The 72,089-nt window shown below is 43.7% G+C and overlaps 1 protein-coding gene across 1 annotated transcript; it reads left to right on the top strand.

Moving 5' to 3' along the window:
* Positions 1-39,367: 39,367 nt before the first annotated feature.
* On the top strand, positions 39,368-71,614 carry Popdc3 (popeye domain containing 3). Its single transcript, XM_059272937.1, has 4 exons — positions 39,368-39,484; positions 67,967-68,687; positions 69,628-69,736; positions 70,831-71,614. The coding sequence occupies exons 2-4, from the start codon at positions 68,203-68,205 to the stop codon at positions 71,110-71,112; spliced, it is 876 nt and encodes a 291-aa protein (XP_059128920.1). The 5' UTR covers positions 39,368-39,484; positions 67,967-68,202; the 3' UTR covers positions 71,113-71,614.
* The last annotated feature ends 475 nt before the right edge of the window (positions 71,615-72,089 follow it).

Genomic DNA, 72,089 nt, shown 5'->3' with positions numbered 1-72,089 from the left:
CAAGTGCTGTGGGATGTCTTTCTGTATGCTGTGAATATGTGTTGCTCTGATTGGTTGATAAATAAAGCTGCATTGGCCTGCAGGGCAGGATGGAGCCAGGTGGGAAAATCCAGGAGAGATAGTGGGAGGAGAAAGGAGGCAGAAGAGATGCTGCGAACTGCCACCAGGAGAAGTAAGATGTGAAAATACTAGTAAGCCATGAAGCCATGTGGCAATACATAGATTAATAGAAATGGACTGAGTTAAGTTGTAAGAGCTAGCTAGTGAGAAGCATGAGCCATTAGGCCATATAGTTTGAAAATAATATAAGCCTCTGTGTGTTTATTTGGGTTCAAGCACAGGTGGGAGAGATTCGTCCAGACCACAGAGCCAGACAGGACCAGAGAAACTTTTCAGCTACATTCTCAAGTCTCAGAGATCTATGTGGGAAAAAAAATGCACAAAGATTGTAAGAGCCAATGATTAATAACTCCAGGGAATCTTCCAGATAAAACAGGACTGTAACATATAAACTCACAGAGACTGTGGCAACATGCACAAAATCTACATGGGTCAAGTCAGATAGGGTTCTAGCACTGAGAAAGAAAGTAAGTAGACACAGGGTCCCACCCCTAAGTAGCAACAATTTACAGTTGATGCCTGCTGGAAAAAAGAAAATCTTTTTTTTTTTCCAAATGAGTGTCACTGTGTATATCAACTGCCCTACAGGGCAAGCTCCCTGCCCCGGAGAAGTTGACCAACACAGAATGAATTCAAGCGTGTGTGTGTGTGTGTGTGTGTGTGTGTGTGTGTGTGTGTACTTTTTTGTCATAGTCTTATTCGTCTTTTTTATTTTCATTTTTAATAATTTGGTGGCTTTTGTATTTTGAAAGACAGAGGGAACACAACGTTGAGTGGGTATTTGCAGTTGGGAGTATCTGGGAGGAATTGGAGGACATGAACACATGCTCAAAATGTATGGTATGAAAAAATAATTCAAACAAAGCATTCACAAAATTTCACATTCAAAGGTATACTGGTACAATAGAGGCACAGATGTTATGGGACTAACCAACTACTTTGTAATTAGATTTAAGGACCTCCCCCATGAAATGGAACCCATACTTAACTTTGCTAAAGTGGCCAAGAACCTGAAACTAGGTAGGTCATTGGCCTAAGGAGAAATCTAAAATCTACTACCATTTTTCTTTTTTTTTTTTTTTTTTGGTTTTTCGAGACAGGGTTTCTCTGTGTAGCTTTGCGCCTTTCCTGGGACTCACTTGGTAGCCCAGGCTGGCCTCGAACTCACAGAGATTCACCTGGCTCTGCCTCCTGAGTGCTGGGATTAAAGGCGTGCGCCACCACCGCCCGGCTCACAAAATGACTCTTAATGGCATATGCTATACCCAGAAAGCAGAGCATCACTCAGCCTTCAACAGAGAAGCTTCTTATTTCAGTAGATGGTGATTAACAAAGAGGTTCACAACTGGACAATGTGTGGAGAGTGAGAGACTTTGCTGCTCTCATCCCTAAATAAATGTCTTTATCAAACCCCTCCCAAGAAGGCTCAGTGATCTATGCAGAAGAGGAAGGGTAAAGATTTTAAGATCCAGAGGTGGTGAGTCACTTCAAGGAAGTATGTCTTCTAGACATAACAGGAATGAACCCACAGAGACCATGACATAGCATGCATAAGACCCATTCAAGTTTAATCAGACAAAATTCCAGCACTAAGAAAGAAGCGGTAGACACAAAGTCCTACCGCTAACCAAGAAGCTCCTTGCAATTGATATCTGCTGGGAAAGTGAGATTTGTTTGTCTCCAATAGAGTGTTACTGGGAACATCAACCACACTCAAGGGCAGGCCCAATGCCCAGAAACATCTGGCCAACTGAAAACAGACCATGTTGTGTTTTGTTTGGGGTGTGTGTGTATGTGTGTGTGTGTGTGTGTGTGTATGTATATGTGTCTGTCTGTGTCTTTCTGCGTGTGTATATGTGTGTGTGTGTGTGTGTGTGTGTGTGTGTGTGTGTGTGTGTATGTGTGTGTGCTGGTTTGAATAGGAATGGCCCCCATAGGCTCATACATTTGAAAGCTTGGTTACCAGGCAATTGACCAAACCTTGGCAGGGATTAGATGTGGTCATGTTGTAGAAGGTATGGCCTTGTTGAAGGAAGTGTGTCATTGGGGGTGGGCTTCGGAGTTTCAAAAGCTCAAGCTAGGCCCTGTGTCTCTCTCTTCCTACTGCCTACGGATCTGGATATAGACCTCTCAACTTCTTCTCCAGCACCATGTCTGCCTGTGTGCCAGCTTGCATGTTGCCAAGGTGATAATAGACTAAACCTCTGAAACTGTAAGCAAGCCCCACCTAAACGCTTTTTTTTCTTTTTTTTATAAGAACTGTTGTGGTCATGGTGTGGAGCACAAATTCACAAAAAAAAGCCACGTGCCTGTGTCCTTGCAGTCCTTGGCTCAGGCCCGAGCTTCATACAGCCAGAATCTCCACCCCACTTGAGCTGGACTCCCTAACCTGCTGGCTAAGTTTTTGTTGAAGCCTCTCTACAGTAAAATTCATAGGTTTGGGGGCTCAAAAAACAGCAGGACTTAGCCACTTTCTCACATTTCTCTCATGCAGATGGCTGGATCTTTTGCTTGTTTTCTCTCACGGTGAGTTTTGTCTTTCTCTGGGTCCCCTCCTCAAGCTGCTGCCACACTGTCATCTGAATCGTCACTGTCAGCTGATTTGGTGAGTCAATTGGGATTTCTTAAAGGGAGGAATTAGTTAAAAGAAAGTTTTTTCCCCACATTAAAAAAAGGGTAACGTTTTTACAATTGAAAGCATTTGGTCTCTGTTTGACTATACATTAAATGGTCTGAAACGGAACAATTAAATGAGAGGATAATTAATGTTGATGGAATAGATGTAATCTCAATTATAAATATTATTTGTTTGATCATTTTTGTTTTATCATTTTAAAAGTTGGTTAATATGAGTGCCAAGATAAAAGTTTTGGAAAAACTTGTTAAAACAGATCATAAGGATATTCACACCCAGACAGAAGAATTTAAAGGAGAACCAATCTCAACATTGCATTATAAAGTTACAGAGGAACAGCCTAAGGCTTTCAAACAGCCAACCTTAATCTATTCAGTAACCATACAGGAACTGCCAAATGATAGACATCCCCAAGACTGGATACAAGCTGATTGGACTCCTATTCAAATGTTAGGTTTAAGGAGAGACAAAGAAGCAATAATCTCATATGGCATCCACTCATCTTTTGTGAAGCAGATGTTAAACTCGTTGTCAACTTGTAATAGAATTATCCCTCAAGACTAGAGAGATAGCAGTCTCAGAGGCTGGTCCCCAGTTACAATGGAGGCTCTGGTGGAAAGATGAGGCTAAGACCATTGAACAATGGAGTAGGGCTACAGATATTGAAATTTGCCAAAATCGATTTCTTGGAGAAAGTGATATGCTGATATACAAAGTCAATCTTTATATGATGACCGCACCCTGGCAGCATCCTTAAATACTTGGGACAGAATTGAAGAAGTAGGAAAGAAAATTCAGTTATTTACTAAAGTTGTACATTGCCCCAATTTCTTACAAAGATTGACTTCAACAGTGAATAGAATGATACCAAATTCAGAAACTAGACAGATAATAATTGCATCTCTGGCTTTTGAAAATGCTAATGCACAATGCAAAGGGGTAACTAAGCTGTTAAAGGCAAGATCAGCACCCTTGGAGGAATGGATCCAAGATCAATTAATATTGAATCTCATGATCATGATGATGCTTGGATAGGAGAGGTGATGTCCAGAGGTTTGGAGAACAACAGTAATATCAAATGTTTCAGTTGTGGTAAACGGGGTCACCTAAAAAGGGACTGCAAACAGGGCACTCCGAGCAACAATGTTTTTGCTAAGAATAATCCCAACAGAACACACCTCCCTTCTGGATTATGCAGAAGGTGTGGCAAAGGCAGACATTGGACTAAGAATGTAGATCAACAAAGGATAGACAAAGTAATCCTTTGCCTTTGCCATCAGGAACTCCCTGAAGGGCCTCTCGTAGGCCCCCATGGCAAATTCTGTTCAGTCCTTTCCTGCCATCATGGAAAAAACTCCTTCCCAGCAATTAAAGAACCTAATGCCTATTGTAAAAAAAAACAAAAAACAAAAAACAAAAAAACAAAAAACAAAAAAAAACAAAAACAAAAAACAAAAAAACAAAAACAAAACAAAACATACTTCTTTGGATGACAGAACAGCTATAAAAGAGAGAACAAAAAATTCAGGGAAAAATATGAATCAAAATTGATAAAGATTAGATTTGGAAACTCCCAAAAGTTAGGGTTAGGGAAGAGATTTATTTCTGTCTTTTCAGGAAAATAAAAACAACCATGTTGAAGAATTTAAAGACCTTTAGACAAATAAGCACCCAAAGAAGAAGGGGAAGCTACCCTGAAAAAATTACCAAGAAAAGAAATAATCTGACCTAGTGTGATCTTTGAAGTCTCCAAAAGGATGATGGGACCCCACAACAACGATTCCATATGAACTATGATAAAGCCACTAAACTAACAAATACCACCCAAAGATCAGCTTTGGACTACAAACTGCTCAGGACAATTTCGATATGGCTAACTGAAATGATCCAGCCTCACAGAGTACTCTAGCCAGGACTTGAGACAATCTCTGTACTTTCACATTATGCAGAGACTGGACAACAAATGATATAGCTACCTCTCTCAGGACTTGACAGTTAATCCAAAATTTTTCTTTTCAGGATCCCCTAAAGATGCCTTCACCCCCAGACAGCAGAAAGTAATTTCAAGAACACAACACCCACATTCCCAAGAGGTAGGGTGTATGGTGATATTTTATTTGTATTAAAATGTTATTTGTATGTTAATAAATAAAGTTGCCCAGGGGTCAGAGCTATTAGCAAGCCATAGGAAAGCAGGGCAGTGGTGGCGTACACTTGTAAGCCCAGCACTTGGTAGGCAGAGCTGGGTAAGTCTCTATGTGTTCAGGGATACAGCCATTATTGGACACACATGCCTTTAATCTCAATACCAAGCATGGAAAACCTGGAGGCCTATACAGACAGGCCGTGACGAGGCAGTCATGTGGTTGGGTTTACAACCAATGAGAAGGCAGAACAGGAACACTATATAAAGACTTTAACACAGGGGTAGTTCTAGTTCGGAGAGGTAGGACCACTGCAGGAGGAAGGGTAAGGTTTTAGCTCTTAGCTCTGACCTCTTGGCTTTCTTCTTTGCATTGGTTCTGTGTTTCTTATTTAATAAGAAGGTTAGTTACATCTACAAGGGTGGGTGGTTTTTGGTCATTCAATGAGTTAATGTATAATTGTCATTGTTTAGGATGGTTGGTTCTAAGTTGCTATTGGTAATGGTCAGGAAAAAAGCTAAACAAAGGAGATTAGATTCAGGCTTCTTGTTTGAAAATGAAAAAGAGAGAAATAGAAATAATAAGATAAAAGTATAGATTATTGAATCAACTCTGAAAAAAAGGAGAATATGTATACAATAAGATAAAAGGATAGATTATTGAATCTACCTTTAATAAGCAACTACTAATTTTAAATACCTTACATTGGATTGGAATTTTGTATGTTGTATATAAATTTTGTATATTTATACAAACTTGAGATTAATTTTGTTAGAATATACTGTACATATATTTCTAATTTTGTTCAAGGTATTGTGCCTATACAGCTCATTTAACAATGAAATGCAAATTGCTAGTCCTTAAAAGTTATTATTACCAACTAATCAGTATATAAAGAAATGTAAGTTAGTAGTTAGTCATTACAGCTGAACTTTTAGTCAGGTTAGGTATGTTTTCAAGGTCAAACAGATATATTTTAGATAGACAGGTCATCTTCAAACACTTCAGAGATCTACAAAATATGACATTTAAGATGTTTTAATAATACAGATTCATTTTTTATGACAATGAGACATGTCTGCCCCTGGCAACACCAATCTACTTTAGAGAAGATATGGGCATCAAAGAAACTCCATATGGAGTTTATTTTCTTTGTGGCAAAAATTAGCCACTGGGCAAGAAAGTGCCCTTGCCTTGACTGCTGACAGTATGCTGTCCAAATGGACAAGCCAGGCACAAAAAAGGACTGCAAACCTTGCCAACACAAGGTAGGCAGGCCTATTAGAAAATCCTGCTTCACAGATAAGTCTGTCAGATATGCTAGGACTATAGGCCAAAGATGGATACCCCAATATTGCAGAGGAACCTTGGGTGACTGTCCAGGCAGCCAGCTGTTTCTGTCATTTCTCACATTTTTGTAAGTCACTTGTTTGCACTTCCTGCTTACTCAGTTAATATTATTTCCTTCTTGGGTCTCTGAGGGAGTTGAAGACTAGATAGTTATAGTTTTCCTTGTTAACAAACTCAGAAAAGACACTCACTAAATAGGTGTAAAGTAAATAAGTTTGAAAGACATCAAAAGATAGTTTTGGGTTGCTAATACAAGTTAGGATAGAAAGTGAATTAGGTACAACACTTTGAACTCACCAAAATAGGATGGATAATGGAATATTTTCTCTGAATTTGTCAAATGTTTATCGACTGGACATTGTTAATGTAATTCTTGACTATATATATTGTATATGCTTATTGTACTTATTGTATAGAGTTTTTCCTTATATTAGTTATAATCTTTTATTATTTTAGACAAAAAAGGGGAAATGTGCTGATATATTGTGTGCCCTAATAAAATTTGCCTGAAGATCAGAGAACAGAACAAGCCACTAAATTAAATATGGAGGCCAGGCAGTGGTAGCACACATCTTTAATCCTAGCACTTGGGAGGCAGAGATCCATCTGGATATCTGTAAGTTCAAAGCTACCCTGGAATGAGATTGACTCAGTCTAGGAGAGAAACAGGAGCAGGCAGTGGTGGCACACACCTTTAATCCCAGCACTTGAGATATCATGCCTTTGTGTAGCTAGAGTTTTCCTGCCTGGCCCACAGTCAGGACAAATCTCTCTCACCTGCCAGTCCCACAGCCACTCAGACCCAACCAAGTAAACACAGCGACTTATATTGGTTACAAACTGTATGGCCGTGGCAGGCTCCTTGCTAACTGTTCCTACAACTTAAATTAATCCATTTCCATTAATCTATACTTTGCCACATGGCTTGTGGCTTACCGGCATCTTCACATGCTGTTTGTCATCATGGTGGCTGGCAGTGTCTCCCTCACCCAGCTTCCTGTTCTCTCAATTCTCCTCTCTGTTAGTCCCGCCTATACTTCCTGCCTGGCCACTGGCCAATCAGTGATTTATTTATTGACCAATCAGCAACACATTTGACATACAGACCATCCCACAGCGCCTTTGCTGGGGAAGCACACAAGCCTTTCATCCCAGCACTAGAGAAGTTGAGACAGGAAGTGATATGGCTGTGTAGATAAGGCATATGGAGATAGGAACTAGGTGCTTTTCAGGCTGAGGATTCCTAGAGGTAAGAGGTGGCTTGTTCCTTTTCTCTCTGATCTTTCAGCATTTACACCAATATCTGGTACTGGGTTGTTTGTTAAAATACTTTTTAAGATTTGTATTACACCCACCCCTAACCACGAAATTCTTTGCAATTGATATCTTCTGGGAAAGGGAGATCTGTTTGTCTCCAATAGAGTGTCACTGGGAATACCAACCACACTCAAGGGCAGGCCAACTGAAAGTATCTGGCCAACTGAAAACAGACTCTATGTTTTGTTTTGTTTGTGTGTGTGTGTGTGTGTGTGTGTGTGTATGTGTGTGTATGTGTGTGTGTGTGTGTGTGTGTGTGTGTTGGTTTGAATAGGAATGGCCCCCATAGGTTCATATATTTGAATGCTTGGTCACCAGGGAGTAGCACTACTTGGCAGGGTTTAGATGTGGTCATGTTGTAGGTATGGCTTTGTTGAAGGAAGTGTGTCATTGGGGGTGGGCTTTGGAGTTTCAAAAGCTCAAGCCAGGCCCTGTGTCTCTCTCTTCCTACTGCCTATGGATCTGGATATAGACCTCTCAACTTCTTCTCCAGCACCATGTCTGCCTGTGTGCCAGCTTGCACGTTGCCAAGGTGATAATGGACTAAACCTCTGAAACTGTAAGCAAGCCCCAACTAAATGCTTTCTTTTATAAGAGTTACTGTGGTCATGGTGTCTCTTCACAGCAATAGAACACTGACTAAGATAGTGTGTGTGTGTGTGTGTGTGTGTGCGTGTGCGCGTGTGCGTGTGTGTGTGTGTGTGTGTGTGTGCATTGTTTGATTTGGTTTGCCTTTTTTAAATTTTTGCTTTCCTATATGCCTTAGTTACTGTTCTATTGCTGTGAAGAAACACCAGGCAACTTTCAAAAGAAAGCACTTAATTGGGGCTTGCTTACAATTTCAGTAAGCAAGTCCATTATCATCATGATGAGAAGCATGGTGTCAGTCAGGCATGACACTGGAGCAGAAGCTGAGGGTTCACATCTGATCTTCGAGTTGTAGGCAGAGGGTGGGGAGAGACTGGGGAGAGACTGGGAATGGTATGGGCTTTTGAAACCTCAAAGTCCACTCCTTGTGACACACCCCCTCCAACAAGTCACATCACACTTCCAAAATAGTCCACCAACCAAGAAACATTCAAATATATGAGCCTGTGATGCTATTCACATTCAAATCACCACAGCATAGTTTCATATAATTGAACTCATATATGAACATTCACAATATGATTGCCTTCTTTGGTTCAGCCTGATGGTTTCAAGAGAAATGTGGTTTTAAATGGAAAGGTTCTTAATTTCTTTCTGTTTCTGTTTCCCATCAGGTGTATCTATCTACTCTATTTGACTAGTTGTTTTCAGCCTGTCATACTAGCCAGTGGACTTGGTGCTTCCTACTTTATTGACAGCTGCTGAATGTTGATTAGATGAATCCAAGTGACACCACTCTGAAAACGTCCAGATGGCTGCACTGGCTACAATTTTGATTAAACTGGCAAATAAAAAGTGACATTTAAAAACTTACAGTAATTGGGTAAAGTTGGACATGGTGTGACAGTCAGAGCCAGTAGTGTGCTACCACTGTTATGGCAGGAGCATTGTCTCCAGAATTCTTCTTTTTATAAAAGCCATTCTATTTCCCCTCACAGATAAATTCTCTCAGGTGTTTTTCATGCTGCATTGGTGAATACAAAGTGATGGTAATGTCACCTCTGGCTTTTAAAAATTCCCTGGACTTTACAGGTAGCATGATACTTCCATGTTCTTGGGGACATGAGATTTTTTTATTAAAACAACAACAACAAAAATTCTTTCATATTTGCCTGCTCTTCTCCAGCTCTGATCTATGAGGATGACGTTTGTGTTGTTTTTCCATTGGCTTAGCGGCTACACCTGAATCTACTAATATTTTCACTACTGTCCGTGCCTCCCCACTGCCATGGCCCCACGGTCAGTGTCCTGCCACTCAGGTAGCAGCCCAGCAGGACTTCTGAGTCCCCCAGCACTGACTCTGCTGCTGCCACCAAATGTAGTTTTTCACTGTCTCTATTGTTATATTTACCAACTAGTACTCAGGAGTCAGATGTTGGGGTGAAAACCTACTAGCTCAGAGAGGCCAAGAAGCAACCAGCTGACCTTCCTTTTTTGGCTGGAGACCCAGCAAGAGATCGTCTCTCCAGCCGTCCCAAACCAAAAAGACAGCAAAACTCGAAGTCCCTCCCTCCTCCTTCCTGTGTGTCTCTATCCACCTTCCTGGGTCCTCTTTACTCTTTTTGACTAATTCCTGTCAGCTAGCCGCTGGCTCTGCCCCTGATCCAAGGTTGATTGTATTAACAGTCTCCGGTTTCACAGTGTGATCAAATATCCCACAAGTTTGGTTTTCAGTCAATTACAGCGGTCTGCTGGATGAGTTGGCAATTAGGTGTTACAGATTATAGCTTTTCAAATTAGCATTCTGAGTGGTTTTTTTTTTTCATTTTTTGTTTTCTTTTTAAAATGTTTCATGTATTTAATCTTTTAAATATCTCAACCAATAATTAAATCTGAAGATGAGAAAGGTTTGCTTTGGCTCATGGTTTCAGAGAGGCTCCAATCTGTTGTGGCAAGAGCTCTCAGTTGGTATCATTGGGAGCTGCTAGTGTTGACTGCTCACACGGCACAGACCAGGGGCAGACAGGCTGGGCTAGAAACATAAGCAGATTCAAAGGTTCATCCTGAGTGTCTCACTTTCATCACCGAGAACCCACCTCTCAAAGACTCCTCAGCCTTCAAAATAGTGCCACAAGCTAGCGACTGAGTAAGCATCTGAAATGCAAGCCTCACCCATCTACACAGCCCTGCTCTCCCTCACCCCGGTACCCACCGTAGGACCATGCGCTGCCACAGAGGGATTGCAGTGGAGCCCACCACTGCCTTTCTCTGCGCTGTCTCAGGACCTGCACTGACAAATGACAGGAAGATGAGTGAATGCCTCAGGCCTCTTACCACTGCTGGGGCTGCTGTCTCAGAAACCCTTACAATGCAAATCCAGAATCAACAGCTTCTGACAGAAGATGCATTGCTCAGTAGGGGACCACGAAGCCCATTGTGGGGATAGCCACATGGTGGATAGCCGCATGGTGAAGGTCCCACACCCACATCTCCCTGGTCCACATGGAGCTTGACTGCTACTACCCTCACTCCTGTGCAGTAGGGTGGGTCTCTCCAGCCTTCAGTCACAGTCAAAGAACCATTAGAAGACACCAAGCTGGAAACCAAGGCAACATTGCACAACAAAGTAAAGCAAGAAGATAAATATTTGCAAGAAAGTTGTTTACTAAGAAAGCCACCCCAGGGAAGTGTTGGAGATCTCTGATCCAGAAGCCTGATGGATATGAAAAAAAAACCAATAAAGTGATTCTCCAGCAATGGATCCCAAAGAAATCAACAAGGATAAAGTGTCTGATGAAGAACTTAATTAAAAGGCTAAATGAGAGCCTAAGGAGTATAGAAGAGTGAAAGGGAACCAGGAATATCATGTAGGATACTAATAATAAATTCAGTATGAAATACAAATTTGGACAAAGAACCAAATACCCCTGAAATAAAAAATTTAGTAAATGGTCAGGGAGGGAGATACCACGAAGTCAATCAAGCAAGAGAAAGGAAATATGAATGCAATAACAGATCTTTTTCAAAAGACAGTGTAGCATATATCCTAAAATGTAGATGTAACTAACCATCTTATCAAATAAGAAACACAGAGCCGATTCAGAGAAGAAAGTCAAGAGGTCAGAGCTAAGAGCCTTACCCTTCCTGCTTCAGCTGAGAGCTCTCCAAAAAGGGGGCTACTTCCTGTGTGTTTGTCTTTATAGCCTTTCTGTTCTGCCTTCTCATTGGTTGTAAACCCAAACACATGACTGCCCTCGTCACTGCCTGTCTGTAGAGACTTCCAGGTCTTCTATGGTTGGTATTGAGATTAAAGGCGTGTGTCTCCAGTGCTGGCTGTATCCTTGAACACACAGAGATCTACCTAGCTCTGTCTACCAAGTTCTGGGATTAAAGGTGTGTGCCACCACCGCCACACTCTTGCTATGGCTCTAATAGCTCTGACCTGTGGGCAACTTTATTTATTAACATACAATTAAAATCACATTTCAGTACAAGTAAAATACCACCACACTAAAAGGTCTTATTAATGAAAATAAACCTAGAGCAAGGTATTGGGGTGAATGCTGGAAGATCAGAGAAGCAGAACAAGCCACAGCCACCTCACCTTGCCAATTCCTCAGACTGGAAGCCTCTGAGTCCTCATCTAGAATGAATCTCAACTGAACTGTTGCTCAACAGCCTAAAAGCTTAACCAGCTCTAGTTCTTGGTTTTCACGCCTTATATACCTTTCTGCTTTCTGTCATCACTTCCTGGGATTAAAGGCTCTTGTTACCACTGCCTGGCTGTTTCCAGTGTGGCCTTGAACTCACAGAGATCCAGGCGGATCTCTGCCTCTGGAATGCTAGGATTAAAGGCATGTGCTACCACTGCCTAACCTCTATGTTTAATATTATCTCTGTTCTGTCTCTCTGATTTTCCAGCATTCACCCTACTACCTGGGTCCAGGTTTGTTTTTATTAATAAGACCTGTTAAGTTCCATGCTACAGACAGGTCTTTGAAAATGTCCCAGTCAGGCAAAATTAAAAAATAAAGGACACATTTGAGGTCTTTGGGACACCATTAAAAAAAAAAAAAAAAGACACACGCCTGTGTGTTTCAACATCCGCAGAGAAACACACATGTCCATGTTAGTGTAACAGTATTTGTAATAGCCAAAATGTCCACTAACAGATAAAGAGGGCTCAGTTAATAAAGTGCTTGCTGTCCAAGCACGAGGACCTGAATTCAGTCCCCCAGAACCTACATAACAGAACTAAGATGTTGTGGAGTGTTACTTTAACTAGGCAAAGATGTGTTACATTTGTTTATGCTGCATTTGTTTATGTAAAGATGTGTAACATTTGTTTATGCTGCATTTGTTTAACTATATAAAGATGTGTTGCTGTTTCACCCTTCTTGCCTAAGGCATCTGATTGGTCTAATAAAAAGCTGAACATCCAATAGCTAGGCAATAGAAGGATAGGTGGAGTAGGAGGAATCTAGGCTTGGAAGAAGAAGGAGGAGAGAACAAGGGAGGAAGAGAGAGAGAGACACCCAGGGGCCAGCCAGCCAGTCAGTCTACAGCCAGCCAGACATGGAGTAGGACATACAGAATGAAAGAAAGGTAAAAGGCCCTGAAGCAAAATGTAGATTAAGATAAACTGGTTAAAATAAGTTATAAGAGCTAGTGAGACAAGGATAAAATAAGGCCAAGCATTCATAATTAATATTAATTCTCTATGTCATGATTTGGGAGCTGGATGGTGGCCCCAAAGAAAGCATGCTGAGCAGTGCAGCATGCACCTGTAACCCCAGTACTGGAGAGGTGGAGACAGGGTGATATCTGGGCTTGCTGAGAAGGCTAGTTCAATCAGCCCTGGGTTCAGCAAGAGACTGTCTCAAAAAATAAGAAGGCAAGTGATTAAGGAAGACACTCAACATCTACCTCTGGCCTACACACACACACACACACACACACCTTCCCACTCTTTCCCATCTGTACATACATGTAAACATACACAAAAAACAATACATAAAGAAAGTGGAGCTTTATATTTGGCTATGAAGAATGGAATCCTGCCATTTGCAGCAAAATGGATGAAGAGGACATTTCTTACATGAACTAGTCCAGCCTCAAAATAACATGGACCACATTTTCTGTCATAGGAGTCACTAAAGAAAGGTGACCTGAGAATAAACTGTGATTGCCAGAGGGTGGGAGCCGTCAGTGTAATGGTGGAAGTCAGACTGACTCACTCACGCCACAGGCAGGTGTGGAAATGTCATGCTGAACTTCATTAATACTCAGAATTTTAAAATCTCAGTAGAGGGAACGCTATAAAATACCTGATTAGTAGTATTGTGCAGTGTCACAGGAAGTCCGAGGAGGGGTCCCAGCAGGCAGACACCTGCAATGTGACCAATGGAAGTGCTGAAAGGGGGTGTAAGATAAAAACTTAGAAAATCTGAACCAAGAACATGGACTCCAGTTAATGTAGGGCTCATTATTTCTGACTGTTGTCAACAGTCAGGGAAAGTAAAGCTGGACTGGGTAGGACCTCTGCCTACCTTTACAACCTTTCTGTGTACCTCAAACAATTTTAAAAGTATGTTAATTTTAAAAGGAAGAAGTCTGATGCCTTAGAAAATGAGATCACTAAAAATCAAGCACCAGGCACACATGGCTTCTACAATCCTTGACACTTGGCACAGTGAGGCACGAGGATGGCAGAAACCAGGTGTTTAAAGCTAGCCTGGGCAACATAGCAAAAACCCAACTCCAAAATAAATAAAATAAAGACAGGAAAAGACAGGAGTGTGTACCCTGATCACCAGGCCCTGGCTAGTAAGGATTCCCTTTCCCGTGCTGGTCTCTAGAGAAGAATTTTCTCATTTTGAATAATTCACTTAAATTCGATTTTAAATTCTGAGTCTTTGGTCTACTTTTCCTAAAACTCAGTTTTTCATCTGTATAACTAAAGTGATGACAGATGGCATATGAAAAATATCTCCTACAATGCTGAACGTGACCGCTTAGGTGTGGGGAGTGGCCTCCTGAGCTTGTGCTGTGGTTTGGATATGGCGTTCATGTGCAGAAGCTTGATCTCCAGTGTAGATACACTGGAAGGTGGAAAAGCCTTAAATAGACAGGGCCTAGTGAGGGGTAACCAGGTCATGGGGAAAGGCATCGATGCTGGCCTCACAGGGTGAGCGAGGTCCTGGGATTGTGGCTTGTTTTAAAAAGCAATCCTGGGCCCTGCATCTCAGTGACTTTGCATCTCACTTCACCACCTCCACCAGAACACACTATTATTTTTTTTTTTTATTTAACATGTATGAGTGCTTTGCCTGCACGTAAGTCTGTGCACCACGGACATGCATGGCCCCCATGGAGTCCAGAAGAGGGTACTGGTTCCCCTGGAACTGGAGTTACAGACAATTGTGAGCTGCTATGTGGCTGCTGGGAACTGAACTTGGTGGTCCTCTGAAAGAGCAACCAGTGCTCTTAACCACTGCGCCTTTTCTCCTGCCCTACTATGACAGCATCCACTATGTTGTGACAAAGCCAGAGGTCCTCAACGGTGCCAGTAGATGGTGATCCCAGCTCTTAAATCTCTCTAGACTAAGTGCACTTTTCTATCAAAGCAAGAGAAATGTGTTAAACAACAGGGTCGTTACTGGTGCACTAAAACTTCAACAGTGATGGGCAAAATGGATGTCCAGACATTTCTTTTTCTTTTTAATTTCATTATTTGAGTATGTCTGGTTTTGCCTGTGTGGATATCAATGTACCATGTGTGTACTGCTCAAGGAGACCATAAGAGGGCATCCGATGCTCTAGGGCTGTAGTTGCAGGCGGTTGAGCGCCTCAGTGTGATACTGGGAATCAAACCTGAGTCCTCTGGAAGAACAGCCAGTGCTCTCCGCTACTGAGCCATCTCTCCAGCCCCTGTCCATACTTTTCATAGGAAGCCTAAACTGACCTGCGGCTGAGCACTTCCCTTGTTAGAGATCCCACCCTGTCTACTGGCAAATTTGAGTCTTCCAGACAACATCGGTATTCTATAAGAAGGGTTCCCAGAACTGCTTCAGAGCCTTGTGAGGGAATTGTCAGCTCATCTGGGGGGCACAGAGCTTTTTATCCTTGACAGTGTCATGGAAGGTAAATGGAAAAAATCCATTGAGTGGCAGGGGAAGAGAAGCAGAAAAATGTCAAACTAGCACCAAGAACGCTTAAAAAGGGGCTTATTGTTTCCCTGCCTTGGACAACTTTCAGTGTGGATTCATCTTCTGTGGCTAGGAGACAGCTTGCAATTCATCAAGGACACAGATGAAAAGCCGTACTGCCTCACTTTGTTTCCTTAGGAAATGAATCCTAACAGACCACGCTGAGGTAGAAGAATAACAAAGACGGGGGTGTGCACCTGCCGCAGCCCGAGGAAGTAAATATAGCAGCTAAAGGGACTCCAAGGTATGAGTTTGGAAGAGAGAGATTAGAGAGAGCCGGAGACAGCGAGGGAGGGGGGTAAACGGCAGTCCTGACTGTTAGAAATTTATGAACTAATCAAAAATAACACACTAGAGAGATCCAGAACAATGCACATCCAAGTGTAGAAGAAAATGGCCTGAAATTTATGCAAATCTGAGAAGGAATTCAATAGCTTCTTTACCTGAGGGTTGTTGCATTCACTCTCCAGCATCGAGACAGTGTCCAGGGTCTGTAGAACTTCCCACTAAAGGAGCTGTGGTCACAAGTGAAACCGGGGAGGTGAGCTGAGACAGTCTCATAGTGTCCATTTGTGGTTAGCAGCCTCGGACTTCAGTGGCTACATAAGCACCTGTGGACTGTAAAGAACCGGGAGGCAGAGGAGGAGGCATGGAAAACCTGTCTGTGGAAATGGCTCCCAGGCCTAAGAACTGTGGCAGGACAGTGCCGCTCTGGAGTGTTGTCCAGAGTTGGAGAGTTACAGTTCAGTCCTCGGGGCTGTGGCCTCCCTGAACTAACTTTGTGCTAGAACTTAGATGTTTAGGACCCAGATGAACTGGGCAATCTTTCTGTATTTCTCACAATAAATTTCTGTTTAAATCAAGGTGGGCTAGCTTAGTTTTTCCATCCTAACACAGGGATGGTTATAGGCAATGGAGCCCTGAGAGAAACGGCGAGAAATCTGAGGCTGCTCCCTTGACTGGTTGAGGTAGAGTAGGAGAGGGGAACTCAGCCCTCTCCAGACCAGCAGAGGTGAGACAATTGATTTCTTGCCTTCCCTTGGTCATCAGATGACTTGCACCCTGAAGGTCTCCTCAAGCTCGGCTCTACTGACAGACGTTCTGTGTGGTGGGGTTGCCCTGTGTATTGTGGGGTGTTTAGCAACGTTCCTGGCTTTGACCTGTAGGTGCCGATAGCATCCTTCCCATCCTCACACAGTTATGATAACCAGTAACACCAAATGTGCCCCTGGTTCAAAACGACTGCCGTGAAGAGAGAAGGAAACCAGTGACTCACAGGACTATTATGGGGTGTGTAAGTTAGCACAGGATAACAGCGCTCCCATACCAGTCCAAGGGACAAAGACAGCCAGGGACTTGACTTGACTTTGCTAAATTCCTTTATCTCCCGGTGTACCTAGCTGTAACAGCCAAAGGCCCACCTCTCGTTTGAGCCTGTGGTGGGCAAAGGGCTGCAACCCGGGGCAGCTCTAACTGGTGGCAGGCGGTCCTTGAGAACTACCGCACAGTAGGGTGGTGTGCCCAGCTCTGTTCCGCCATCCAGTCTCTTCGGAATTGCCACCACCCAAGGTGAGGCCTAACAAGGGCACACCCACATCCAGGGTCTGCCGACACAGCAGTTCAGGTGTCTGGACACTGCCTTCGAACTCAGGAGGTTTTAAAAAGGCTGCCCCAGCCTCTCAGCTCTTTGTGGGTTCAGGTAAGGCCTTGCTCGATTGCGTTGCAGCCGGAGGTGGGTTGGTAATGGAGCTCTCCGGAAGAGGAGGGAAACTGATTTAAAATGTTCACCACTCTCCATACAAGCTAGCTCCAGTACGCCATGTGCCGAACCTGTCTCTCAGGCCCTCTCCACTTTCCTCCCTTCTCTTCTATGGGATTTTATCAGAGCACGGTCTAATAAATCCCTCCTTCCCAATCTCTGTCTCGGGGTCTGTGTCTAAGGGAATCCAACCAGCAATGCACATCGACTCAAGGTGGTTGAGTCCCGAGAGGGGGGATCTTCCACTGAGGGGGAACTTCTCAGTTGATGTTCTTGCTGGGAAAACCCTTGTTGGGCACTCCAAGTCTTTAGAATTTGTCTTACAGATGACGAAGAAACAGTAAAGGGTTTAAAGCAGATACATGCAAGATTGAGCACATTTTAGGAAGATTTCTTGGAAGCAGAAACAGAATAAACTGGAACACCAAGAGATTGTTCACATAGTCCAGCTGGGACTCGGTACTCTGGAGAGACATGGTGGCTAGCTAGACACAGGGATGCAGGAGAGGTGGCTAGTTAGACACAAGGCCGCAGAAAAGGCAGCTAGTTAGACAGAGATGAGGGATGGGGAGGGAAGAGATGCCCAGCATTGCAATTAACTACTACTTTGGGAAGCTAACTACTTTGGGAGGCTGACTTTATTAGTTTATGGCGGAGAATTAGAAGAAAGATGGACTTTGATAATGACAAATTTAAAGCACACCCACGTGGACTTTTTTTTTTTTTTTTTTTTTTTTTTTTTTTTTTTTTTGGTTTTTCGAGACAGGGTTTCTCTGTGTAGCTTTGCACCTTTCCTGGGACTCACTTGGTAGCCCAGGCTGGCCTCGAACTCACAGAGATCCGCCTGGCTCTGCCTCCCGAGTGCTGGGATTAAAGGCGTGCACCACCACCGCCTGGCGCACGTGGACTTTTAAAGAGAGATAAGCAGCAGGGATGCATTTGGGTAAATATGTTACATCATGTTACTTATACCCTGAGCAACTCTAAAGTAAAGCTATATAAATAAAGTACAATATGATAAAAAGATAAAACTTTCAGTTTAAGGGGATCTCGAGAGGCAAGTTTAATGCATCGGAGGGAAACTAACCAACAGCTACGGAGCCAGCTCCAAACCTGCCAGAACTCGTCAGCACCAAGCAGAGGGGATCGTTGTGATTTCCATCATCATGGTTTCTTTCTACCCTGCCCTCGAGCCAGTTGGCCCAGGGACTACAGTTATTAAGAAAGCTCTTGGGTACTGTGGACTGGCTCATTTAAAGGAGACTTCTGCACAGGAAGGAAAACTCAATTTATTCGGATCTGGTGTTAGCTGTTAGGCATTCCTGTAGAGTGAGTTAGGCCGGGGCCAGTGGGAGGACCATCAGACACACTGAAGGGGAGTTTAAACAACTTATAAGCTGGTAGTGCTGACCTGTAATCCCAACACTGAGAGAGCTGAGGCAGGAGGATCTTGAATTCCAGGCCATCCTGGGCTACAGAGCAAGTTTTAGGCTAGCCTGGATCACATATCAAGACCCTGTCTCAAACAACATCAAGAAACAAAAAGTTAAGTAAACAACTTGATGTCCAGCCTAAAAATGCATGTCGAGGCAGCAGGATTCTGCAAGTCTGAGAGAGACACAAGCCCAAACTTCACTGAACCTGTATTCAGCAGGAGCCAACAGCTTAGAGAGTCACCTGTTCTCTGCCATGAGCTCGGGGCAAGCATCTTCCAGGTGAATCAGCTGCTAGAAGGTCCGAAACAGGCATGGAGTCAAAGGGCATGGGGTGTGGTGATGACAAGGAGAGTGTCTAATGGGCAGAAAAGGACCACAGGTGCTACCCACAGGCTCATTAACATAACCCAAATGTAAAGGACTATGCGGGCCTATCAGTGATAAGGCAATATAACTAGAAATACATTGGCAGATTGTCTCTGCAAGATATTACTAATAGTTCCTAACTTAACTCTAAAATAGAAGACATAATTCAGAAGTGATCAAGGCTTCAAGGGATATATAAGTATAGATTTGGGGAGTTTTGTTTTTGTTTTTGGAGAGTGTCGGATGTAGTCATAGCTGGCCTCAAACTCACTATGTAGCTGAGGATGCCCTTGAACTCCTGACCCTCTCTCTTTCTTCCATTTCCTGAGTCCTGAGATCAGAGGCAGATCTCAGAAAAGACCATATTTTTAAAAACAATTTTCTCTAATCATCCTTTCTTAAGAACATAAAATTTTGTTCCTTGGTTTTTATTTGCAAAGGGTTTTATTTCCCTCTCTATCACAGCAGACATATCACTAGGCTTATCTGTGGATTAGCTGATAAATGAAATCAGGTTGTCTGTGCCCTGAAGAAACTCCAGAGCTGCATGATCTCATGAGAAGGCAGGCTTGAAGGAATGAGTTCAGGAGGTCATGGCGGGCACTGCTTTCCTTCAGGGTGTAGGGAAGATATGAAATACCCTGAGACACACAAGAATAATGCAAACAGAAATGACCATATCTCCCAAATCCAAGCACTATCTGATAAGTCTTTAATAGAAATGCCATGAAGAAAATCTACTGTTTTACCTTTGATTTTGAAAGGAAATAGAGAATAGAAGTAGGTACATCCTGTGAGAGAGGAAGGAACAGATGTGAACAGGCAACCACACGGGCAGCCCATCGAGGAGAACTGGATGATTAATACACTACAAACAAGTTGGGACAGCATGATTTATCTCCATCTCAGAATGGAAACCCATGAAGCAGAAAATGAGGTTAAAATGAAAAATGTAGGAATCTTGACAAACAGCAGAATAATGGATAATCTATGTTTAAAGTAAGGACATAAATTAAGAGAAAGAACCAAAAGTCTCATAAAGAATTCAGGAATCCTCTAAAAAATTTTCACAAGCAAGCAAGCAGAGGTTGAACACCTTTTCAGAAAATGAAGTCTTTCTTAACACCGTAGCCCCAGAATGAAACAATCGATACCCTGCGTTCTTCAGTAAGATGATGCTTTACTAGAAAAGGAGTCAGGCAGAAAATGGAAGCCACTAAGACTTTCTTTATGGGAGACATGGGAATGTTCATTGTTCCAAGAAAAGTTACACTTGGCCAGTGAGTCATGGCAGAAATTAAGTAAAAGTAAATTAGGACCAAATTTGCAAGTTATCAATATTCTGATATCAATATTAATGATCAAAACCAAGCATTGCTTGCCCAGAGCCAGAGCAGTATGTATGCACCTGCAATGATTTTTGACTTAGTGATATCGTGACTTCACAAGATACAAGGGCAATAGGTGTTCTGTTGAACTTTGGTCTTTCCTAGGCCAGAAATATGTGTCACTGTTTGAATAGGAATGGTCCCCATAGACTCAGATATTTGATGCTTGATCATTGGGGAGCGGCACTATTAGGAGGTGTGGCCTTGTTAGAGGAAGTATGTCACTGTGGGGAAGGCTTTAAGGTTTCAGAAGCTCAAGCCTGGCCCAGTGTCACTTTTTCTTCCTGCTGCCTGCTGATACAGATATAGAACTCTCAGTTCCTTCTCCAGCACCAAGTCTGCTTGCATGCCACCATGCTTCCTGACACGATGATAATGAACTAAACCTCTGAACTGTAAGACCCGATTAAATGTTTTCATTTATAGGAGTTGCTGTGGTCATTTCTTCATAGCAATGAAACCCTAAGACAGAAGTTGGTACCAGGCACTGGGGTACTGCTGTGACAGGCCAGACCATGCCTTTGTTTGGAGGAATATGGACTTTGGATTAGAAAAGCAGTTGAATGCTTGAAGTGGGGCTTAATGGGAACATGGAAGACAGTGGTGCTGAGGGTGATTTACTGTGAGGGCTCAGCTCAAAAGGTTTCAGCGGGTGACACTATTAGTATGTGGCCTAGAGACTGTTCTTGTGGTATTTTCATGAAGAATGTGGCTGCTTTCTGCCCTTTTCAAAAAAAAAAAAAATCTGCCTAAAGCTAAACTGAAGAGTTATGGATTAACAGCTTTGGAAGAGGAGATTTCCAGCCAGCCTAGTATTGACTGTGTTGCTTGGTTATTAGTGCCCATGCTTTTGCAGATCTATAATGAAAAAGAGCAAGCTGAGCAAGGAAAAATACAAAATGTACAGGAGAAAGGAGGCATGAGAGAATGCGAAGGAACTAAGTCCTATGCTCAAGGAGATAAAAAGAGTAAAGAAAAGCCTGATTTTTTTTCTGTTGCTTTTCTTTAATGGAGTGAAGTGAGTGGTGACCTCAGGGCAAGATTCCATCCAGCTTGTAAAAAGGAATTAAAGGATAGTTTAGGGCCAGGTGTGGTGTACACCTTTAACCCCAACACTCCAGAGGCAAAGGCAAGTGGATCTCTGAGTTTGAGGCAGCCTGGTCTACAGAGCAAGTTCTAGGACATCCAAACTTAGGTAGTGAAGGAAACCATTGAAAGCAGAAAGTTGGTGAAAATATATTTGAATGAGGGAGGTCATGTTCCCGCCCCAGCAAGCAACTGAACTTGGCAGCTTTGGCCACATGGTTCCTGCTTTAGAGTCAAAGATACAAGAGATGGATTATTGAATCTCCTTCCATGACTAAGGAAGGCCTCTGGAGCCAGGCATATAGTCCTACATGGAGGCCTAAAAAGGCCATTGCATGAAGCTATGAAGGTGAAGCCTGGATTGTGCTAGAGACCCCAAGATGTTGGAGATGCCAGATTCATGGGATACCCGCTGAGGAAAGCTGCTAATAGGGAGTGGAAACAGCCCAAGAGAGAGAAGTTTGTTACAGTCAACAAAGCTGAAAGGAGTTGGAGATCTGAAGAATGCTTTGACATCAGACAAAGAGATGCAGACTTTGGAGTTTGCCCAGCTGGTTTTTGGTCTTGCTTTGGTCCAGTATTTCCTCACTATGCTCCTTTCCCTCCCTTTCTGAATGGTAATGTATTTTCAGTGTCATTGTATATTGGAAATACATGATCTACTCTGATTTTGATTTTATCAGAGGTTACAGTTAAGAGATTGCATGAGTCTCATAAAAGACTTTGGACTTTTAGACAGAGTTGAGACTGATAGTTTATGGAACTTTTGAAATTGGACTAAATGCATTTCTGCATTAGGATGTAGGTATAAGTCTTTGGGAGTCAGGGAGTAGAATGTGGTAGTTTGAACAGGCATAGTCCTCATAGGCTCATATATTTGAATGCTCATTAAGAAGTGGCACTATTAGGAGGTGTGGCCTTGTTGGAGTAGGTGAGGCCTTGTTGGGGTTGAGCTTTGAGGGTTCAGAAGCTCAAGCCAGGCCCAATGTCACTCCCTCTTCCTGTTGTCTGCCGATCCAGTTGTAGAACTCTCAGCTACCTCTCCAGCACCATATCTGCCTGCATGCCACAGTGCTTCCCACCATGAAGATAATGCACGAAACTTCTGAACTGTAAACCAGCCCCAATTAAATATTTTTCTGTATAAGATTTGCCATGTACATGGTGTCTCTTCACAGCAATGCAACCCTAACTAAGAGTCACAGTTCTCAAGATTCTGGACCACAGCAGCTTCTAATCAGCCTGGTGATCTTCTGCAGCACTAACTGGTGATGTCCCATAGATCAGGTTCCCAGCCAATGATGGGTTGTTGGGACCCTATTGTTTTTCTTTGGGAAGAAAGGGCTCAGAGTAGCCAGTTATGAGAAGAGCTGTCAGAGGGTAGGACTAGTTCATGGTCAGACTCCTGATGGCCTAACCGAAAGAGAGCAATGTGTTTCCTGTGCTAGAGTGTAACAGGAAGTGGTATTTTCCACAGTAGGATAAGAGCAGACATCTCCAACTCCTCTAGTCCAATTTCTCAAGTCAAACTCTCACACTTTCTAGAGAAAGTAAATAGCTAAATTTTACTCTGTTAACACTATTTGCTAGCTCAAACCTTTTTGTAAAAACCAAGAGCAGGCTCTTGTGCATATTTTATTTTCTTATGAGAAATGAGTACCTTTTAGATTTAATTTTATAAGGTAAAACTTTGTTGACTGTGTACAATTAAAAAGTATGTAGTTGAATAAATTTTCACAAATGAATGTACCTAAATAAAATAAATCTTTTCTTTCTTTACTAAAGACAGGTTTCTGCCTCAGCCACCAGAGTAGGTGGGACTACAAGTGTGTGTGTGAGTGTATGTGAGTGTATGTGTGTATGTGAGTGTGTGTGTGTGTGTGTGTGTGTGTGTGTGTGAGATGGAACTTAGTTGAGGCGGGACAGGAATGAAGGGTCATGGTGGTGGGATCTCTGTAAACACTAGTGCCAGCAGAGTGTTGAGCTCCATGAGGCAAGAAGAAAATCCAGTTCCACAAGACTCAGTAGCTGGTTTCTGAAGTCTGACTCAAGGCCATTTACTGTAGACATATTTAAGCCCAGCACAATTTTGGAAAAAAAGTTTCTTGATGTTAATTAACTCATTACTGTGCGTACAACAAAGCTTAAGACATATACATTGAAACTCTTTGCAAAGTACATATGGCCTCTTCTATAACAATGGGTTCTATTGACTGAGAAACAGTGCTTGTGGTGAGGGTCTGGGGAGAATGACTGAGGTAAACATAATGGTCTGGGGGTTCAGATAGCACAGGTCACGAGGCTATTACTACATCCATTCCCAGCTTTCTGGGTGGAAAACAGGTATCTATCTCTTCTGCAGTTTAACATTTCGTCATGTTTAACATTCCATCTTTCCTGGTGCTTATCTACGAGCCCAAGGACCTCCTGCCCTCTACAAAGGGTGGAGAGGACCCTGAAGACAAAGGAAGATGCTCAGGACCACTGGCAGAGCATGCAGACACAGTGCTAAAGACATTTTATAGATTATCATACAAAGAGGTTTCTTGTCAGAGCAAGTTACATACCAAGTTCAATAACAGCCATGGTGTTGCTTACTCATGATTCCTTGGACATCAGGTAGTAGCCACCTTAACTAACTCATTCCACACATTCATACCAGCCCCATGATGTCTAAAACCTCTATTTGGTCGTTGGATCCTTTATTCCCTTAGTATTCCACTAAAGCTGGCTTTAACACGTGTCTGTTAGATTGCAGCACTGGGGGTTGAAGCCAGGGCCTTGGGCATGGTAGGTACTATACCACTGAGCTACATTCCCAGCCACTCACCAGCTTTAGATAAAGAAATATAACATGATCAGGTTTCCCAAAGACCTCTGTGATCATTGCTAATACAACTAATGTTATGTCTGTTTTTGAACAGCCTCCAAAGGAATCACACAAGTATGTATACTGTTGCATTGAGTGTCTCCCAGTCAACAACACGTGTACAAGAGCCATTCAAACAGCCCCACGTGGCTGTAGTTTGTTCATTTTCACTATTGTTCCCCTGGCAATAGATATCGATTATTTTCCAATTTGGACAGGACAAAATGTTGCTACATTTACTCTTTTGGTAACCAGGTGGGTATCATTTTGCACCTATTCAGATTTGTTAGAAGTAGTTTTGAGAACGCTGCAACTTAACAGAATCTCTCTTTTGAGTGTATATCCTCGTGTGGTCTGTACTTGTACAATGTATCCTTTACATGTTTTAAGTACATGTGTGCAAAATTGTATCTAATGTATAAATCTAGGAATAGAACTATTAATACATATTGATCAACAATTCAGTGTTTTAATCATTAACAATTTCTTTGTGACTTATTAAGTACTTCATTTCTTTCTGAATCAATTTTTATTGTCATGTACACATTGTCAGGAAATCGTAACTTATGGTTAAAAATTGACCACAATTGATGGGGCTGGATAATGATGGGGGTGTTTTATGATTTGTTTCATTGCTATAAATGTTTGCAATTTTTCCCAACATAATTTTTAAGCTGCTAGAGGTGAAACCATGACCTGCATATATTTTATTAATATATTTTCATCTATCCACTTTTATCTTAAAAAATTAATAAGTGAAAGCATCGTCACTAACATAAGTGAACACACTTAATTACTTGGGTACTGTCCATACCTGTGTTTGAAGGGAAATGTGCTCCAATTTTATCTTTGAAGACACTTCAAATGCTTTTTAGAATAAAGTGGCTGTGAAGAAAAATACTTATGCTAATTGCTCAAACATATAACATTTTAAAAGTATAAAAAGCACCAGACTCTCTCACCTTCTTAAAAGATCAAATCTTTAAATTCTTTTCTTTAAATTCAGCCAGTTTCCAGCTGAGCAGGTATCAGCACTCACAATAATCTCATGTTCAGATTCCTGCCTCGCTTCCAACGCTATACACCACCAGACTGCATGGCACCCCCATCAGAACGTGGACTCCCTTGGATTTACCTTGTGCTCATGAAGCTAGCCAAATGCTGACACATGGTTTGCACTCAATAAATGGAAGAGTTAGGCACTGCAATACACCAATTACTACTTCCCTCGCTAACTTGTGAGGCTTAAAAAGATGGAAATCAAAGCCTTGAAAGGTGAGTATCTGCTTGGTTGATCCTCTACCCCAGGCAATAAGTAAGCTATTCTCATCTCTTCCCAGAGAAATGGTTCTTTTTCCTCCTCTTCTCTGTTTGAGACAGGGTCTCAGTATAAAGCCAAGCTGGCCTTGGAGTTATAGTCTTCCTGCCTTACTTTCCCAAATAAACCACCTCAGCCAGCTCTGAATAAAAGCTACCTGAAGTGAAGGAGTGGTCTTCATCCCCAGTCGGTTGTTGCCTCACAACTGAGGTAGGCCTGTCCTGAATGTAAAGAAGAGGCTGGAGTCGGGAGGTACAAAGGAAGCCAGGGCTTGCTGCCATTCACGGCATCTTTCTTGGGAGGATAGTCTAACTGAAACTCTGGCACTTTCATTAACTGGAGAGAAGGATCAGGGGACTGCATGGTGAGGTGCACCACATTGTACTTAAAAAACACAGGATGAGTTTGTTCTGGATTACTCTCTGTGGCCTTCCTTAACCTACCTTAAGTAGTTCACATCCTAATTGGAAAGACTACGAATCTCATGCTCCTGTCTCTCTCCTCTCTTGACAATGAGAGGAATTTTAGAGGTCACTTATTATTTCTGTAGTTTTCCCCACTCCTCTAGTGTTGTGGTTTTCCAGTGAAACCTCCTCCATAGGCTTGTGTGTTTGGACCCTTAGTCCCCTGTTGGTGGCGCTGTTTGAGAGGTTGGTGATGGAACCTATAGGAAGCGGAGCCTTGCTGGAGGGCAGACTGTGAGGTTTTATAGCAGGCCTCCCTCCTTGCTCTCTCTCTGGTTCCTGACCACTAACTCATGGGATGAACTGGCCCCACACTCAGACTGCCACTTCTTCCCTGCCCTAATGGCCTTATCTGCTGAGAACATAAGCTGGAAGAAACCCTCTCTTCTCTAGGTGGCTTTGACCAGGTAATGTGCAGCAGCAACATGTAACAAAGGCACATAGGTAAGATAAAACATGAATGTATGAAACAATTAAATCCACTACATTAATAAGCACAAATAAATACAATTGGTAGAAGTATAGAAATACTTAAGTTAAACTTGGGCTTGGTATTTAATGTCAGTTCATCATTTCAGTTGATTTTTCGGTGCAAGTCAAGGAAGTCTTCAGAATGGATCTCAACGGAACTCAACAGTTGCCAATACAGGGTGGATTTCTAAATGCCACTTAGAAGAGGCGGCCTACATACATTGGTCTAGGGTTGGCTTGATGAGTTTTTATGACCTCCTTTGTCTAGTAGATTCTTGCCTTTATATATACTATAAGATGAGTGAATTCTGTGGTTTCATATCCAGAACCAGCTGAGGAGGAATTTTACATTTGACTATATTTGAGGTCCTACATCCACATCTGTCCATGCTACTACATCTCTCTCTCTCTCTCTCTCTCTTTTGAGACAGAGTTTCTCTGTGTAGCTTTGGTGCTTGTCCTGGATCTTGTTCTGTAGACCAGGCTGGCCTCGAACTCACAGAGATCCACCTGGCTCTGCCTCCAGAGTGCTGGGATTAAAGGCGTGCGCCACCACTGCCTGGCTCACTTCTCATAGTTTACTGTGTGACTCTGACCAAGTTTCCCTATCCTGCACTATCACAAGGGTACACATCAGTAACCCTAGTGCAGAGGAGCCAATAATCAATTCAGCCCTGCGGCTCAGAATGGTACTATGGCTGCTGGAGAGGACCTCCTAACCCCCCATTGCCAAAATCAATTTACCATTTGGATCAATGGTTTCAGCTCCACAGGACTCACGCACCAGACCCACCTCATATAATTTACCTCACCACCAAGATGTTTTATAGGGAGTGTGTCAGGGGCTGCCTACCTGTTGACGGGCTCCTTCCTTGTTCAATAGGGAATTGGTGCTTCAGGCCTGTCCTCTGCCATCCCTCCTCCGACATCTCTGCTCCTACGTCTCCTTTGTCAGCTCAGGGCTGGCAGAGAATTACCACAAACACCACAAACACAACACCCGACTGGTCTGCTGCTGCTGCTGCTGCTGCTGCTGCTGCTGCTGTGCCTCTCAGATCGAGAGGAGGGAGCCTTCCAGACTAAGACCAGCTGATGTGAGTCTTCCTTCAGACACAGGATGACTCCTTTGTATTTTCATCTCTCTGTCACCCACTTTGGTCAGTGATCAGAATGTCACGCAAGGAAAAATTCCTAAGTCCTAACATGGTGCGTGAATGTTTATGTTGTATGCTGTTGTGCATATGTATTTACATAATTTAGAAAACCATACTGTCGCCGGGAGGTGGTGGCGCACGCCTTTAATCCCAGCCCTCGGGAGGCAGAGCCAGGCGGATCTCTGTGAGTTCGAGGCCAGCCTGGGCTACCAAGTGAGTTCCAGGAGAGGCGCAAAGCTACACAGAGAAACCCTATCTCGAAAAACCAAAAAAAAAAAAAAAAAGAAAAAGCATACTGTCCTAGAAAGATGGGCCAGTACGTACCTGGGAGAGATGTCTCATAATTCTGTTTCCTGTTGTGTTAAACATTTATTCCAATCACAGCTTGTCAGTGGCCAATAGAATTCAGAAACCACGAATGCAAAGAACAGGCTATTGCGGTCCTTTCCAGACCTAGGAACAGCTTGGGGTGGCTGTTTCAGCAAAGGAAGCCTGGCTCCAGTGGAAGACTAGCCTGCTCATTCTGCTGATGAATTAGTTGTATTAGCATGCCAGAAACAAAACAACAATCTGGGGATGATTTCTATAAAACTTGATATTTCATCCAAATGTGATTAACAGAGCCAAGGATTTCTGCCCTTGCTACTGTGAAAGAACTCGGAGCCACAGGCTGAGTTAATCAGGGCTAATTTTTTGTTCGCCTTTGCTGAGCACTGCAGTTGATTTTCCTTCCTTTCTGGATATCAGTGTTTGAGAGAATCATAAATAAGCCTCTTGTTTTTCCAGTCAGAAGATTGTTTTTTTAAGGTGAGATTCAGATCATGGAGTCTGCCGGGGCAGAAGTTCATCTGGGGTTGCAGACTTCTCAGGAGAACTACCCAAACTTTTGTAATGAAATACAGATTCGATGGGATTAGATGGCTACTGGTCTTCAAGCTGCCAGGTGACAGGCCAGGTGCAGTAAACACAAGCTCGTCTTTAAATCCAAGGGAATCCAAGGAGAAGCGTGGCTAGACCTGCACAGGGCATCAGCATGAGCCTGGTTCAATGGTCTTCCTTTAGGTTGTGCTGGAGGCTTTACCTAGTCACTAGAGACTGCCTGTATGTCAATTTCCCATCAAACAACCTCGTAGCACAAAGTAACTGTTCAACAAATGATGGCCACTGCTACTAGCTGCTTACGTCTCAAATCCTTCAGATGGTAATGAAGACGATGCACCCAATTGGGAGAAACGCTGAGAATTTATCTCATTTCAATTAGTGATAATTCGAACTGTTAGCACACTGACCAGTTTTCTTCATAATTTAGACTGCCTTATTCATGCATACTTAGATTGAAAATTTTAAATTATCCCTTACGGGCTGGTGAGACGGTGCAGTGGGTAAAGGTGCTTGCCACAAAGCCAGACAATCCAAGTTTGACCCCAGGAACCACATGGTGGAAGAGAAGAACTAACGCTTGCAACTTGTCCTCTGGCCTGGATGCATGTGCTGTGGCACACACACACACACACACACACACACACACACACAAACACACACACACACACACACACACACACACACACAGAGGCAGTGTTTTTATAAAATAATTAAAAAATAAATAAAACTACATATTGCATCTGAGACAGCTGGTCTCCAGGAAGCTTTCTGAACGCGTGAGGATCCGGTGACAGGGCTGTGAGTCAGAAGGCGGCGAACAACTCAGTGTTTGGGTACAGAGTATGATTTCTATTTCAGACTCCCTAGGCATTCAGACCCCGGGTTCTCCACCAGCAAGGGTTTGAGATGCAAGGAGCAGGCGCAGTAACTGACTGACCTGACTCTCTGTTAGAGTCTGGTGGAGCCAGTATTAAAGACGGATTGAAAAGAGACAGTGGAGCCAGCAGAGGGAGAAGAGAGTCACAGGCGTGTGTGAATATGACCAAAGCACATTGTGCATATATGGAAAGGTCATAATAAAAACCACCCTTTTGTACAACTACAATATGTTTAAAAAAATGATGAGTCATTTAGATACCAAAACATAATCCAGGGCAGCAGCTACAGATGTGGGCTGTTTAAGCCCCTGAGTGGAATTCCACTGATAGAAGTGCCAAGAAACCCTGGGAATCAACCCTTCCCACCTGGGCTTTATGTGGGAGACAGAGACGGGAGCAATAACTGCTCACAACGTCCTAGGAAGATCAATGTCTTTATAACAGGGGCCTGCTGACAGCCCTGCCCAGGCTATTAGGAGCAGTGGTGACTGCTGCTACTTTGATGTGTGGGAAACAGTCTAGGTTTTGGTTGTTTGTCTCTTGTTTGTGATACATTTACTTTGTAAATTTGGTCCTAACAGGTCTGAGTATGCACCTTTTATCTTTTTTTTTTTAACTTTCCACTTCAAAGAGATTTCTAAATCAAGACTATAAATATTAAATTATTTATCTTTGGGAGCAATGTATCCTGATTCACTTAGCTTTTTTTTTTTTTTAATGAGTTCTAGAAAGAGTTTCATAAACCACTAAGATTGTAAGATTTAAGGTACACTCTTACCCAGGGAAACTGGTTCTGATCATGGATCTAAACTCAGCATCTAAGAGAAAAAATTAAAGACAGTTAAATTGCCCTGGAGAGTTACAGTTCAGGAGAGCTGTTTTCTATCAAGCCCACTAAAGCCATTTCCTCTCCCGCCTCGATAGCCTATCTTTCCTAGTGAGCACCATTAAAGTCTCTGGTTTTCATTGGAGAACCTTTGTATAAAAAATAAATACGACATAAATCCAGCACTTAAAAAAACAAAAAAACAAAAAACAAAAAAACAACCCAGCATTTCACTTACTACCCACAATGGCCTTATTATGGGCTCTTGTTCCTTTCTTATCCACGAATGATGGGAACAAAGCAACAGAGTGTTGATCTCGGTTCTCTGGATGCCAAAGCCCTTATTTTCTCTTCACGTGTTTCCTCCACTTAGATCCACTATGACACAGCATTGAGGGACCCAGACTCTCCCTTGCCTGAGACTCTTCAGTGCCTCTCAGAGGAAAGTGAATTTAGAGTACCTCCCCTTCAATAAATGTGAAGGCATTGGAGACAGGCCAGCGAAGACCAAGAAGCCAGATGAAGATGCCTGGGGGGGAAGATTTAGAGAGGGAGAGGACATTATTGCCTCTGCTGGGGCTTAAAGCCATAAATAAGTGATGGTGAGTAGCCCGGAAGAATCAGTCATCCTGAAAGATGGAGCTGGGCGGATGCCCTCGAGATACTTTATATCTTACAGTTCTAGGAACCCACCCTGCCATCACTAATGTGGCACAGTGAGAGACCTGCACCATCCGCAGATTCTCAGAATGCCTCTGTAAGGGGAAACAGTCATGACTGCTGGACTCACTTAAGATGAGGAAAGGAAACCCAGGGAGATGATTCACAGGAAGTGACTGTCAATGAGTGGGCAGCTCCAGAGGACCAGCTTCAGTTTCCCATGTGTGACATCGAGAGAGGACACCACTTACTGTGTATGAAAACACTCAAGTCTATCACCTGGCCAAGAGGAGGGCGATCACTTAGTGACTCCCAACTGGTAGATTGGTGTGATCTGAGGGAAAGACTGTCCAGTGTGCTGATGGCTGGTGTCACCTACCTGTGGCAATCTGAGTAGCCCACCTCCTCTCTACAGAGAAGCTTCTCAGAGTAGCTGGTCCACACTAAAGACAAGGTCCTCTACTTACCTTGTTCTTGTTAAAGAGTCTTTGGTTTAGTTGCTTTTTAAAAATCACAGTGCAATATATAAAAAAGAAAATGCAAGATAAACATCATGTCTACTAAAAAAAATCATATGTTCATTATATATATTCTTTTAAAAATATATGTTTAAGGATTTTGTGGGATGTGTGAGTGTGGGGGGGGGGATGCCTGCAGAGGCCAGAAGAGGTGTCAGATCCCTTGGAGTTGAGCCCCCTCATGTGGGTGCTAGGAACTAAGTTCTTCAGCAAGAGCAGCAAGCGCTCTCCTCTACTAAGCTATCTCTCCAGCCCATATATATATAATATCTCACTACAAAATTCCCACATGTGCAAACCATAGTAACGATGACGATGGTGGCACAGCTTATGTCCCAGACACTGGGAAGGACTTAATTTGCATCATGTCACTGAACAGTCCAAGAGAGAAACGTACCTTCAAGGAGTCACAGACTTTCTTCTCTTTCCTTAAAAAAAAACCTAAAACATGGAATGATACTTAACACCTAAATTATCTGAATTATAGCCTCAGAGTTAGGGCCAACTGTGGAAAAGTGGTGAAGATTAACTCTAGTGATCAGCCCCTAGCTTGCGCTAGTCTGAAAATTTGATAATGGAGGCCACATCAGGCCCAAGGTAGAATGGACAGCGCCATCACAGGACTAGTGAGAGCCTCGCCTTGGCCACTCCTGGTCTACTGACTCACAGCGAGAACTTCCTGGGGCAGCTCTGTGACAGCAGGCTCCTGGCTATTAAAGATGATGCAGACACAAACTCTTTGCTGAGATTTTTTGAAAGCATAATTTTTAAAAGGCGAACGTGTCTGAAAAATAAAAGTTTCTTTTAACTGCAGTTTTTAACAGAATTTTGTTTAAAATATAGTGTAATATTGAACAATAATCAATAAAAATTGTGAAATCCATATGGAAAATCCATATGTTTCCATCTTCATGATTTCTCTTTGCCTAATTGGTATATTTTTCAGTTTTCCAGAAACTTAACATTTCTTGATTATCACTAACTTCCCATTAATTCTCCTCTCTGAACACAGATAATTTATGATTTAAAAGTCCTTCAAGGATGCCGGGTGGTGGCGGCGGCGGCGGCGGCGGCGCATGCCTTTAATCCCAGCACTCGGGAGGCAGAGGCAGGCGGATCTTTGTGAGTTCGAGGCCAGCCTGGTCTACAGAGTGAGATCCAGGAAAGGCGCAAAGCTACACAGAAAAACCCTGTCTCAAAAAAAAAAAAAAGTCCTTCAAGGGCACTGAATTTACAAATGTACTTTCTATCAGAAACATTAGCAATAGTTCTTACTAAAAAGGCTTACTGTTATGAGCTATGTTTGCATATTTTTTTGTCTTCATTGTATCCTATTTCCAACTTCTCTGTAAGACAGAAAATGAGATGTAGGGAGATTTTTCTGTCCCACCAGCCAGCTCCCAAATAACTACACAGAGACTTTTTATTAATTCGGAAAGCCCAGCTGATAGCTTAGGCTTGTTTCTAATTAGCTCTTATAACTTAAACTAACCCATTTCTAGTAATTTATGTGCCGCCCCGAGGCTCGTTCACCTCATCTGCATTTTGTCCATGCTGACTGTTCTGTGTTCCAACATCTCCTTGCGATCTTGCCCTTCTTCTTCCCAGCATTCTCCCTGTCCTGAGAATCCTGCCTAGCTATTGTCCATTCAGCTTTTTCGTAAACCAATCTGAGTGACACATATTCACAGTGTCCAAAATGGTTATTCCACAACAATGAGACACTTTGTGTTCACTCTTCCCCTGTGTAGAAATAGCTGTATAGTCACTTAGGAACTGGGTTTGGATGTATGAGATGTCCAATAGATCTAAGGCTAATCCGCTCTCCTTCAAGTCCATTCCTTGCACTTGTGTTTTATGATGAGCTTCCAAACACGTGCTAGTAGCATGCTGCTGCAATGGCAGAGTAACCCTCAGGCTTTGGGGGAAAGCACATTTCCCTGCGAGCCAAGGCAAGAGACCCCCAAATCTTCCCGGGTCTCACGAATAGTGGAGTCACCTCTCAGAGGGCCTCAGAGACAGCCTGTCGTTGAGGTTTTGCTGTGGAGCACAGGGAAGTCTCTTCACAAATGCTGGCTGACTAGGATCTTTTATAGTGAGCCTCTGCATTTTTCCTACGAACTTCTTTGATGTAAGTTAAAGAAAAGCTTGTTCCATGGTAGTTCTTTCTCCACTTATTTTTTGTTTTCTGAAAGAACGATTACTTAATATGGCATAAGCATTAAGACTGTGTCCAAGTTGCAGCTACTTAGGTAATCCTCTTAATAAGATGACACAAAGTGTGTTTTTCGGATGCTTACAACACTATGTAAAAAGAGTTTAAGGGGCTAGTCAGAGTGCTCTGTGATTAGGAATACTTGTTGCTGTTGCAGAGGACCAGGGTTCGATCCCCAGCACCCATATGGCAGCTCACAACAAGCTATAATTCTAATTCCAGGGGATCCAATAACCTTTTCTGACCTCAATGCCCACCAGGCACACATGTGGTGCACACATATACATGCAAGCAAATACTCAAATAAAATAAATAAATCTACAAAAATTAAAATGTGTTTGAATGTGCACTCACAAAACATTTTCACACCACAGTTTAAATGCACCATCAGTGAACTTCTGAATAAATTTCTTTATGGTTATGCTTCACTCATAGGGTACTTCATATTGACAATTAAAAGTTTCTTTACTTTATATCAATTTTATATTTGCTCAGGTAGAATAAGAACCTTTCATATTCAATTCTTGTTGGCATTCTCAAAGACTAGTGTTATCTGCCATCCATTCTCCCCACAATGATATTGTCTAGCTGTAACTATTTATATCAATCCATTGTATTTACCATTTTAAGAAAGAACTATTATTGAGCGGTATACTGAATTTCTTGAACTTTGGTCTTATTTAGCTCAAAATTTATGTAAAATGAACGATTGCTTAATTGTGATGTAAAAATATAGGTATATGTGTAATGTGGGAGTTTACCAGGCAACTCCACGTAGTTAAAAAGGAGGTTTATTTTGGGATAACTTACAGCCAGTAAAGGGGTTGGTTACAGGATCAGGGAGAGGTGAGGTGCAGTCCAGCTGGGTTCTCTGGAGAACTCTGACTCGGTCTGCCATCCAACATCCAGGATCACCAGGAACCAAGAGACCCAGAACATCCTGTCCGAATCTCAGGTCTTAAGGGCTCCTGTCTCTGCCCCGCCTCAGCGGCAGGTCATAGGTAGGTGTGGCAGTTACCAGAAGCCTCACTAGGGGTAGTACTTCCAGCTCAAATCCCCACATTACACATATACCTATATTTTTACATCACAATTATGCAATCATTCATTTTACATAAATTTTGAGCTAAATAAAACCAAAGTTCAAGAAATTCGGTATACAACTGAATAATAGCACCCACTACACACGTGCTAGTTCAAGTTCTCTAACTTAAACCTGTTTCTGCTTGCATCAGGTAGCATGAGGCTATAAGAAGAGATGAAGCATGAATGGACATTCTGGAACTCATTGGGATGCTCCGAAGTTCCGGGTCCATCTTTCAGCAATCATCTTAAGATGGATGTGGAAAAGCAGTAAAATTCAAAACCAATCATAGGCACGTAAAATCCCCACAACCCTGAACTCTTCAATCTCCTATACATTCGAATGCCTCTACGATGCCCTAGCCAACTCCCAGTGCTGTGCCTGCTGTTAAAGGGAAAAGCTAAGGGCTGTGGGAGTGAGAGAGGAGAAGACATCTTCCCTTGGGTGTGGCTTCCCATGAGAGCTGGGAGTTCTCATTCCTCTCAAAGGGCAGGATGAGATGAAACAATCTCAAAAAGCAGTGGGAGGCCCTGGAGAGATGGCTCAGTGGTTAACAGCACTGGCTGCTCTTCCAGAGGACTGGGGTTCAATTCCCAGCACCCACACAATAGCTCACAACCATCTGTAACTCAAATTCCAGGGTATCAGATACCCTCCCTGACCCCTGTCTGCACCAGGAACAAATGCAGTACACAGATATACATACAGGCATAACATCCATAAACACAAAAAAATAATGAAGTGTTTTTAAAGGCAGTGGGAAACCAAGGATGGGGAGGGATAGCCAAAAGAATAGTGTAGAAACAAAACACAAAACATGCTTCAGAGAGCAGCAGGAATGACCCTGGGTTCCCAGCTGCTGCTGAGGACAGACAAGCGGGCCACTCTCCTGCACTGCAATCCTGAGCTGGAGACAGACAAGCAGCCCGCTCTCCTGCACTGCAATCCTGAGCTGGAGACAGACAAGCGGGCCGCTCTCCTGCACTGCAATCCTGAGGTGGGGACAGACAAGCAGGCCTCTCTTCTACACTGCAATCCTGAGCTGTCCTTGCCATAATGCTGCACTTGGTAGTATACTTGGCATTTACATGGAAAATGGTCAGCTTCTAAAACAAAGTTGAAAAATTAAGGGTAAGGACAAAGGTGTTGTGAAATATTATTTTAAGATGTGTTACACTTGTTTATACTGTGGAACATTTGCTTAATGACGCAAAGATGTGTTGCATTCTTTTAGGTTGCATTTGTTTAACTCTGTGAAGCTGTGTTACTTTGTCTAAAACACCCGATTGGTCTAACAAAGAGCTAAACAGTTAATAGCGAGGCAGGAGAGAGGATAGGCAGGGCTAGCAAGCAGAGAGAATAACTAGAAGGAGAAGAAGAGAGAAGAGAGAGGAATGAGAAAAGGAGGAGGACACCAGGGATGAGCCAGCCAGCCACACAGCCAGTCACAGAAATAAGAGTGAAAATAAGATTATAGAAGTAAGAAAAGGAAAAAACCTCAGAGGCAAAAGGTAGATGGGATAATTTAAGTTAGAAAAGCTGGCAAGAAACAAGCCAAGCTAAGGCTGGGCATTTATAATTAAGAATAAGCCTCCATGTGTTTATTTGGGAGCTGGGTGGCAGCCCCCCCCCCAAAAGAACAAAGAGTAATGAGTAAAAACAACCAACAACACAAAGGATAGTGAGGTGAACAAAAGTCAATACTGAGGAGTAAATTTGCCTAAGTACAAGATTCATAAACTGAAAATGATGGAACAATGCAGAAAGAAATTACAAATGGCCCAAAGAAGCGAGAAGCCAACCACGTTCGTTCTCATGTTGGAAGACTCACTATCCTGAAGGTGCCGTCCCTGGGTGGGCGGGTCTGGGCTGTATGAGAAAGCTAGCACAACGTGAGCCTGGGAGCAGCCAGAAGCAGCGTCTCTTCATGATCTCTGCTTCCGTTCCTGCCTTGGCTTCCCCAGATGACAGACTATAACCTACAACCTGTAGCTAGAGTTTTCCTGCCTGGCCCACAGTCAGGACAAATCTCTCTCACCCACCAGTCCCACAGCCACTCAGACCCGACCAAATAAACACAAAGACTTATATTAGTTACAAACTGTATGGCCGTGGCAGGCTTCTTGCTAACTGTTCTTACAGCTTAAATTAATCCATTTCTATTAATCTATACCTTGCCATATGGTTCGTGGCTTACTTCACAAGCTGTTTGTCATTATGGCGGCTGGCAGTGTCTCCCTCACCCAGCTTCCTGTTCTCTCAATTCTCCTCTCTGTTAGTCCCGCCTATACTTCCTGCCTAGCCACTGGCCAATCAGTGATTTATTCATTGACCAATCAGCAATACATTTGACATACAGACCATCCCACAGCAACAACCCAAATAAACCCTCTACTGCCCACCACAAAAAAGATGACGACATTTTACCAAATCATAATCCAACAGCTGTTCTGCAGAGATGGAAACAGAAAACACAGAAAGGTGAGGCTCACAAGCGTTGATTTGGTGAGGCTCACAACCGTTGATTTCAAACATTACAAAACAAACAAAAGCACCGTAGTCAAAACAGTGTGGCACTGCCGTAAAGATCCACATCTGGATCAATAAAGACCCACATCTGGATCAATAAAGACCCACACCTGTATCAGTAAAGATCCACATCTGGATCAATAAAGATCCACATCTGGATCAACAGATGCAGTAAGACTGAACATACCGATTCATCACTGACTCCAGTAAAAGTGGCCGACAACTCGGGAAGAACAGGGTATTCAAACACAACACTGGGACCACTGAGTCTGCCTGAGAAGACTGAAATTGGCTTGCTACCTCACAAAAACTGAGGAAAGAGGCGGGCTGTCGCTTACTTGTGGTGCACCTTCCAGTGGGTGCACGGCTCTGAGTTCAGTCCTTAGCACCATCAAAAACAAAATTAATATAGACCAAAACCTGAACATAAAGGTTGAAACCACAAACCTCGAAACTCTTAAAACAAAACATATGGGTAAATCTTTACTACATTAGACTTTATAATAAATTCTTAGGCATGACTCAAAAGAATAAAAGAAAAAAGCATGGAAAAAAACTAGATAAATCAGATTTCAGTAAAATTTAAAACTTTCATGTATCTAACAACACTAAAGAAAATGAAAATATGACACAGAATGAAGAAAATATTTGAAAATAAAGATAACCTGGTGTCCAAACTATGTAAAGATATCTTCTCACCCTCCACGAGACAGGGTTTCCCTGTATAGCCCTGGCTGTCCTGGAACTCACTCTGTAGACCAGGCTGGCCTCAAACTCAGAGATCTGCCTGCCTCCACCTCCTGAGTGCAGGAATTAAAGGTGTGTGCCACCGCCGCCGGCACGTAAAGATAGATATCTTACAACCCAACAATAATGAAAATCCAGCAAAGGGCTTGAATAGTCATTTCTGCAGAGGAAATACACAAAATCCCAATTTAGCATATGAAAGCATATCATATAATGATTAATTATAGAGATGCAAATCATAATACCACCCATTCATATCTGCTAGGACAGCTTTCATGCTTTTAAAGGAGACTATAATAAGTGAGGTCAGGGATGCAGACAGATTAGAACTCTGCGGGACTGCTGGTGGAGTGTGAAACGGTACGCTGCTATAGAACAGACTGTGTGTCCAAAACAGTCAAGCATAGGTCTCCACTCCCACGACCATTCCCTTCCTAAGTATCCACTCCAAAGCATTGAACATTGGTGTTCAATAAAAGTAGGTGTGTTCAAATGTTCACTAAGTGGACTAACAGAGTTTGAGCCACCTATGAAATGGAATGTTACTATAGTAAATGAGTGAGGTTTTAGAGGTTCATGACAGTGAAAGGAACCGATACACAGTGGCACATACTGTATGAGCCATTTATATGAAATGTTCAGAAGATTAGTGGTTGCCAGGGTCCGGGAGAGGGGGGAATGGGGAAATGAAGACTTCAGGGCACAAAATCTCCCTCTAGGGAGATTGAAAGTCTCACCACTACATAGTGGTGGTGTTTGCACTAGTGGTTGTACTAATGTGTTATTCATGTCACAATCACCATGTGGTTTGGTCACCCGAACAAAATAAAAAACTTCATAGGGGCAAAAATGCACGCGCCAATTACTTTTAAATGCGTATTTGCCTATTGTTTGAGCTCATGTGGCATTTGTGTTTTAATTTTCTTTTATGATGATCTATATCCTTTATCTGTTTGTTTTTTAACCTTTTTACCCACGAATAAACACTGCCCTTTCTCTGTCCTGTACTCTTATATATCCCACTCCCCTCTGGTGATTTATCTTCGCTTTGGCGGGATGCAGCGTGGTGATAAGGTGGACAGTAGCTTTTCGTGCTGGTGCTCAGCTCCATCACTCTCTCGCGGAGAGACCTGGCGGATGACCTGGCGTCTGGGCCGAAGGTCGGTACCCTGAGCGCGTCTTTGCCAACTTAGGGCCTCGCGAGTCCTCCACGCCGGTGGCGCCCGCTCTGCCCGCGTGCCTCGGAGCGCGCGCCCGAGCCCGTCCCCGCCGCTGGGAGCGGCTTCGATCGGCTGCGCCCCGCACGGGCAGGCGCGGGAGGACGCGTCCGGGACCCAGGCGCGGGCGGGCGGACCGGCAGCGAGGCGTGCCCGGGTCGGGCTCGGGCTTCGGGCCCTCAGGGCCGCCGGGCCCTGCGCGCTCTGCCGGAAAGTTCTGCAGGCGCCATCGGGAGCGGCGCGAGGCTCGGGAAGGTAAGCCGAGAGGTGGGGGCACGAGCGGCCGCCAGGCAACTTTGCGGGGCTGCGGGGAACGGGAACGGAGAGTGGAGGGAGAGATCCCCGGTGCGCGCCCCCTCTCCGCGTGCCCTGGAGCCGGGTGCGCGCCCCGCAGCTCGCAGCTCCCGCCTGGGTCCGCAGGGGAGCGAGCGGTCCGCCCCTCAAGCCGCTAGCCCCGCGCTCCAGGTCCCTCGCGGGGCCCTAGACACCTGGCGCCCAAAGACAAAGATTTCGGGGGGAAAAGCCGATCCCGCGGTCCTGGCAGGCGAGGGTTTCACCGTGGGCGAGTCGTGGCCCGCCGCACTTGACTTTCCCCGGACTAAAGGCCCGACTGGCGTCTGTGCAGTTAGTGTCTGGGGCAGCTGGGCTCTGACCTGATCTCTGTACTTGAAGATCCCCTTGCCAGAGAAAGAAGGAAATTTATAAGCCCCAGATGTCCTCGCCAAGGTCGGTTACAGTGGCTTAGTTTTGAGAGACTTTATTTTAGGAAAAGAGCAAAGGCACTGTATCAAAATGCAGTGCAAGGATCGAGGGGGAAAGTTTTAGCCAGGTAACATTTGGGAAAAAGTAAAAAAAAAAAAAAAAAAAAAAATCTGTTAGTAAGTACTGAGAAGATAAAATTTAATAAATTACTGAAAGTAGATGTAGAATCCCACGTTTAAAGGAATACTGAATCAAAACAAAACAAAACTACCCACTCCCGGGTGTTTCTTCTGTGTACTAAGTTCTTTTGAATTGCGCGCCTGCAGAGTTCAATTAAACTTCATGACAACCTTGAAAAACATTGGTGTTGGATTTAGTGGCTCTTTTGCTCCCTGTTCGTTTTTAATTCTAAAGCCTGTAGCATGAAAACACTCATTCCGTGCCAGGACAGTAACGTGGCGCTGTCTTCTGTAGAAACAACAAAACAAAAAACAAACCAGAGCTACAGAAGCAAGAAATTGGATCTCAGCTTCCCCATCTGCAAAATAAAGGGTTGATTAGTTGATTCCATCTCCCAAATAATCCGCGGTTCTTCTGTCCTGAAAACCTGAGTGTGGTCTTCAAGAGTTTGGTAAACAAATCCAAATTGAAATTTACAGTAAGGTATTATTTGTTGTCAAAACTTTACAGTTAAATGGGAGGCATTTGCTAGTTAAACTTATTAATCCAATTAGTCTCTCAAAATAGCTGAATCATTGTGTGGTCTGTGCTTGAGAACTGTTTCAGCCTGTGCTACTGAATACAAAGAAGTCTCGAGAACCAGAGATCCCAGAGTGCACATTGCCAGACTAACAAGGTAGACAGCCACAGCATCTGTGCCTGCTCCTTCTGAAAGCCGGCAGTGCAGACCAGGAGGTTAGGAAGCGTTTGCCACAGTGCAGGACAAGTAAGCAACAAAGCAGGAAATTTCAAAACTGCTTTGGAAAATGTCTGTGATGGGTATGCAAGCCTGCAAACTGCAATTGAGGTAGCTTTTTTATAACTATACTGGTCAGCTAAGGGTTATGAGTGATACAGAGTTTGACTTTACCTCTGGAATAAAGGAGCATATTGAGTCACTAATTACATTTTTTAAATGAAAGGGACTTCTTTTCCCCTTTTATAGAAAATGTATTAAAGTAAAAGTTATTATCAAGAGTTGACAGGTTAAATCACCTGCAGTATAACTATGTAGGCTCCTCCTCCAGGGCGGAGATTCCAGGATTAATTCACACAGACCTACAATGACTGCTGACTTCTCACTTTATGTTCTTCACCAGAGATAAGCTCCAAGGGGCTGTCACACTGCAAGTGGCCAGGATAGGACTATCAAGGAATGGGGTGTGATGAGTGACACACACACACACACACACACACACACACACACACACACACACACACCCCGAGCGTATACAAGAGTCCCTGGGACCTGTGTGCAGATACTCTGAAATCCAAACAGAAGAGTTAATTTTGTCAAGTTGACTGCAATGAGAAAGGGCAGGCAAAAGCTCACCTCTGCGCATGTAGGTGATGGCATTCCCTGAGGCAGCTGGATCTTGAGGCTCTGACCTGATGAATGGATGAGCTCGTCCCTGGATGGGCTCACTGTTGGTATTATTGGGAGGTGGTGAATGGTAGGCGATGGGCCTAGTGGGAGGAAGTATCACTGGTGGTGTGTCCTTAGCGGCTGTGTCTTGTCCTGGCCTGTTCCTGTATTCCCCTTCCTTTGCACACTCCTCACCAGGACACAAACTGCTTTGCTGAGCCCCATGTCCTGGCCTAACACTTCTGAAAACATGAACCTGATACATTGTTTCTCCTTCAGGTTATTCTCTCAGGTTATTTCCATCACAGCTACATAGAAGGAGCATAAACACTTCTGAAATTTGAAATCCTTGTAGTCTTGAGTATTCTAGACAAGGGACCCCCGATTGTAGGAATACTTGGATGGTAGAACCGCTGCTACTTTGGGAGGCTGCTGCTTGAGATCTGACACCCACACTCAGCAGGACAATCATCTGTCCCACGGCCTGTCTTCCTCCGAAGAAGGTGTTTGTCTCAGATGGAAGGAAATGCAGGCTAAATAATGAGTTCAGTGTTGCTTTTTCACAACTTGGTTATGGAGATCTTGGTATTTGTTGGATCTGGGTAATGGCTATGTGGGGTCCTGGGTTTGATACATCTGTTTACTCTGTTTTCCCTTCCAGTGCTGGGAACCGAACCCAGGGCCTTTCACATTCTAGGCAAGCTCTCTACCACCTCAGCCCCTATTTTATCTGTATAAAATTATTCGTCCAGGAGCTGGAGCGTTAACTAGCTCAGTTAGTTGAGCTCCCGCCATGTACGAATGAGGACTTGAGCTCAGGTCCCCAGTCTGTGAAGGGACCATCTGTAGCCCTACAGTGAGCACTAGTGGGGACAGGCGGGTCCCCGAGCTTCCTGGGCAGCCCAGGGTGAACTCCAGGTCCAGTGTCAGATCATGTTTTAAAAGCTAGGGTGGAGAACCATGGAGGAAGACAGCTGCTAAGGGACTCTGATCTCTACGTGCATACACACGTATGCACACTTGGACAAACGCACACATACATATGTACATTAAACACATAACACAAAACTTAAAAATAATTTATCAAAAAATTGAATTTTAAAAAATGAGGTATTTACTAACTCAGCATTTCATTTCAAATTATAAAGGGATTTAAAAATGTATTTCAGGTATTTGAATGTAGATTAGCATTCCTTATATATAGGGAATCTGCAGTCAGGGAAGGTGTCAGAGTAAAAGCCCCTAGTGATCTTCAATGTTTGTGGACTTAATGATGGAAAGATCTGAAGAAAATATGGTAGCGTTGACTTTTTTTTCCAGTTCTGATTGCTGTGTTAATGCATTTTACTATCTTTAAAATCTTTTAAATTATTTTTATATTTCATATAGTGTATGAGTATTTCGCCTGCATGTATGTATGTGAACCACATGCAAGATCGGTGCCCATGGAGGTCAGAAAAGCACATCAGGTCCTCTGGAACTGAAGTTGTGAACCACCATGTGGGTGCTGCAAACCGAACCTGGGTCCTCTGAAAGAGCAGCAAGTGCTCTTAACTGCTGAGCCATCCCTTCAGGCCCTGAGTTTATTTTAATGTAAAATCACCTTACAATTTTCTACATTATATAAAGAATAGAGAGTGCAGCTACTGCATCATAAAAGGGAAGGAAAGGTGTCCTGTCATGTGGGAATCTGCATCGTTACCATGGAGTGAAAGCTATACTCTGAGTCTTTCCGTGCATTTATACAAATTACGTTCATAGAAGACAGAAGCACTTTTAATTTAAAAAACAGTGTTTTTAAACAAACATGAGGCCACTAGTCTGATTCCTGATGCACTGCTTTGATTCTATTATAACAAACTCAGCCTAACATCATAGTCAGTCAAATGGAAACCTAATTTACAAGAATGACTTCTGTAACAAATGGCCAGGTTTCAACCAGTCACAAGCAGCTGAGTTTCAGCCATCCATAGGCAGCCAGCTCACACCTCCATGAAAACAGCAGAGGCCTCACTAGAGCCAGGATGGAGAGTTTTTGTTTTGTTTCCCTGTTGGGCGTTTAAAAGGTTTATGGCTGAGTCTTGGTGGAGTCCTCTGAGTCCCTTCTGTTTTCAGTGCTGCCAGATTGACTGAGTCTCTGCCTCACCTCTGTCAACTTGTCTAAAATTATCCTTCTGGTAAGATAATAACAGAGGTGCTTTGAATGAAAATGGCCCCCATAGGCCCCTAGGGAGTGGCACTATTGGGAGGTGTGGCCTTGTGGGAGGTGGGCTTTGAGGTTTCAGCAGCTCAAACCAGGCCCAGTGTCTTTTTTCCTGCTGCCTGAAGATCCAGACGTAGAACTCTCAGCTTCTCTCCGGCACTGTGTCTGCCTGTGTGCTGCCATGCTCTCCACCGTGATAATGGACCAAACCTCTGAACTGTAAGCCAGCCCCAGTTAAATGTTTTCCTTTATAAGAGTTGTTGTGGTCATGGTGTTTCTTCACAACAATAGAACACTAAGACATGCTTTTCTTTAAAAAAAAAAAAAAAAGTGATATTTCAACAGAAGAAAAGACTAGTATTTTAGAATTTGACATCAGTATTGAGGTGGGCATGGTTGGTTGTATGTACCTATAATCGCAGGACCTAAGAGGCAGAAGAGGATCATGAATTTGAGGCCACATTGAGCTATAGAGCAAAGCAAAGGGGGTGAGGGGGAGAGGAGAAGAAAGCAGGAAAGGGAGATGGATGTTTTAATGTATGGAGAGGTAACAGGTCATTCCCAGTTGAAAAGGAAACGCATCTCCAGAGCAGACTCTGTGTGTGGCTCCCTGCTATTAGAAAGCAAGTTATTATGTGTTGGAAGTCCAAAGCCAGCACCCCAGGTTTCCCCAATGCAACTGACCTGCTTTTTCTGCCTAGAGTCCTGGTGTTTCCTCTCTATTCTTGAGGTTGAGTAGTTCAGCTGGACTATGTCATGGTTAATATCTGTATCAGTTCCTCACGGAACTTGTTGTATTCTCTTTAATTGGAATAATTTATTGTTCTTAATCTTGGGTGGTCTTATCATTATTAATATATTTCCCTGCATTTTGTAATTCTTTACTTTGGACATCTTACAGTATCTTAACTTTGTCTTCCATATCAGTTACGCTGTTTAATTTTTTCTTGTTCTCTTCTATGTTCACTATGATTGTCTGAATGATTTAAAAATGTAACTCGTTAAGAAGTGAAAAATGAAGCACGGCAGAAACAGTTGGTCTGGAGAGATGGTTCAGTGGGTAAAGCGTATTGCCGAGCATGATGATCTGAGTTCGGTCCCGGGTATTAGGCCAGGGTTGGAAGGAGAGAACTGACTTCTCATATTGTTCTGACCTCACACACTACTGCAGCACGTGCATCAAACCCCGAACAAAGTGTAGTGTAAAAGATACAACAACGGGTCATGAATGAGGATGTTAGGATGCTGATGTGGCCAAGTCACTTCTTTGTTTGGTACCGAGGAAAACAGCTGCCCCTCCCTCTTTCCCACAGTGTTCTTACATCTGTGAAGATTCTGGCATAGAGTTCCTCATGTCAGATGTCAGTTGTATAGTCTCCACTCAGGAGAGGATGATGTAAAACTCAAGGTCCAATGTCTGTATGTTATGTTGTGTTGTTTATTATGTTTGTTATGTTATGTTGTGTTTGTTATGTTTGTTATATTGTGTTTGTTATGTTGTGTTTGTTATGTTATATTATGTTATAATTGTTCAGGAAACCACACTATATGAGTAATGGTGCCCTTCTTCTGTTACAAAAGGAAATTGGGTTTCTATAGAAAAAGGAAATAAAATACTTTAAACCTTTTAGATTTTATCTTATAGAATCTAAGCTTTGTTTCTGTCCTTTGTGTTCATTTTAAAGTTGAAATGCAATCTTAGCAACTAACCACAGCATTAACTAGTGGGTCTGGTTTTGGCCAGTTCTTGGTCACATAGGGCAAGGAGGGGTTAGTATGAAAATTCTGATTTCTTTGTCAAAGTCATTCCTGCCAAAGAAATTCTTCTTGGGAAATAAGAAAGCTAATTATAAAAAGATGTAAATTTAGCCATTCTGGTCTGGACTCACCCGACCTGATAGGGCCCTGTGCAGCTCTGAGCCGTGAGGCGGTAGACTGGCCAGGTCTGGCCTTCGGCGTTACTTCTTTTCAGGATTGTCTCTTGACAGGCTTTATAAAAATATCACTTCACTAGCATTTCAGTGTCAGTGGAGTTCTCACAGAATCTGGATTTCTGGCTGCTTTTGATCAAACAGTGATATGCCAGCACTAGGTTCCCTCACAGCCGTCAGCTGGAGCTAAGGAGGGTGCCCTGTGGATGTGGTGTGTGCAGGCCAAGGGCTCTCCTCACATTCCCAGATTCACTCATGTACATTGGCTGTACAGTTGCTGAAGAACCCAGTGAGTATATTTCCTGATGAGTATACATATTAATTCTCATTTCTTTTTCTTTTTTTCCCATTTTTCTTTATTAAGAAATTTTCTACTCACTACACATACCACCCACAGACCCCCCCTCCTCCCTCCTCTCACCCCCCAGCCCTCTCTCCCAAGCTACATCGCATCCCCACACTCCCAAATCAAGGTCTCCCATGGGGAGTCGTCAGAGCCCGGCACACTGAGCCTAGGCAGGTCCAAGCCCCTTCCCACTGCACCAAGGCTGTGCAAGGCATCACACCACAGGCACTGGATTCCCAGAAGCCTACCCATGCACAAAGGACAGATACCGATCCCCCTGCCTGGGTGCCCCCCAAACAGTCTTCCGTATCCATAGGGCCTGACCCAGTCCCATGAGGGTTCCACAGCCACCAGTCCACAGTTCATGGGTTTCCACTAGTGTGTCCGGTCATCTCTGCACATCCTCCCATCATGATCTCCACGTCCCCTGCCTGCAGAATTCCTCCTCTCTCCTATCAATTGGATTCCCAGAGCTCAGCCTGGTGCCTGGCCGTGGATCTCTGCATCTGCTTCCATCAGTCACTGGACAAAGGCTCTATGATGGCGGTTAGGGTATTCGCTAGACCGGTCACCAGAGTAGACCAGTCCAGGCACCCTCTGGACCACTGCCAGCAGACCAAGGTGGGGTCAAACTTGTGAATTCCTGAGAACCTCCCCAGCACCCTGCCTCTTGCTATTTCCATGATGTCCTCATCTATCCTGGTATCTTCCTCCCTGCTCTCCCACCCTGTCCCTGTTCCAGCTTGACCCTCCCATTTCCCTATGTTCTCATCCCCTACTCCTTGCCCTCTGCCACCCCCCACCCACCCAGTCCACTCATGTAGATCTCATCCACTTCTCCTTGACAAGGTCATCCATGTGTCCCTCCTAGGGTCTTTCCCTGTTAGCTAGCCTCTCTGGAGTTGTGGGTTGCAGTCTGGCCATCCCTCCCCTCACATCTAGTATCCACTTATGAGTGAGTATATACTATGTTTGTCCTTCTGAGTCTGGGTTACCTCACTCAAGATGATATTTTCTAGTTCCATCCATTTGCCTGCAAATTTCATGATATCATTGTTTTTCACTGCTGAGTAGTACTCCATTGTGTATATGTGCCATATTTTCTTTATCCATTCTTCTGTTGAGGGGCATCTAGGTTGTTTCCAGGTTCTGGCTATTACAAATAATGCTGCTATGAACATAGTTGAGCATGTGTCCTTGTGGTAAGATTGAGCATTCCTTGGGTATATGCCCAAGAGTGGTATAGCTGGGTCTTGAGGAAGACTTATTCCCAATTTTCTGAGAAACCGCCATACTGATATCCAGAGTGGCTATACAAATTTGCATTCCCACCAACAGTGTAGGAGTGTTCCCCTTGCTCCACATCCTCTCCAACAAAAGCTGTCTTCATTGTTTTTGATCTTAGCCATTCTGACATGTGTAAGATGGTATCTCAGAGTTGTTTTGATTTGCATTTCCCTGATGACTAAGGATGTTGAGCAATTCCTTAAATGCCTTTCAGCCATTTGAGATTCTTCTGTTGAGAATTTTCTGTTAAGCTCTGTAGCCCATTTTTTAATTGGATTGTTCAGTATTTTGAAGTCTAGCTTTTTGAGTTCTTTATATATTTTGGAGATCAGCCCTCTGTCAGATGTGGGGTTGGTGAAGATCTTTTCCCATTCTGTTGGCTGTCGTTTTGTCTTATTGACCATGTCCTTTGCTCTACAAAAGCTTCTCAGTTTCAGGAGGTCCCATTTATTAATTGTCGCTCTCAGTGTCTATGCTACTGGTGTTATATTCAGGAAGTGGTCTCCTGTGCCAATGCGTTCCAGACTACTTCCTACTTTCTCTTCTATCAAGTTCAGTGTAACTGGATTTATGTTGAGGTCTTTGATCCACTTGGACTTGAGTTTTGTGCATGGCGACAGATATGGATCTATTTGCAATCCTCTGCATGTTGACATCCAGTTATGCCAGCACCATTTGTTGAAGATGCTTTCTTTTTTCCATGGTACAGTTTTGGCTTCTTTGTCGAAAATCCTATGTTCATAGGTGTGTGGATTAATTTCAGGGTCTTCAATTCGATTCCATTGGTCTACGTGTCGGTTTTTATGCCAATACCAAGCAGTTTTTATTACAATAACTCTATGGTAGAGCTTGAGGTCAGGGATCATGATGCCTCCAGAGATTGCTTTATTATACAGGATTCTTTTAGCTATCCTAGGTTTTTTGTTTTTCCATATAAAGTTAAATGTTGTTCTTTCCAAGTCTGTGAAGAATTGTGTTGGGATTTTGATGGAGATTGCATTGAATCTGTAGATTGCTTTTGGTAAGATTGCCATTTTTACTATGTTAATCTTACCTGTCCATGAGCATGGAAAGATCTCCCATGCTCATGGATAGGTAGAATCATTTCTTTTTTTTTTTCAATCATTTTTATTGAAAATAATTTTTCATACAATATGTTCTGACCACTGTTTCCCCTACCCCATCCCCTACCCCATCCCCTCCCAGCTCCTCCCCACTTTCTCACCCACCCAAAGTCACACACCCATTTCTTTCTCTCTCTTATTAGAATACAAACAGGCATCTAAAATAATAATAATAAATCAAAATAAGGTAAAACAAAGACAAACCAGAATAGGACAAAACGCACAAACAGGAAAAAAAAAAGAGCCAAAGGACAAAAAAACAAGAAACATATAAAGACATGGAGACACACAGTCACACACAGAAAACCCATAGAAATAAAATCAGAAGCCATAATATATAAGCAGAAGACCTGTAAGAGCAAAATAAATGTCCAAACAAAGTATCATGAGACAAAGAAAACAACTCCAAAAATACCCCCGAGTTCATGCTGGCCATATGCTGCTGAGCATGGGGTCCCTTAAGTGTGGGTTGTGTACCCTGTGAGACTGCACTCAGGAAAACTGACCAGTCCTCAATTCAAGGAGCCGGCTGAGGCCCAGAGAAAAGACTTGACAGAGTGGGGGTAGTGCCCAGGTCCTTTTGTATCTAGATCTCCTGTGCCCTGCTACCCGCCATTGATTACAACCTTAGACTCACTAAGAAAAAGGGAGAGGATGTAATTTTCATATAAATGTCAGCCAACACCAGGAATTGGTTTCTGTGTAACCAAAAAGTCTAATAAAAGAAATACTTGACTATTAAGTACTAATATTCATCTGAAATTTTGTGGAGGAGATGGGGAGATGGTTCAGGGGGTAAACTGTTGTCACAACGTGAGAACCAATTTTAGATGCCCAGCACTCACAGAGAAAGCTGGGCTCAGTTATGTGTTTCTGCAATCCTGGTGCTGATGAGCTGGAGAAGGGTGGATCCCTGAAGCCCAATGACCAGCCAGTCAAGCTGAATTAGTGAGCTATAGGGCTAGTGAGAGACCCTGCCTCAAAAAATAAGGTGGGCCAGTGTGGTGTGCATGTCTTTAATTCTAGCACTCTGGAGAAAGAAGCAGGAAGATCTCTGAGTTTGAGGCCAGCCTGGTCTATAAGGGGAGTTCCAGGACACCCAGGGCTACATAGTGAGGCTCCATCACAAACAAACAAAATAAAGGGGTGGGGAGATGGCTTAGCGGTTAAGAATACTTGTTCTCGCAGAGGCCCCAGACTGGATTCCTAACTCACATGACAGCTCGCAAGCACCCGTAACTGCAGTTCCAGGGGATCCAACATCTTCCTGCCTCCTTGGGCACCAGGCACATGTGAGCAAAACACTCATACACATAAAATAAAATGAATAGAAAGAAGGTGACGAGCAGTTGCAGAAGACCCCCAATGTCAGCCTCTGGCCTCCACATGCACATTCACACATACAAATACACATGAGCACACATAACATACATACCGTGCACACATATACCAAGAGAAAAAGAGGAAAATCAACTCATTTGCTGACCCATTATACGTCAGCAACATAAGTTTAAATTAATAGAAGATTTATGTTTTATTTATTCTGACTGATATTTAACTAAGAAAAATACCCTTTCCTGGTTGGATGAGGTTCAGCAACAGTCACATTCATCTGGCCCAGAGTCTAACTCGCTTCAATAACTCTAATTTGAAAGTTAATTTCAGAAAATATGGTAGTAGAAGGACTGTGATTCTGTAAAATTGGGGAAGAGTTACAGGAATAAGGGTCATGTATTTCCCCTACCCATCATGCCCAACTGTTGGCTACTGATGAATTCCAGGAGGGGGAGTCACTGAGTTCCGTTGTGTACCTCCTTGGGGACTTACCAGGCCCCAATGATCCTTCCAAACAGGTGGCCTTGGTTAAACTCGGTGATCACAAAACCAAACCAGAAGTCATGAATGTTGGAAAGGGACTGGGACGGAGCGGAGCATACCAATAAGGATAAGAGAGTGTGGGGGAGAGAGTAAGCAGAATGCACTATATATACTGGATGATGTTGTCACAGAAGAAACAATTTAAAAGTTTGTTTTTAAATATTAAAAAAAGATTGTGGAACTGGGGCCTTAAAACATTGTTTAAACCTACAGATTTATCATAGCAAGTATTTTGAGTAGTCATTAAATATTCATCGTAATATGTGAGGCATTGTCAACATCGCAAGGAAGGTGGGCATGCTGCTGACATGTTTTCATAGACCAGATTAATAAAAGGATAATAGTGCTGGTTATTGTTTAATTGTTTAATAAATACTTTAATGAAATAGTGAATTTTTCAGTTTTGCATAACTTGTCTCTAAACTTGAGTCTGTGAGCAAAGGAGAGTCTTTACGATAGTATCTCTCTCAGGCATGACTTATGTGGTTGCTGTGGACGGGGGAGCCGTGGTGGGGGTCAGGGGGAGACGATGATGATGACAACGACAATGACACAGTGTGGTTTAGCCCTGCGAAGCTTACCTGCCTGTGCTGTGCACACATTGTATCCTCCCATAGCAGGCCCTGTCTTTCTAAAGGAGTGGTCACTTAAAAATCAGTATGTAAAGATTGACTCTAGAAGTTACTTGTACACATCTCATTTTAATTATGTAAACGGCCCTGTAATTTAGAAACTAGGTCTATATAGTGTCAACATTTGAATTTCAGTAAAATGCCAGCTTCCTGGGGGAAGGAATTTGAATTATTGCATATATCGATTTACTGGTTATTTGAGAGTTAATACTAGGATGCCTGTTTTGAACATATGCCTTGTTCAAACACAACTGACATATTAAGGAACAACTTGAGCACATGCAACCCTCCTGCTTCCTTGTGGATGATTTATTACACAAGAAAGTGCTGGTGAATGCATTAGGCGGTGACCGGTGACCTCAGCTATGGAGGGACACACAAAACACCAACACACACATCAGATATGCACCAGCTGCTCTGACTTCATCACACATGGCCCTCTGATGTCAGGGTTTGCTGTCCTTTCCCATGTATGATGTTTCCTGTATGAAAGCATGTTCACCCAACATTCCAAACATACCCAAACAGCTCAGTTGAAAAAATGGCAAATAGAGTTTGCTAATGGAAAGCCTTCGTATTAGAGAGAAGCTGGAAATAACGAAGCACTTTCAAAGAGTCCAGGTACTAGGTGGCATCCCCTGAGGAAAAAGGGAACGGATGAATAATGCACTTTACCAGTCGTCAGAGCTGCCTAGAGAAAAGTCTGTGGCGGGGATAAAATGCAAGTCAGACAAGAGGTTTAAAGAAGTCCAGGCGGAGAGAGCGTGGGGCACACGGGTGAAGAGAGAGAAGTCCAGGTGGAGAGAGCGTGGGGCACACGGTGAAGAGAGAGAAGTCCAGGCGGAGAGAGCGTGAGGCACACGGGTGAAGAAAGAGAAGAAGTCCAGGCGGAGAGCGTGGGGCACACGGGTGAAGAAAGAGAAGAAGTCCAGGCGGAGAGCGTGGGGCACACGGGTGAAGAGAGAGCACTAGCCATTTACAGACACCTTCAAAGGAGGCTGTTGCTTGCTACAGGAGGCTCTCTGATCATTAGCCATGGCTGCTTTGAGGTTGCCAAATGCTGTTGGACCAAACCAAAAGAGTTCCCAGCCGGGACCTAGAAGTCAGTTGAAGAAAACTGCGTACTGGATCAAAAATGATTTTCTGACAAGACAGGTACTAATCTAAATGTATGCTTCCCTGGCCTACATTTTAAAGCAAAAAAGATCCTTCCAGGACTTGTGGGAGATGGGAAATGGGTTCCTTCCAGCCGTCTTCCCTCAGTAACCCCTCCCGTGCATGCCCCTTCCTGCCCCTCCAAGTATTTGTTTTTTATGTCATTTCTTGTAGAGTTTGGGGGCAGAGTGGTCTCACTATTGACTGGGCAGGTTGAAGGTCTTTTAACAGTTAAAGCCCTATTTGTGTATTTTTTTAGCCATATTACATATATAAAATGGTGCCATTATTTTTATTAAATTCCTATCCTTTTACAAAGGCCTGGTGAAGGTTTGGGGTGTTGCATCTCTAACTCCATTCCCCTCCCTATGGTTCAGGTTGCAGTTTTGCATGGTACAATGATTTTTTTTAGGATCACATATGTTGTGTTGTAGCAGAACTGACTCTACTTGGCTAAAAGTAGACCAGCAGTGTCTTGCCAATAGAGAAGGGTGACTCCTAGCATTTCCTATACTAAAGGAGTCCAGTTATGACCAACGCCAAAATTGACTCCTCTGACCCAGGGGTATGATGTACATATTCAGCTAGAAAAAGAAAAGATTATAGCCAACCAGCTGATCTTCTCAAAGCTATCAAAAAAAAGGAAATTCATCTGGTCTGTAGAGGTCACTGGGAGCAAGAAGAAATGTGTGTGTGTGGAGGGGAGAAATTTATAGCTTAGAAAATAGGCCGTCTAATGATCCAGCTTCTCTCCCTTCACCAGGAGTTGCCCTATGGCAAAACAGCTATGTGGCATGAGCAGGAAAGGGAAGCATTCCCATCTGCAGGGTGTAGGGAGCCACAAGAGACAGCCGCTTGTGAGTCAGGCACACAGCCCGGTGAGGAAGGAGGTCAAACCAAGTGGGCTTTGGTTGTGTTTTTTAGTTAATTAGTAGACTGAATAACCGAACTTTTTTTTTAATTACCAACTGTTTGGCCTATGGCTTAGACTCATTACTAACTAGCTCTTACAACTTAACTCAACCCATTCCTGTTAATCTGTGTTTTGCCACATGGCTTCGTGGCCTTACCTGTTCTCTTACATCTTTTGTCTCCTGGTGGCGTCTCGGAGTGTCTCCTCTGACCCTGCCTTTTTTCTCTCTCTGTCTCTCGAATAACTGAACTGTTGAGGCCCACCCTCTCATCCTTTGTGGCTCAAAAACCGTGGTTTCCTAACCAGACATTTAAAGTGCTCGAATCTAACCCTGAAGGGCACAAACAGTAATGCTTTGGATTTAGCAAGACCAAGGACACAGAATGAGACGATCGTCGGGCGGGAGAAGAGACATCTGTGTAGGGTTGACTCAGGGCTCCATGGGTTGCGCATCCTGAGGGAATCTGTTCACTCTCACCTCAGCTTTCTCATATATGAAATGGTAACAACGAAACTATCTACTTCAAGAAATCTTTTAGAGATTAATTAGTATACTATTTTAAGATCCTTAAGTTCCTAACACACAGTGAGTGTTTAATAAATGAGACATGCCCGCCCCCCCAAAAAAAGGCCGGGCGGTGGTGGCGCACGCCTTTAATCCCAGCACTCGGGAGGCAGAGCCAGGCGGATCTCTGTGAGTTCAAGGCCAGCCTGGGCTACCAAGTGAGTTCCAGGAAAGGCGCAAAGCTACACAGAGAAACCCTGTCTCGAAAAACCAAAAAAAAAAAATAAATAAAAATAAATAAATAAATAAATAAATAAATAAATAAATAAATAAATGAGACATGTTGTCAATAGCACATAAGGGCAGAGAAAGGCACTAGATCCTGCATTAATTTCTCATTGGTCATCTAGTTTCATAATAATCAATTGTTTGGAGTCATACATATTGAAGAATTACGGAGTTGTTTGTTTTGTATTCTTATAGGCCAGATTTTGAGTGTTGGTCTCTGGGTGTCTATTGAACATCAAGTATTTTTACCTTATCTATATGGACGAGCTTTACAAAAAACTGACTGAACTGAAAGCCATTCAAGAATTCAAGTCTTGAGTGGTATATGCATATCACAAGGTTGGTAAATGTGTATATATATAAACTGTTCTGGAAGTTGCGTGAGTATTCAATAGTGCAGGGGCCTTCTGGCTCTCTGAAGAGTGCTCTCTTTCATTTCCAGGGTCTCAGTGCCTCATTTTCCAGATTCTTTGGAGAAATATATATATATATATATATATATATATATATATGTATGTATATATGTATGTATGTATATGTATATACATCATGCTAGATTATTTTCTAACAACTTGCCACAAGCTAGTCATCTGAGAAGAGGGAACTTTAATTAAGAAAATGCCTCCATAAGATTCAGCTGTAGGGCATTTTCTTAATTAGTTATTGATGAGGGAGGGCCCAGCCCATGGTGGGTGGTGCCATCCTTAGACTGGTGGCCCTGGGTTTTTATAAGAAAGCAGGATGGACAAGCCATGTGGAGCAAGCCAGTAAGCAGCACCCCTCCGTGGCCTCTGCATCAGCTCCTTTCTCCAGGTTCCTGCCCTGCTTGAATTCCTCACTTCCTTTGAAGATAAACTGTGATGTGGAAGTGTAAGCTGAATAAACCCTTTCCTCCCCAGCTTGCTCTGTGTGTGTGTGTGTGTGTGTGTGTGTGTGTGTGTGTGTGTGTGTGTACATACATATAAACAAAACCATAAGCTTACTGTCTTAAACACACACTTATTATCTCAGTTTCTGTGGGTCAGGAGTTCAGGATGCTCAGCCCATGGCCTCACAGATCTACAGTTCATAGGGCAAATACATTTCATTTCTCATTTGCAGTTTGCAGTCTTTCAAACTCTCAAGTAATTGGAGGATTTTGTTTCTCAGTGACTATAGGACTAAGGTCTTAATTACCTTACATGTTGTCTTGTTGGTTCAGGTCTTCTTTTATCTCATAGATACCACTTGTCTTAGGGTTTTTATTGCTGTGAAGAGACACCATGACCACCGCAACTCTTATAAATAAAAACATTTAATTGAGATGGCTCACTTACAGTTTCAGAGGTTCAGTCCATTAGCATCATGATGGGGAGCATGGCAGCATGCAGCCATGGTGCTAGAGCTGAGAGTCCTACACCTTGACTCAGAGGCAACAGGAAGTCCACTGGCTGTCACACCGAGGGAAGCTTGAGCAAAAGAGACCTCAGATCCCACCCCTGCAGTGACACACTTCCTCCAACAAGGCCACACCTAATAGTGCCACTCCCTTAGGGGGCCATTTTCTTTCCAGCCACCATATCACTTGCAGTTCCTTTCCTTAGAGACTTCTCAGGTAGATCACAGCCCGGATGTTGCCTTTCTTTGGTTCTGCAGGAGCACAGCTCTGACCCGCACCCCTCCTAAATCCTCTAATCACGTCCCATATAACTTAACAGTCACAAGAGTGACTGTTTCTCCATCATTTCCCATAGGATGTTGTCTAAGTATGGCACATTTATCTCATCCCATTCACTCTGCTTCTCAACCTCCACAAGTGGGAATTATATAGAAGATTTACAGAGTGGAGCTACATAGAGCACACGCAGGGATGGGCAGGCTGAATACTGAGGATTTATATAGTGGAGCTATGCAGCACATACACACAGGGATGGGGAGGCGGAACACTGAGGAATACCTTTGAAGTGTGTGATAAAATGTGAGGACAGTCATGACTCAGATACTCAGGGATGATGCCAACTGTGACATAGGGATCAGAGAAAGTATGGTGTTCTCAAGGGTACTCCACGCTGTTTAGTAAGGAAGATCAAAGGCACAGTCCAGCCTGCAGAGGAGCAGGACTTACAGAGTCTCCTCCATGCCCTAAGTGAGATCCGTCGCTGGTGTGAACCCTCTGGAACTCAGAAGGGCACAGAGATGTCTGATTTCAGTATATTCATGCACTTGGTCAAGTATCATCAGAAGATGGGATGAAAGGGTTAAGTCAAGTGATATAATTACTTGGGCGATTGAAACTCTCCTAATACAAAAGGAAAAACTATGTTTCCCTTGGTAGATTAGAGGGCCTATGGCTGCAGGGTTGGCCATTCCTGTGGGCAGAAACTAGATGGTGACATGAATCCTTTGAGTAGATTGCCTGTGGTGCATGAATATTGTAGCCAATGTCTTTTACATTGGTGTCAACTCTCTGTTCATAATAGTGGATAATTCTTGCATATTTATATGCTAATGCATTCATTATACATATGCACTATTCCCCAGCATCTTGCCAAGTCTTTCTATCCCCTCTTCTTACTTGAGAGATTCCCTACCAACATTGTTCAAAAGAAATGCAAAGCAAGAAAAACCACCATACACATAGATGAAAGAAATAAAAAATTTAAAGACCACAAAAAAGCCACAATTTAGAAAGTGCCTGTCAATTTACTTACTACAAAATCTCCACAAGTCTTAAGTTCTTTTAGAATGATCAGTGTGAGAAGAAAAAAAAAAAAAAAACAACTCTTTTCCTAAGCAAAGAAGCAAAATGCAAACATTTGTGCTAGCTTTCTTTTACTGCTTTTACTGTGACAGGTATGTGTCCAACTTACAAAGAGGGGTGTTTATTCACCAGTATGGAGAGTTCAATCTGAGGTTGATTTAACCTTTTTTTAATTTTTATTTATTTATTTATTTTGATGGGGGAGGTGCTGAGTATGGTGGCTCATGCCTTTAATCCCAGCACTCCAGAGGCATAGAGATATAGGAAGAGATATGTGAGTTTGAGGTCAGGCTGGCCTACACAGTCAGGTCAGGTCCAGGCCAGCCAGAACGACAAAATGAGATCCTGTCTTGTTTAAAAAAGATTTATTTTATTTATGTCTGTGCTCATGTGTCTGTGTGTATGTATCTCTGTGAGTGTATGGATGAACGTATGTGTGTCTGAAGGAGTAACTGTGAAGACTGAAGGAGCTTATGAGATCCCTCGATCTGCAGTTACAGGCATTTGCATGCTGCCCAGTGTCTTAGGGTTTTTCTTGCTGTGAAGAGACACCATGACCATGGCAACTTTATAAAGAAAACATTTAATTGAGGTGGCTCACTTACAGTTTCAGAAGTTCAGTCCATTATCCTCATGGAGGAGAGCATGTTGGCTTGCAGGCACATGTGGTGCTGGTTACATCTTGGCTTTTAAGCAACAGGAAGTCGACTGAGATACTGGGTGGTATCATGAGCATAGGAAACCTCAAAGCCCACAATGACATACTTCCTCCAACAAGGCCATACCCACTGCAACAAAGCCACACCTCCTCATAGTGCCACTCCCTGTGAGATTATAAGGGCCAATTACATTCAAACTACCACACCCAATGTAGGCTCCAGGATGTTAACCATGGCCCTGTGGTAGTTTGGATGAGAGTGGCCCCCATAGGCTTTTATGTTTGAAAACTTGGTCTCCAATTGGTGGAACTGTTGGGGAAGGATTAGGAAGTATGGCCTTGTTGGAGGAGGTGTAGTTCAAAAGCTATTCCAGTCACCTGTCTCTGCTTCCTGATGTGAGCTCTCAGCTACTGCTCCAGCACCACACCTGCCTGCTTGCTGCTGTGCTCGCCACCATGACGGGCATGGGCTCCAACCCTCTGGAACTGTGAGCCTGCCCCGCTGTAAACATTTTCTTTTATGAGTTGCCTTGGCCATGGTGTGTTATCATGACAATAGAAAAGTAACCGATGTAGCCCTCATGATCGAGTAACAAGCAGTCTGAACTGTTGAATCATCTCTTTAGCACCAGTCTGTTGCTGTTGGGTCTGTGGTGAAGCAGCATGGTAGGAGGCGTGTGCTAAAGCAAAGCAAAAAAGAAAAAAAAAAAAAAAAGGAAAGTGCCGGCATACCAATGTCCCTTTCTAGGGCATGCCCCTGATGACTGGGAACTTCTAAGTAGTCCCACTTCTTGAAGTTCCAACCACCACCCTAGCAGTACCAAGCTGGGGACTTGGCCTTTGTGAGGACATTTCAGCACCAAATTGTAGCAGCATAGAAGGAGAGTATGTGCCTTGGTTTAAATCCTAAGCTTGTTCTCTGAAGAATGTTCTGGTTCCATCTCCCTTCCCTTAGATTAACCATAGATGTGTAATGTGTAAACAATTACACACCAAAAGTTTGTGAAAATAACCCTCAGCTAGAGCACACGACAGGCCTATTAGCAGCCTTTGAAGTTGGCCCAAGCCCAAACCTGGTGAGATCTTGAGCCTTGAGTCAGCTCTGCAAGTCAGCGCTACATTTTGACCAGTGTTTGGAATGATCTCATTACATGTTACACTGAGCCACTTGTTTTAGATTACAGAGACCCATAATATGTTGCTCAGTTCCTTGACTTCTCAACGGAAAACAAGGTTAAAATCGCACAGTACTTCTGATGAGTGGAAATGTACACTGGCTAGGCCAGTCGCCATCCCCAGTAGTCCTCCCACAGAGACACAGCTAGGGACCAGAGCACAGCACCCAGTAGGCAGCATGGTGGGGCAGCAAGGGTCTTCCTGGAGTGACAAGCAAGGGTAATTCAGATGTCAATCATCAAACATTAGGGGTCTAAGAATCACCTGGGGGGCTTGCTAGAAGGCGGGCTGTTGGCCAATGAGGGGACAGAGTCGGGCCGTTTAGCTGCCAAGGTGACTCTGATATGAGTGATTTGGGAAGACTGCTAGGAATTATTGAACTAAGAGAGAAAACTGTTGCTGGCTTCCAGAGAGGGGCGCTCTGCCCGCTGGAAAGAAGGGTGGGTTAGTTATGGGTCCACGGGATAAATGAGGGGCCAGAACACAGGGCAGAAGATAACAGCAAAGAGACCTCCATGGCAGAACCAACCAACTTTGCACTTATAATTAAAGATGGAGAGTAGACAATGTATTCCTGTCTTCAGTTGGAGTCCTCTAGGGAAAGATGAGTTTAGAAACTACACTAGTCCCAGTGGTCAAACTCTATAAAATACAAGCAATAAGTACAGTGGTGCTGTCTCTATATTATTTTAATTATAATATGTGTAGGGAAACAGATTTCTTCATTTGAACCATGTACTATTTATTTATTAACCATTTAAAACACTATGCATTGACGTGTGTGTGATGTACTCTGACCATATGTGATGGTTTGAATAGGAATGGCCTCCCTTGACTCATGTGTTTGATTACTTGGTCCATAGGGAGTTGCACTATTAGGAGATGTGGCCTTGTTGAAGGAAGTGTGTCACTGTGGGCGTGGGCTTTGAGGTCTCATACATGTTTAAGCTACACCCAGTGTCACAGTTCACTTCTTGTTGCCTGCGGATCAAGATACAGAACTCTCAGCTCCTTCTCCAGCACCATGCCTGCCTGTATGCCAACATGACAATAATGTACTAAACCTTGGAAACTGTAAGCCGGCCCCAATTAAATGTTTTCTTTTATAAGAGTTGCTGTGGTCATGGTATCTCTTCACAGCAACAGAAACTCTAACAAGACACCATATTTATCCCCTGCTACCCTTTCTTATCCTCCCACAGTGAACCCCTCCTTCCCAACAAGTTCTCTTGCGTTCCTGTGTATGTCTCTGTGAATGTGCCTATGTATGCATGTGTGCTTGTGTGTGTGTGTGTGTGTGTGTGTGTGTGTGTGTGTTTAATTGGGGTTGATTGTATATGGGTGGAGGGTTGTTTGCTATAACATAGACAGCTTAACTTACTAGTGGCTACATCACTGACAAAATGATCAGCTGCCAATGCTACTCAGTTAGGAGTGGGCCCTCAAGAGTTGCGTTCCTAGCCCATGATGAAATGTTTACGGGCCCAGTTTTGTGCAGCTAACCACAGCTGCAGTGATTTCGTGAGAGCAAAGGCCATGCCTAGAAGACAAAATTTCTCAGCACTATTCTCCAGCTCTTACATTCCACAGTGTTCCATGAGCCTTGTGTGTATGAGGGGTGGGTGGGGGTGGATAGGCGTCCCATTTAGGGCTGAGCACTCAACAGTCACTAATTCTCAGCACTCTGGTTCTACGTCTTTGCATTAACCACTGCCCACTGTGAGAACAAGCTTCCTTGACCAAGGCTGAGAGCCTTAATCCATGGATATAAACATAATATTTAGAAGGCAGCTTGATAATACGTCCATTTAGTAAAACAACAGTTGTAGGTTTTCTTCTAGGTTTGTGTGTTTGCAGAAACTGGGAAGCTAGACGGGGGCGCGGGGGCGGGGTGGGGGGCGGGCTTGGTTTGGGCGACAGTAGAACACATGCAATGTGAAGGTAGACAAGAATACGAATGGTGCAAAGTTCTAAGTGGAGATAAGAGAGAGGGAGTTATATTATACTATCCCAGAGGGCCTAGAAGGGACACTACCTGTGGCACAGGAATGAATCTAGATACACTGAGTTCTTTAGTCCATTCACATTATTCTTCTAAGCCAATTCTATCTACACAGTTTCAGCCCCGTCCTCACATTCAGCTCCTCTCTGTGCCCAGTTTTCCTGTCCTCATAGTTTTAGTAAACTCTTATGCTTTTGACCTGATCTTCCTCCTCTGTCCCTTTGTCCTCCATCTATATCCTTTCTGGCTCTTTACCCCTGGCCCTGATAAACTCTGCAAGAGATCTGCTTTACCCTCAACTGAACCTCTGTCTTCCTCTCCTCTCTCTGGTCATGTGGTTCTGTGTCCGATTTTTCGCTCCAGTCCTTAGTGCACCTGGTTATGTAAAATGCACTATTGTCCTCAGTCAGTCTCTCTGTCATGCCCCTAGGCATGGAGTAAGGGGATGGTCTGAGCTTCATTTACACAAGAAACAAAGCTATGCATCTCCAGCCAGCTTGTCTCCTAGGCTCAGCAGGGGAGTTAGTTACCTAGAAGTTCAGCAGGTCTGAGGAGCTGAACTATTTGCCAAATGGTCTGGGAATATTTGGGCAGGCAAGAATTTCATAGCAGAAGACAGCTGAAATATTAAAAGCTGGATAACACCAAACATTCATAAGTGGCTTGCCTTTTGACAGACCCTTGGCCGGTCAAAGTATAGCTTTAATACACAGCTGAATCTCTATAATATATTCTTGCGGCCCGCAAGAAGGGAGTGGGTGTAGGTCAGCCAAAACTAATGTATGAGAAAGAAATATGGAAACATAGTACTTCGTAGGCTAATGAAAATATATAATTTAAGAAAAGCAAGGGCTAGAGAAAAGACTCAGTGGGCAAAGCATTTATATGCAAGTATGAGGATTGAGTTTCTATCCCCAAAACTCAACTCATGCAAAGCCAGATGCGTCTGTGTGTATCTGTAAAGCCAAGGCTCCTACGGTGGAGTGGGAGGCAGAGACAGAATTCCCAGGAGCTCAAAGGCCAGCTAGCCTGGTGTATGCTGCAGAGAGCAACAATAGGACTCTGTTTCACACAAGGAAGTGAGGACCAAGCTCTGAGGTTGACCCTGATTTCCACACCTGTGCAGTGGTGCATACACACACACACATACACACACACACACATACACACACACATACACACATGCACGAGTGTGCGTGCACACACACACACATACACGCACGAGTGTGCGCACACATACACACACACATGCACGCACACACACACACACACACACACACACACGCGCACACACACACACACAGTGAGAACAGAAGCACCCTGCGTGGGTGGATAATTCTGTTCCTGAAACTGTATGCTATTAAAGGAATATCCTAGAGCTATATGTGACCAGTCTTCCTGAGTTGTTGACCAGGGAGACCCCAGAAGCCCCCAAAATAATATGGGCTATTACCATTGCTCTAGGCTGTGCCCCAGGCCTCGATAACAAGACCCTCGTGCTGCAGCTGCCATACACTGTTGTTTCAGAACACAGGAAACGTAAGTGAAACTGAGCCGGAAGCTTCCTCCTGCCGGCTGGCTTTCAGGGTGCTGGAAGGGACCATGTAGGCGGCCGGGGCAGAAGAGTCGTGGTTGTCTTAGCCAGTTGGCAACACTGCAAGGTCGATACTGACCTGCCAAGCCTAATGTGCCCACTGGTACAATAGTGGCCTTGCAGTCATGGGGGTAAGTGGCTGCTTTCTGATTAGATTTGAGATCTGCTTAATGGGAGGAAATTCATGCCTAGAACTGCACACCAGGTCAAAAGCCCATGGGCTGGGAGGTCATGAACAGACCCTGGGGGCGGGGGCGGGGGAGAGGGCGGGGGAGGGCCCGCGGGGGGGGGGGGGGGGGCGGGTAGATCCTACTGGCTGTTTATTGGCTATTTACTCTTTAGACCAGGTCCCACTGGGTAGCCTAGGTTAGGCTGGCCTCTAATTCAGCTTCCTGAGTGTTGGGATTTCTGGAGTGGCCACCTTACCCAGTTTCTGGTGCCACTTTAAGTAGAAAGAATAGGTGGTGTTTCCCCTGCTTGCTGGTGATTCAGTGCTCCTAGGCTGCCATGGAGAACAGGAAGCTGGGGCTTCTAAGTCCCAGTGATGTGTGGTGGAAGCAGATTAGTGCAGCACAGAATACGGGTAACGTTTAAGCAGTTTGACCTTCAACAACTTATTTACCTTCTCTGAATTTCAAATTTCTCATCAGTAAACTTGACATAACATTACCTGCCTCACAGGGTTGTTCAGTAAGATAGTTTTTAAAATCTGCCTGGCACATAGGTACTCATCAGTAAATATACCATCTCGAGGATAAGTAGAAAAAAAAAAGCTCAAGAAAATGAGAACTTAGCATATGGAACCCATACTGAAGTGGGATCTGATTTTAATTAATGAGTTGAATATCGGAATTTTTAACTTGTGGGTTGCTTGGCAACCCAAACTAACTCAATAGCCTGGCATCATACCAGTTGTTGTCTTAATCAAAGCAGTAATTAAATGTTCTTAAGCTCAAGGTTGTAGGCCAAGGATTCCCCTGTGAATTTGGTGTTGGTCCAGCTGTTTTGGGAAAAAAGAAAAGATTCCCCAACTCCTCAGTGTATTTGTGCTGAAGTGTCTCTGAGGTTGGGCTGTTTCCTGCGTCTGTGCCCCTGGAGCACCCAGAGGATATTTCAACATCCCAGGTTAGGGAGGAATAGCCCAGCATATTCAACCAACACCCACTGAGTGCCAGGGGTCAGGAACACGGTAACATCCATCTCTTGCCCTCCTGCCCTTTAGAATTTCAGAGCCTAGGGGAAGAACCAGTCAGCGTTAAATAATACAGCAAATGGTTTCATGAGTGGCTGGCTGTGTCTCCAGAAGTAGACTGTTTTGAACTGAGTAGTACAAGCAGATAGAGAGGCTCTTAAACATCCATTGAGAGCTGTTTTTAGTTTCCTGGCAAACCTGTTGCCCAACATTTTCACACTACCTGATCCGAAGCTTTGAGTCCTGGCCAGAGTGAAACTGGGTAGAGGGCACTTGGGCATCCATGCTGCAGGATGTGACTAACTACCCTTTCACCGGCAGCCAGGGACTTGAACAGCCTGTGCCCAGCTCCTCAGGGATTTCACCAAACTGTGAAATCCCTGCTCCCCAGGACTCCACCAGGCTGTGTCCAGCTCCCCAGGACTCCACCAGGCTGTGCCCAGCTCCCTAGGACTCCACCAGGCTGTACCCAGCTCCCCAGGACTCCACCAGGCTGTGCCCAGCTCCTCAGGACTCCACCAGGCTGTACCCAGCTCCCCAGGACTCCACCAGGCTGTGCCCAGCTCCCCAGGACTCCACCAGGCTGTGCCCAGCTCCCCAGGACTCCACCAGGCTGTGCCCAGCTCCCCAGGACTCCACCAGGCTGTGCCCAGCTCCCCAGGACTCCACCAGGCTGTACCCAGCTTCCCAGGACTCTACCAGGCTGTACCCAGCTCCCCAGGACTCTACCAAGCTGTACCCAGCTTCCCATGTTTGGCATAATAACTTAGATTCTGCCTCCCTTGGGCAGTGAGATAATAAATGTGACTGCTCTAAGCAGCTAAGCACAGTTCTGGGCTAACCTTCATCAGTGTGCCACCAGAGGTGTGCTGCCTGCCTCTGAGTACGCTTTTATCATCTTATGCATCTTATTCCTTCATAATTCACAGTCTTAAAGATTTAGGAGGAAAACTGGATAAACTTGGAGTGCTGTGTTAGTTTGCTAGACTTTGTCTCCATTTGTAGCTCAGTGGGCAAGATCGGTTACTGCTGGGGGAAGATGTTCATGGTGCTGCGTGGGCACCTCAGCAGATATTTACAAACAAAAATGCCAAGGCCTGGGGGTCTGTGAGGCAGGCAGCTGGTGGATGAATCATGTTCGGCCCTCAGAGCGATCGTGACACATGGTAGAGGCCCTTTCCTGCCCATCACCTGCTCCTGTCAGTTCTTCCTCTTCTAATAAAGTACATCTGTTGTGGTGACTGAATACAAACACACCAAGCTGGGTGTGGAGTAATTCAATCAGGGCAAGTCCACATGCTTGGCGGTACTGTGTCCAGGATGGAGAGAAGGCCTGGTAGCAACTTGAGTGTAACAGAAGTAGGCCGGAAGCACAGTTCCTCCTAGAACCATCCTGGATCACACTTCTGGAGCATAGAGGCCCCAACCTACCCTCCAAATCAAGCATTTTAAGGGGACGATTCCCCTGTGCTCCCTTCTGAATCATTGTAAACGTTTTATGTGGCCTTTCTCTTAGCAGTATCATCTTAACATTTCACTGAGGATTATAAATTTTTAAGGGAGTTCAAACCAAAGTTCAGAGACCTACTAGCAATTCTTTTCATATTGGTTTTTGTGGCTGTGTTGGGTATCCTGAAGAATTGATTGGTTAAAATGCCCCAGTTTTAAAAGTAAAACAGCAGGAGTGACATTTGCAGGCTGGTATTTGCAGTTCTCACTCATCCTTGCATTTTTAAGAGCCATTCTTTGTTATGAGAGTCTAGTAGTATAGAATTTTGTGTGTTGTTTTTCTGAGAGCAGAAAGTGAGCATGCTCAGAATGCTAGTCTGCTTGAATTGTGTGTCTCACAGATTGACTGGAATTAGAGATCTGCAAGATGTTTGAAACGTCTTTTAAAACAAGTAAAAATCACAATAGCACTCTAAGTTGCATAACTAAGCCTTTTGTCCCTTCCCTCCTCTTGCCTTTCCTCTTTCTGATTCATCTGGCAGGGCTCTTATTACTTGAGAAAAGGTTCATGAATGAGGAGCCTTCATTTCAGTCTCTGCTTCTGTGAGTGATGATGACCTATGCCTTCCCACTCAGTAAGACATGTTCACTTGTGTGTGTGGAGTTTTATTTTTTTTTTGAGACACTGCTGTGATACATGGTACTTTAACAGGTGTCCTGGAAGACAGCAAATACAGCATCCACATTCAAGGTCATTGCATGTTAGTGTTCTTTACGTCTCAACCTAAAGGACACTTCACAGTGAAACCATTAGTGGTGAGGAAGTGGTGTGGGGAAAAATGTATTGACGCTGGACCTCCGCCATCATGCCCAGCTGTAAATCAATTTCTAAACAGTCTTATTAAATAAGAAACACAGAGCCAAATACAGAGGTAATAGCCAAAGAGATCGGAGAATTAGCAAAGAGCCATGACTACCTTATCTTACCACCTCGCTGCTGTCACTTCCCCAAAGGAGTTTCTTCCTGTCTAACTTGTGTTTTTATTGCCTTCCTGTTCTGCCTTCTCATTGGCTCTAAGCCCAGCCACATGACTTCCTTGTCACTGCCTGTCTATACAGACCTCCAGGTCTCTACGGTTGATACTGGGATTAAAGGCTCGTGTCACCACGCTTGGCTGTGTCCTTGACCACACAGAGACTCTGCCTGCCATGTGATCTGATTAAGGACATGTGCTACCACTGCCTGATTCCTCTTTATGGCTATGTGCCCTCTGATCTCCAGGCAAACTTTATTTATTAACATACAAATAAAATCACATTTCAGCACAATTAAAATATCATCACACCCAGTTCTCTCCAGACCCAGCATTTTTACCACATTGTGGCAGGGTCCTGTACTATTGTATTCTTTGGGGGAGGGGGCCAAGTAGGCGCAGAGTCAACGACACAGACTCTGAGAGAATTCTGAAACAACAAGCTCGGTTTATTCAGGAAGAGGCAAGCCTTATATACCCTCCACTCCATCCTGGGGGAAGGTCTGATGAATATGCATCTGCTGCTGTGACATGGCTGCCTCTCATTGGTCCAGCTCATCTCCAGATCATGTCTCAGCTGCTGTTGCTGAGGCCCTTAGGCAGACCCAGGTTGGCTCTCAGAAAGTATCTTATTACTGGTTTGGGCCACCTGACCCTCAGGCCTGTTAGGGATGAGTCATCCCACATCACATGGTTGAAAGAGTAGAGAATATATGAGCAGAGGTGCAGAGCCAATAATATTGTTGACCATCGGCCGGGCGGTGGTGGCGCACGCCTTTAATCCCAGCACTCAGGAGGCAGAGCCAGGCGGATCTCTGTGAGTTCGAGGCCAGCCTGGACTACCAAGTGAGTTCCAGGAAAGGCGCAAAGCTACACAGAGAAACCCTGTCTCAAAAAACCGAAAAAAAAAATATTGTTGACCATCTGGTAAATATTTAAGTAACAGGAATTAATAAGTATGTTTATTTATATGGATTTGATATTAACCTGAACCACTGATATAGAAAATTATGCTATACTATACTATACTATACTATACTATATAATTTCTTAAATTATCTGAATCTAACTTATTAAACATTTTCACAGACTATTATGTATTATGTAAGATCTGTCTCCTGGCCATGTGTTTCTTGATTTATTTAAGGTCCTTATAAAGTCAAGTTTAAACCATCTTCCATGAAAGACCATGTGACTGGATCCAGCACATGGGCACTGGTGCTGAAGTCCTGCTCTGCTTTGACTGTTGTGTAGCTTGGATATGTTCCTGGCTCCTCTGAGCCCCCATTTTTCATCTATAAAGTATAAATACTGTAGCATCAGACAGTGTCCCTTAAGAGAGGAGGAGCTTGGAAGGTCCACAGGTTCATCATAATTACATGGAGAGCTTGTTCAAAATACACATCCCTGGGAACTGTCCTTAGTGATCCTTATTTCATATATGTAATATGGGGACAGTCTGTGGCTCTCCATTTTTAGTCATCATGTCATGTGATTCTGAGTTACACTGTACCACTGCTGTAGAGACGAGCAGACTTTAAAGGATTTAGTTACCCTGTGTCCTAGTTTTCTCTCTGTTGCTGTGACTGAAACTAATTTGGAGAGGAAAGGGTTGATTGCATCTTACAGATCAGTGTCTGTCATTGAGGGAAGTCAGGTCCGGAGCTCACGGCAGGAATCGGGAGGCAAGAGCTGAAGCAGAGACCATGAAGGAACGTGGTACTGACTTGCTCTCCATGATTTACTGAGTTTGCTTTCTCATGTACCTTCAGACCAGCGGCCCAGGGCTGGCACCATCCACGGTGGGCTGGGCCCTTCCGCATCAATCATTAACCAGGAAAATGCCCCACAAATCTGCCTTCCACAGTCTGAGGGAGGCAATTACTCAACTGAGGTTCCTTCTCAGGTGACTCTAGTTTGTGTCAAAAATTAACCTGCACACCCTGAAAAAGAAATAGCTAGCCAGGGCCGGAGAGATGGCCCAATGGTTAAGAGTACTGTCTGATCTTCCAGAGGATCCGGGTTCAATTCTCAGCACCCACATGGGAGTTCACAACTGTCTGCAATTCCAGTCACATGGTATCTAACAGCGTCACACAGATACAGATGCAGGCAAAACACCAATGCACATAAAAGAAAAATACATTGATAAAAAAAGAAATAGCTAGCCAGTTCTAGTAAATATGCTTTTATTAGAATTTTAATTAATATTTGTGCCTGAAACATCCTGATTTCATAACAATGGGAAGTCAATTTGCATAAGCAGTGCTGTTGATTCATTAAGTAAAGCACAATTCATTCCTTTTGCTGAATTAGATCCTCTGTCCCTTTTCTCTTACACAGGAAATAGCACAGTCTTTGAGGACTTGGCCTAAATCGGGAGCCCAGATGAGCCTAAAGACACTGGTGCTGAATCTGTAGATTTTCGGCTCCATGCCCACTAAGCCCTGGTCATGCCAGCTCCAGCGTGCCCTGGCCTGTGAGGAGTGAGCAGCAGTGGGTGATGGGAAAGCGAAGGGCTCCGGTGCTGGCTTCGGCGCATCTGAAGTAGACTGATAAAGGAAGCTGATGGTCTAGCCATGGAAAAGAACTCAAGTTTGTGGAAGAGCCTGGTGGGTGAACACCCAGTCTGCACGGCCTGGAAGGAGGCGGCGGAAGGCGCCATCTACCAACTCGCCAGTATCTTGTTTGTAGTAGGTTTTATGGGCGGCAGCGGGTTCTTCGGGCTCCTGTACGTCTTCAGCTTGCTGGGGCTGGGGTTCCTGTGCTCCGCAGTCTGGGCGTGGGTAGACGTCTGCGCTGCTGACATATTCTCCTGGAATTTTGTGCTGTTTGTCATCTGCTTCATGCAGTTTATTCACATTGCCTATCAAGTTCACAGCATCACGTTTGCCCGAGAGTTCCAGGTGCTGTACAGCTCCCTTTTCAAGCCCCTCGGGATCCCTGTGCCCGTCTTCAGAACAATTGCTCTGAGCTCTGAAGTGGTTTCTCTGGAAAAGGAGCACTGTTATGCAATGCAAGGCAAAACCTCCATTGACAGACTCTCCATGCTTGTGTCGGGAAGGTTTGTACCCTCGGCTGCCTGTCTCTCCTCTGAGGAGTTGTCCTTGTTTGTATTTTCCATCTTGGTGCAGCATAGGCCTGGGTGGCACTTAGCAGCCTGAGACTTGGAGAAACCTTTGAGACAGGAGTCATAGGTGTGGACATTTAGAAGACAGGGTATTGTTTACTTGAATCAGGAAATAATCTAGAGTCTTACTCTTTCCTCTTAGAAATAAAGTCCCCAGGCCTTAAAATGATGCATGAATTCAGTTCTATGGATTCAGTACCTGCATTGTAGCTAGTCACTGGATGTCAAGGAGGAGGAGGCAGCTTGAATGGACACAACCTTCATTGGTACACAAAGGATTTTAGGTAGACTCTTCTGACATTCTGTTTCATGCCTGGGAACTTCTAATTTTATATTATCAAGTTTATTTAGTAAATTCTGTCATTTGCCCCCTCGTGTGAAGTAGGAGTGAGGACTCCATGAGTATGTGTATGTATGTATAGACTCTAAACTTGGAACAGTTTGAGGGGGCAAACACTAATATGTTTTTTATGGAATTGATAAGATTAAACCTGTAACTCACAGAGCTGCGTGTAGCAGATCTCCACCGTGCTCCTAAACGCCCTCCCACATAATCAGAAAATCTGACTGAGTACACTCAAGTTTTGTGCCAAAGCACAGTAAACACATGGACTAGACTCACCTCATCCATGTGCAACCTGATGACGTTTTGGCAAATTTCACTGACTGCTGTTCCAGATGTTTAAGGGAGGAGTATCTGTGCACAAATCTCATAGGGTAACTAAGGTAGTACATGAATTCAATATTTTGTTCTTCAAAATTCAACAGGGAAGAAGTCACCAGAGGCTGGAGGGATATTCCCCCACAACACCCCCCCCCCAAATGTGTTTGTACTTCCTTCTCCCTCACAGAAGATGTTCTTGTGTCTTGCTAGGATCAGAGTGACAGCTGATGGCGAATTCCTGCATTACATCCTCCCCTTTCAGTTCCTGGATTCTCCGGAGTGGGATTCACTGAGACCCACAGAGGAAGGCATTTTTCAGGTGAGGGCCAAACAGGCTGCATGGTTAACACCCCAGTCTTCTGAACAGATGAATCTCAGTCCCGAAGCAGCAGGCATACCGACAGAGCAGCACACAGTGCAGCTTTAATTTATATTTGACTTTGGGATGCAGTTTGTTTCATGCACGCTTCCCAGTTCTGAGTCCTGTTGACTGACGTTTCGGTCACAGAGAGAACGGGGCCAGACGTGGCAGGAAGGAGTCAGTGAATTCTCTCTGGACTTCCTGTGCTGAACCTCCCATCTGGGGGTTAATATGGAATAACTAAGATCTGACTTTGAACACTGTTGGCGGGTGTGATACTTTAGAAAACGCCAAGAGAAGAAACTGCACTTACTACAAAAGAAATGGATTTTGAAATTTAAGATGCCGATGGGCTTCAGTTTTCTCTAAACTTGCTGTCACTTCTGGCCGTCATGTGGTGTGAGACAGTCATTCCAGTTGGTTCCATTTATTATGCTATTCTGTTTTCTATAAGTCAAAACACACATGTATATGCAAACTCATGTAAATGTGCAAAGGTGGTATTTGTAAATTCCATATTGTAGTAGAGAAACCAAGTTAGGGTTAAATGCCCACAATCTTCATATTTAGGTATCTTTCTCAGCTATTAGCCAGCTTTACTCTTTTATTTTAATATCAAGTAGCTTTGCAAAATGCAAGACATAATCAAGAGGAGCACTGAGATTAGATAAGTAAATTATGTTGTTTATTTTATTATTTAATATCTTAAGCTTTTACAATATTTTTTAACAATAGAGGATAACAAGAAATTCAGTTAAAATTTGGGGCAGAAGAATGTGATTGAAGGAGCTGGAGAGATGGCTCAGTGGTTAAGAGCACTGGCTGCTCTTGCAGAGACATGGGTTCAGTTCCCAGCGTCCACATGGCAGCTGGTACCATCTGTAACTCCAGTTCCAGGGTATCTGGCGCCCTCTTCTGGCCACTGTGGGCACTGCACACATGTGGTGTACATAGATGGAGGCCAAACACTCAAACACACAAAAATAAATCTTTAGTAACTGAGTTTGAATTTCTTGCTTCCTAGTTTGTTTTATGTGTCTTTGTGTTTTTAGGTGACCCTCACAGCAGAAACCGATTGTCGGTATGTGTCCTGGAGGAGAAAAAAATTGTACCTGCTCTTCGCTCAGCACCGCTACATCTCTCGCCTCTTTTCCATCTTGATTGGCAGTGATATTGCAGACAAACTCTATGCCTTGAACGACAGGGTATATACAGGGAAAAAACATCACTATGACATTCGGTTACCCAACTACTATCAAATGTCAAGTCCAGACTTGTCCAGATCACCCCTGACGGAACAGTTTCGGAATTCCAGACAACACTGTAACCAATGACATCACAACCTGAAGCTGTATGACGACCATGAAACAGACTTCATCATTCCCCAGACAAGTCAGCACACTGATATTTTTATAACTTAAATTCGGAGTCTAGATGCCATTGCCAGCTGTTTGATTCAATTTAACTTTTGCTTTGCAAATAAAACTCACAAATTTTCCTGTATTCCTTGCTGTTATGATGGGATAGGAAGATGAATAATGACGGGCAGCTTGCCCTTTTTCTGCATCAGAACTGGGAGAATGTAATTTCTCATTCTCCAGTACTTTTTCAAACATGCTGTCTTGTGCTGTTGGCCCAGGAGAAGCAGTTAGCAAATGATCTCAACATGAGAGCAGGTTGGTACCGTCCACAGACCCATTTCTAGAATCCGCTTTTTTTTGCGACAATCTCTGACAAATGTAAGTTCCATTGTTGGTGTGGGAGGCAGTTATTTCTTTTACATGTGAAGCTCTTTGATGTGACTAAAAAGTAGAATAAATATGAGAAATGATAACACACGGATTTGAAGGCTGCTTTCTTGCAACAAACAAGTCCTGGGCTTACGCTTTACAGTGACCATTAAAAGAGGCGACTCTTAGAAAGCAAAACTGCACATGAGTCGCTGAGTGAAAAGAACACCCACAAACAGATGGCAGAGTGCATGTCCTTTGAGCTCCGTGTGCTCAGCTGCTGAGCCAGCCATTTGCCTGCCGGGGGTGGGGGTTGGGGGGTGGGAGGGTGGGGTGTGTGTGTGGGGGGGTGTTGGTCACAGTGAGTTCTCAGCTCTGGAAGAAGCGCTTGAGAAAGAGATCCTTAGGTGCAGATCTGATCCCTGTCTTTGGAAAACTGGCTTTCTGAAGCTCATATGCAGTGGTCCTCCATAGAAAGATCTGTACAGATTTGACAAATAGGCCTTGTGCCTTGCTTGTGGCTCTGGGTTATAAGCTGGGCTGATGATAGCTGTATCCAGTGACAGAAGAGATTCATCCCT

Source organism: Peromyscus eremicus, chromosome 8b (assembly GCF_949786415.1).
Source record: "Peromyscus eremicus chromosome 8b, PerEre_H2_v1, whole genome shotgun sequence".
Lineage (NCBI taxonomy): Eukaryota > Metazoa > Chordata > Mammalia > Rodentia > Cricetidae > Peromyscus > Peromyscus eremicus.
The sequence above is the reverse complement of the archived record's forward strand: the minus strand, read 5'-3'. Positions and strand labels throughout refer to the sequence as shown.

Excerpts from the sequence above, each read along its gene's own strand:
- Popdc3 (XM_059272937.1), top strand. The coding sequence starts at position 68,203 with ATGGAAAAGAACTCAAGTTTGTGGAAGAGCCTGGTGGGTGAACACCCA. Across the intron at positions 68,688-69,627 it reads TCCATGCTTGTGTCGGGAAG|GATCAGAGTGACAGCTGATG; the intron begins GTTTGTACCCTC and ends GTGTCTTGCTAG. Across the intron at positions 69,737-70,830 it reads CAGAGGAAGGCATTTTTCAG|GTGACCCTCACAGCAGAAAC; the intron begins GTGAGGGCCAAA and ends TTGTGTTTTTAG.